A 72089-nucleotide genomic window follows, 5' to 3' on the forward strand; every position below is an offset into this window, starting at 1 on the left:
CAAATTGGAGAAAAGGGTCAAGATGACTTTGAGTTTGGAATGGAAACATGACTACAACTTCATCACCTAATTGTTGTTTCAAGTTTACCAGATTCTGAGTGTTTTCCATTGACTTGAAAAGACCTGTTTTTTTCCTTTTTTGGGTTTTTTTTTTAATATGGAAATGACAAGATCCCCCTCTCTCTCTCTTTTTTTTGGATCTAATAGATGGTCAAATGAACAGAAAGAAAGGAAGTAAATAGGAACATACATACACTAGGGTTAAAAATGGTCATGATTAAAGATGGTATTGGCCAAGTTTGGAGATTAGTGTCACAGACTTAGACCTCAACTAAGACCTTCGTGCGATATTTGACAACTTATTCACAAATTTTTCACGATCTTGCAAGCTCAAATAAGCCTTTAAGACTAGATCGCTAAGAAAACGCTAGATTATAAGAAAGACAAGACAACTTTTATGAAAAAGGCTTTGTATTACTTGGAAGAATGTTTGATTTCTGGATGGTTTGCTACAAATGAATGTCCCCTCTATTAATACTACTCCTAAGGGGCTCAAGTGTAAATAAAAATTATTATACAAGTCCTTTTATATTTACAAAGAAGTCCCTAGCTACTCTAGAATTCTCTACACCCTCTAGAGAATTTCAAGTCTTTCAAGACTTCTCTACAAGTTTCTACAAGAATCTAAAGTCTTCCACTAACCTCTCCAAGACTCTAGGTTCTTCTCCCTTCTTCATGATCAAGTGGTGGGTCATAACATTCTCCCCTACCTAATGTGGCGACGACCGCGGTGCACTACTGCTGCAAGAACTCCCAATTTTTATCTTTGAACTGCCACAGGTCTTCATACCTCTCCTAGATGGCCTCCTCTGGAGATTGTCCCTTCAAGTGGACTAGGAATATAGCAGTGGCCTGTTGTCCCTGTTTTCTCTTGTCTTGGTAGTCCATAATGGCCTCGATGTCTCAATCGTGGGAGGCGGTAATTGTGAGCGGCACCCGCCTTGATTCTCCTCGACTAGGATCATCCTTGTCCTTATGGTACGGCTTGAGGATACTGGCATGGAAGACATGATGAACCTTAAGATGCGGTGGTAGCTCCAACCTATATGAGATTTTGCCGACCTTGGCAACGATCCTGAATGGACCCTCATACTTTAGCACCAAGTTTTGATGTATGCCTCGCTATGCTTTGAATTGCCTTGGGTTGAACTTGACCAAGACCATGTCTCCAACTTTGTAATCTGTGGGATGACGCTTGCGGTCGGCAAACTTCTTCATCTTCTTCGCTTCCTTGTCCAAATAAGACTTGGTAGTGTCGAGTTGCTCCTCAAAGACCTTGGCCATGTGATAAGCCCCTAAACTCTTACCTTCGAACGCAGCTGGCAATGAATGTGAAGTTTGTGGTTGTTGGCCTGTGGCTAGCTCAAACGGTGTCCGCCCTGTTGCCTCACTCCGCTGCAGGTTATATGAGAATTGGGCTACGTCCAATAGCCTTTGCCCAATCCTTCTAATAAAAGTTCACAAAGTGCCTCAAGTAGCACTCTAGCAAGGCATTGACTCGTTTCGTCTGGCTGGCTGGCTGCGGGTGAAAACTAGTAGAGAAATGCAATTTCGTGCCAAGAATCTCGAACAATTCTCTCTAAAAGTTTTCGACGAAGCTTGGGTCTCTGTTGCAAATGATGTGCCTTGGAAATCCCCAATACTTCACCACGTTTTTGAAAAATAGCTTGGCAGCCTCCTTAGAAATACAACCTGCCGTGGCAGGCATGAAACTAGCATACTTAGAGAACCTACCCACCATGACCATAATCGTCCTATACCCATCAGACTTCGGCAAACAAGTGATGAAGTCCATGATCACACTCTCCCATGGACTCTCCGCTACGGGCAGGGGCTCCTAGAGCCCTCTTGGTTTACGTTGCTCCACCTTGTCTTGTTGGCATACGAGACAAGTCTGCACATAGAATTCAATATCATCCCGCATTCGTGACCAGTAGTAAATTACCTCAATCAATTCCCTTGTACGATGATGCCATGGATGCCCGGCCCACAATGTATCATGGCTTTCCTTCATGATCCGCCGCCTGATTGTTCCAAATTTCAGCACATAGATCCTTCGCCCGGTGGTAAGAAGGAGTCCGTCTTCTATTTAGAAGCATCTTGTCTTGACCTGCATGGCTAAATCCTTAAGCCTCTTTACCTCTGGATCATGCTACAGACCATCCTTGATTGCATCTTGGATATCACAATGTGCTGTAGTGATGGCATCCAGCTCGAACTTCCTGCTCAAGGCATCGGTCATAATATTGCCTTTGCTTGGCTTGTACTCCAGCTCATAGTCGAACTCTGCCAAGAAGTCTTGCCACCTAGCTTACTTCGGTGTGAGTTTCTTTTATGATTGAAAGTAGCTAGTGTCCACATTGTCGGTCTTGACCAAGAACTTGGAGCCAAGTAGGTAGTGCCTCCATGCGTAGGCAATGGACGATGGACGTCATCTCCTTTTCCTACACGATATACCGTCGTTCTGTCTTATTCAGCTTGCGGATCTCGAAGGCAATAGGGTGTCTCTCTTACATCAATACTCCCCCAATGGCATAGTCAGAGGCATCCGTGTGCACTTCAAATGTCTTAGAGAAGTCAGGCAAAACAAGGACCAGCTCCTCTATCATGACAACCTTGAGGTCTTCAAAGGTCTTCTTGCACTCCTCGCTCCAAACCCACGACTTATTCTTCTTCAGTAGCTCAGTAAGTGGAGCGGCTTTGGCGAAATAAGCACTTATGAACCTGCGGTAATAGTTAGCAACTCCAAGAAAAGATCTAAGTTCGGTTACCTTTATGGGTGCCTTCCATTCCTTGATGGCCCAAACTTTTGTCTCGTCCATCTGTAGTTCTCCCTGGATGATAATATGTCCCAAGAAGTGCACTTCATGTTGGGCGAACTAACACTTCTCTTGCTTGATGAAAAACTCATTTTCGCGCAGGACTTGGAACACTTTCTTCAAATGCTCCACGTGCTCCTCCAAGGTGTTGCTATAGATGACTATGTCATCCAAGTAGACTACCACGAACTAATCCAAGTAGAGGTGGAAGATCTTTTTCATTAGTGTGCAAAAGGTGGCAGGTGCGTTGGTTAAGCCAAAGGGCATCACCAACTACTCGTAAGCTTCGTACCTCATCACACATGTTATCTTTGGTTTATCTCCCTCCGCTATGCGTACTCGGTAGTAGCCCTTCTTTAAATCTACCTTGGTGAAGTACTTGGCCTATCAAGTCTATCAAACAAGTCGGCAATGAGCGGGATGGGATACTTGTTCTTCACGATCACCTTGTTGAGCGCTCAATAGTCTATGCATAGGCGCATCGAGCCATCCTTCTTCTTTTGAAATAAAACCGATATGCCATAAGGTGCCTTGGATGGATGGATATGACCTCCTCGAGGAACTCTTTCAATTGCTTCCTCAGCTCTTCTAACTCGGGTGGAGCCATGCGGTATGGCGGGTATGCAGGCGGCCTTGCTCCTGGCTCCAGCTCGATCATGTGGTCTACCTCGCGCTTTGGAGGTAGATGTCTCGGCAACTCTTTGGGCATCACGCCCTTGTTTTCTTCAAGCACCTTCTCTATGTGAGATGTCAATGCCTCTTTATCACCATTATCTTCATCTAAGCTCGTAATGGTGGCGACGAACATCGGCTTCCCCTTTTTAGGACCTTCACAAGCTGCAAAGGACGACAGGTGGGCTTGTCCTTCCTTCTTCGGCATCTTGACTACATGTACCATGCAGGGTCCCTCTCGCTCCATCACCAAGAGTTGTTGGAGATAGGGATCGATCATCGTATTGTATCATTAGAAGAATTCTTGCCCAAGTATTATATCAAAGATATCTAAGAAGGCGACAGTGAAGCTAGTCTTACCTTGCCACTTGCCCAACGTGATGTCCACTCCATGAGCGACTCCACACATGGAAGTCAGTGGGGCATTGACCGTCTTTAGGCGGGTGTTGCTTGGCCCATAACTTAGCCCCAACTTTGTTACTGCCGTCTTGATCATGATGTTGGCTTTCGCTCCAGATTCCACCATAGCACGAGTTGGCCATCCGTTGATGGATATGTCCCCATATTGTGCGGAGTAATCTCCCACCTTCTTAGATTACTTCGTGATAGCTCCGCATAGCCCGATCATGCCTAGCTGGGTCGTGCCCGAACTTTGCCTTGGTCCACTTCCTTCTCCTTTCGCTCCTGCAGTATGGCACCAAAGTTCTTCATCTTCGGGCACCTAGCATAGCCGTGAGGACCTCCACATATATAACAGCCGCTGTCCTTCGTGGTCTGGTCCTTTCTCTCAACATAGCCCTATCGCCCGAACCTCCTGCCATAGGATTTGTTGGTATCATGGCTCTTGGGGGAAGAGTGTTGCTCCTTACCCTTGTTACGATCTCCCCCACCTTTGGCATGGCTACTCCTTATTTCTTTGCCCTTGCATTTATCATGCCTGTCATACCTAAAGTCCGTCAGGGCTTAAGCTTGGGTGATGGCCTCATCGATGGTGCTGACTTGGCGACACTCCAACTCTGTCTTGGCCTAACTTTACAACTCACCCATGAAGTGGAAGAGCATGTATTCATCCGTGAGGTTGGGGATTTGGAGCGTAAGGGTAGTGAATTCCTTCACATAGGCCCGTATGCTACCTGTTTGCTTCAATTCTCGGAACTTGCGCTTGGCCTCATAGATGACGTTGTTGGGGAAGAAGGCCTTCTTAAACTCATCCCGGAACTACTCCCAAGTATTGATGGTGCATAGACCCTTCCCGATCTCGGACTCCTTGCGCTTCCACCACAACATGGCCATCTTCGAAAGGTATAGCACGGCTGTGTTGATCCTTATCTCGTCGTTCTTCACTTTGTTACACTTGAAGTAATTCTCCAAGTGCCAAAGAAAGTTCTCCACCTCTTGTGCATCACAGGCACCTTTGAATATAGGTGGCTTGGGAGCCTTAATCTTGGCCTCTCTGTTCGCGTTGGATGTCACGCATCTCCCTGCTTCCACGTCTCCCTTGAGTACTGTCATCTCGGCCTTCATGGTCTCTATTGTGCTTAACACGTCCATGAGTCGACACTCCAAGAAAGTGATTGCCTATTTCATCTCGTACTCGGCCGCCTTGCGCACATCCTACTCCTTCCGGATGTTGTCATTCTCCTCAAGGGTGAATTCCTCTAGAGACTTGAACTTGCTGTCGAACTTGTTCAAGCGCTTGCCCAATATCTCTATGGCCTGCCGGGCAGCATCTACCCTTGTGATCCACTCCATGCCGGGCGTGACGTCCACGGGCTCCTCGCCTCGCTCATCGTCACTCACCTTAGTGGCCGAGGATGAGTAGGATGTTAGGGCCTCGGTTGGTGTAGGCTCGAGCGGCACCTCCTCATTTCTCTTAGAGTTCTTCTTTCCCCTGCGGTGCTTTCTTTCAATATCTTGCTTGACGTTGGTGGTGGCGGTAGTGGCGTTGATGTCTCCCTCACTTGCCATTTCCCTTAGTAGAACCTCGCTCTGATACCACGTTGTCACGGACTTAGACCTCAACTAAGACCTCTGTGCGGCACTTGATAACTTACTCACGAATCTTTCACGATCTTGCAAGCTTAAATAAGCCTTTAAGACTAGATCGCTAAGGAAACGCTAGATTGTAAGAAAGACAAGAGAGCTTTTATGAAGAAAACTTTGTATTACTTGGAAGAATGCTTGATTTCTGGATGGTTTGCTACAAATGAATGCCCCCTCTATTTATACTACTCCTAAGGGGCTCAAGTGTAAATAAAAATTGCTATACAAATTCTTTCATATTTACAAAGAAGTCCATATTCTAGAATTCTGTACACCCTTTAGAGAATTCCAAATCTTTCAAAACTTCTCTACAAGTTTCTACAAGAATCTAGAGTCTTCCACTAACCTCTCCAAGACTCTAGGTTCTTCTCCCTTTTTCATGATCAAGTGGCGAGTCGTAACATTAAGGTCACAAAAATTAAGTCCTATACCTAATTAGCCCGAAATACAACTAAAGTCTGAAACACGTTTAATGTTACACTTTTATTTGGAATTTATCGTATTATATTGTTTTAAGAAATACAGTGTTTGAATAGATTGTATTGTTCTCCGTCGTTACATAGCGTCACTCATTCATGATTCAAATAATAAACCTACAAGAAAAATATGGTACATGTAAAGATACTATGAAAAGGTAAGATAAAGAAAAAAATAGAATTATTAAATAATAAGTAAAGAAAAAATGAGAACAACTATTAAGATAAAAATATAATTATTAAATAATAAGTAAAAAATATGATGAGAAAAAAATATTAAGATAATGACGCGATCACACTGAATATAATTTTTTTATATTTTTAAACTTCATAATTAATCAAACAAAAAATATATAGTGTGAAGCATATGTAATGATGATCAAATAAAATTAATGATGGACTCCATTTTCGAAGTATTTTCAGATCTAGATGTGTAGAGATTGTTAATCATGTTATTTAAATTAGAATACATTATATATATATAACTCTCCTACTGCTACGATTATGAAATCACCTACTCCACTTAAATAACTGAGACTCGATTTTTGTGCCAAAACGTGATTTTTTATGCCGTTTAGCCCAAAATAGTTTTTAAGAAAAAAAAATTAAAAAATTGAAAAATATATTTGGTAAATATATCAAATTCCCAAATTCTAGAAAAAACTAGAACTTGGGAAGTTTTAAAAATTTAAAAATTAATTTAAATTTTTATATTTTATAAAAATACCATCATTTCTTAATTTCAATTAATATTTATTTACCAACTTATTTCATTAATGTGGTCAACCAACACCATTAAATCATATCTCAATCAATTATGTTATAAATTAATTTTTTAATGAAACATATTCATTATAAAATAATGACACAAACTTATGGGTATTTTTAATAATTTTTAGAACTTACAAGTATAAAATAATATTTTTTGAAACAGCCAAATATTCTTAGAAAAATTTATGGCCAAACACATGGTAAAACTTCACCCAAAAATTACTTGCCAAAAATATTTAAAAATTTAAAGTCCAACGCTAGCTTAATATTAATTTAATAAACTACACATTTCATTAAAAAAAATTAAAATATGAACGGGAAAAATAGCTAACTTACCAAATCTGCATATCACATGATATCTTTTATTATAAATGTTTATGAAAAAAGTGGCATCATGTTTAAACTAGATACAGGAGTCCGTAGTAGCATTGGCTTAATACATATTTTTCTCTCAATTTATGTGACACTAATAAAATTTGAAGAGTCGTCTAAATATTTATATAATTTTTAAATAATTTAAATTATTAATTATCGTAATTTATAGTAATTTTTACTTAATTTTCAAATAATATGTATTATTTTCTTTGTCCTAATTAATGTGGCATAGATAGAACTTCAATAGTCAATCAATTTTTTATATGTTTTTTTTAAATACTTCAAGTTGTTAATTTTGAGATTATAGTTACTTTTTACGTCGTTTTTTAAATAATACATGTTACTTCCCTCTGTCCCAATTTATTTAGTACCGATAGAATTTTAAGAATCAATCAAAAATTTAATATCTTTTAAATATTTAAAATTGTTAATTATCGTGATTTATAATATTTTTTACGTAATTTTTAAATTTATAAAAGACTAAGAAAAATAAAATAAAATAATTAAAATAAACCTCCCACCCGACCCCCGAAAAGGACCAAAATACCCTTCAATGCCAAAACAGATATGTTGATTGTTGCCTGTTTTGGCATAAAAAACTCTTATCTGTTTTGGCATAAAAAACTCCCTCTTATAACAAAGTAATGCATATAAACAAGGTAGGTGTATGGGATGTATTTTCCATTGTTAAGTTGTATATATCCATCGATCTTCGACTGGGTGCTCAAAATTCATTCGGAATTTTGTCTCGCAAATGAGATATGCTATCCTATCAAATTTAACGTCCGAATTTAATGGCACATATGAAATTCCCTCTTTTGTATTACATATGCTAGACAAAAATGTGAAGGGAACTAATCAAGCACCTTCCTCTCTTGTATTAAGTGCTCTAGATAGAGATGCGTATGGAACTACCCAGACTAGGCTAGTTCCTCTTTTGTATGGATGAACCTTCTACTATCTAAATAATAATCCTTCCATTTTTATAGCAAAAAAAATGGAAAAATTACACCATACATGTATTTAAGAGTCAATAATTCAAGTTTTAAATGTAATTTTAAGTATGTTCAACTTATAACATCTTATTCTCAAATCTTAACATATCTCTATTTATTTAAAATTAGTTTAAATTAAATCCTTTATAATTTTTTTATTTAGATCACAATTAATAAGAGATAATTATTTGGAGAGAGAATACAATCTGATAGCGCATTAATGGGATCAAATCAAATCACTGTAATCTTGGTTAATAACCACACCTAAATTTTTCACCCTTTTCGTGTGCTTTTATTTTTTTTTTCTCTTTCTACTTCACATTCTCTATTCAACTTAATTCAAAACACTTTCTAATCTAAAATCCTATAGCAAATCATTGTTCTGTCGCATGAATTGCTTCACTTGTGGAATTGCTTCTTGTGTTTTCAATGACTTTGATTGATCCACTAAAATAATTGATTGTGTGACCAATGAGCATGATGTGTTCATCCCAGGTCATCAATTGACCTTCACCTGTACTGCTACCAACAATCACACCCTCGATGCCATTTTCGATTTACAAATTTATTAAGGCGTCATAAGCCTCAAGATCGAATCTTCCATCTGGTAGATATGAGGTTTTGATTGTAGTAATCAACCAAAAGTGCTTTTATGTCCTCGACAATTTTCCTATTTTTAACTTCATTACTGCATATTAGAAGGTGGAAACTTAAAATTGAAGGTGGAAACTTAAAATTATTGCTGCTCTTGTTAAGTTTTTGTATTAATACCTTGTTATCGAAGTTAGTATGAAATTATTATGAATTTGATATATTCTAATTTTTTTGTCCAAACTTTTGTATTGACATGAAAATGTTTTTTTTATGTGAATATACATGTGAAAAATGTTTACAAATTTAAGTTTGATTCTTGTTTTTTTATAGTTGTCATAAATTTGATATGAATTTTGTAGTTGTCACAAACTGGTACGCAATGTATTTTTTATGTAATTGATGTAATGTGCTAAGATTTTGAGTTTGAAATGGAACCATGACTACAACAACTTCATCACCTAATTGTTGTTTCAAAGTTTGCAAGATTCTGAGTGTTTTCCATTAATTAAAGATGGTGTTGGGCCAAGTTTGGAGATTAGGCTCACAAAACCTAACTCCGCTACTTAATTAGCCCGAAATACAACTGAAGTCTGAAACAAGTTCAATATTACACTTTTATTTAGAATGTATCGTATTATATTATTTTAAGAAATATAATATTTGGATAGATTATATTGTTCTTCATCGTTATATAACGTCACTTATCCATGATTCAAATGATAAACCTATAAAAAAAGTAGGGTACGTGTACAGATACTATGAAAAGGTAAGATAAAGAAAAAAAATTATTAAATAATAAATAAAAACAAAATGAGAAAAAATATTAAGATACAAATAGAATTATTATATAATAAATAAAAATATTATAATAAAAAAATTAAGATAGCGAAGCGATCACACACGAAATATAATTTTTTTTATATTTTTAAATTTCATAATTAATCAAACAAAAAATATATATTGTGAAGCATAGGTAATGATGATCAAATAAAATTAATGATGGACTCCATTTTCGAAGTATTTTCAGATCTGTAGAGATTGTTAATCATGTTAGTATATATATATATATATACAACTCTCCTACTGTTACTATTATGAAATCACCTACTCCACTTAAATGCCGAGACTCGATATTTGTGTTAAAATGTGATTATTTTTTTTGTTTGACCTCAAATAATTTTTGAGATTTTTTTTTAAAAAAATTAAAAATTAGTGTTTGATCATATAATATCCCAAGTTTTCAAGTTCTAGAAAAAACTAGAACTTGGGAATTTGAGAAGTTTTAAAAAAATTAAAATTATTCCAAATTTTTATATTTTGTAAAACAATTATTATTTATTAATTTCAACTAATATTTATCTACCAACTTACTCCATTAATGTGGCCAACCAACACCATTAAATAATATCTCTATCAACTATGTTATAAATTTTTTTTTAACGAAACATGCTCATTATAAAATAATAACACAAACTTATGTGTATTTTTAATAATTTTTAGAACTTACATGTATAAAATAATGTTATAAAGTTTTTTTTAACAAAACATGCTCATTATAAAATAATAACACAAACTTATGTGTATTTTAAATAATTTTTAGAACTTACATATATAAAATAATATTTTTTAAAACAATCAAATATTCTTGAAAAAATTTATAGCCAAATACATGGTGAAACTTCACCCAAAAATTACTTATCAAAAATATTTAAAAACTTAAGACCAAACGCTAGCTTAGTATTAATTTAATAAAATACACATTTCATTAAAAAAAAATTAAAATACGAACGGGAAAAATAGCTAACTTACCAAATCTGCATATCACATGATATCTTTATTATAAAATGTTTATGAAAAAAAGTGGCATTATATTTAAATTAGATACAGGAGTCCGTAGTAGCACTGGCTTAATACATATTTTTCTCTTAATTTATGTTAAACGAATAAAATTTGAAGAGTCATCTAAATTTGAAGAGTCATCTAAATCGAAAAATGTATGTTACTAAATTAAATTTATAAAATGGTGCTTTGAAATTTTGAAATGGACCGTCCCACCCCCACCAAAGATTTACTTCATTGGGAACTACGCCATCACTTTTGCATCTTTGTCACAAGTAAAAATCAAAATTCAAAACTAGTTTCTATTATAAGATTTGAAAGGATTAACTCCTTGTTGGCATGGGCGTAGCCGCATTATGGACAGAGGGTTCATCTGAATCCTTTTCGGCGAAAAATTATATTATTTATATATGATTAAAATAATTTTTTATGTATAAATAATAAATGTCAAACCATTTTCGATTAGTTCGTTCAGATTTTGAACCCTATTGCTTGTCGGAGGGTAAAAACTTTGTGTTTTTTTTCCAGGAGTTCAGTAAGAAGATCATTCCTTATAAGAGGAGATTATACATAAAAAGATAAAAATATTAGCATATAATATTCATGTTATGCTACATGAAACACCAATTTTTTTTTTTATTACAAAGGGAAGACATGTATTCTGCCACATTATTCATACAATGTCTATACTTATTCTACAAGCTCACTCAAAATAGTAGTACATTGAGCTAACAACAGATAATTCAACATGTTTGAAAGAACATTAAGCATATCTTTCTATCTAGTGATATGCTCGATAAATGAATCCAATTCCATTCGAGAAACACCCCCTTTCTCTGTGGACTGCCTCACGGTTTCTCCCAGTTCTTTTGCTCTTTTCCTAATCTCGTCTCCTTCTTCCGATGCCATTAACTTCCTCACGACATTATCAACGGTGGATGCAGTGACCACCTCGTCGCGTTTCTGGTCCCACTCCTTAATGATGAGGCCTGTTTTCAATATTTCCGTCAACAAAAAACCATTTTTGGGGTGGTCAGAGTGTGTAGGCCAAGCAATTATTGGGACTCCCAAAGTAATGGTCTCTACACAAGCAGTCCAGTCACACGCACTCAAGAACCCGCCAATAGATGAATGAGCCAAGATTTCTGTCTGTGGTGCCCAATCTCTTAGCAGTAACCCGATTCCATTTAATCTTTCCTCAAACCCTGCATGAAACTCAAATTTTCTATAAGGGTCTTCCTTCATATAAATATCTCCATTATCAGGCTCGTTCAACAACCATATGAACTTTTGTTTGCTAAGCTCTAAACCCATGGCGAGCTCCTTGATTTGTTCATCAGAAAATGAAATCAATATTTCATAAGATACGAAAAGAACTGATTTTGGAGGTTGTTTGTCCAACCAATCCAAACAGGGGAATCTGTTTTTTTCTTTCTTAATAGGCCGGAGAACCGGTCCTACTGCCCATTGCTTCTTGTTTTGTCCAATTCCAAGCAAGTCAATAAAAGTATTAGTACCTTCCATAACTTTGCTTGTATTATTGATGTCACCGGCGGAGCTATTCCCTATAAACTGAACTAGAAAAGATGATATCCGCATGATTTCATCGCAATACCATCCTTCAGAGGATGGTAGCCTTTGAAGTAGTTGTTGTTCAAGCGGGATAGGCAATCCCACAATAGGGAATATGTGATCACAATACATACCAAACGCCGAAATTACAGGATTAAAGATATATGACTCTGCATTATGGAAAGATGAAATATCCTGAACATTATAAGACATTAGACAATCATGAATCATCACAACTCTTGTTGATTTAGACGAAATATCACGTAAGAAGGAAGTAGTGGACTCGCGAAGACGCATGCAAACATTCCACATTAAGTGGAAGTGTTTAGGTACTTCGCTCGGGATATCAGGGTCGAGCGGAGTAGTAGTCATTTGGAGGTCATGAAAATGAATTTTGACTAAATCGGAAGGATTTAACGCTGTGGCACGACTCCTGGTGTCATTATTGTAATTGGGTAGGCTGAGATAGTGAACAGAGAGACCATAAGAAGCGATTAAACAGGCAAATTGGAGAAAAGGGTCAAGATGGGTTTGAGTTTGGAATGGAACCATGACTACAACAACTTCATCACCTAATTGTTGTTTCAAGTTTGCAAGATTCAGATTGTTATCCATTGAAAAGATTTGTTTTTTTTTTTTGGATGTGGAAATGCTGATAAGGTTTTCTCAAGCAAATGCTGACCAGAGAGTATGGGATGAGGGCGAGAATGAGAGAGAGACTAAGCAAACAAAAAGGAGTTATTAAATAGGCGTTTGGCCATCAAAATAAAAAAGTAACCATATGGAGCCATGTTTCCATCTCTCATAACATTAAAACAGAAGTTGGGGTCAACAACAAGGATTGTTTTGAGTAGCCAGTATTTTTTCATAATTAATCTAGAGGTCTCGAATTTAATAGTTCTTGAATATGAAGTAATTTTTTTTTAAAAAGTATTTTATTCCTCAATATAAATTTTTTTTATGCGAATTTAAATCTAATCGAACTTCTCTCGTATTAATAATTTTCACTATTGAAAGAAGCAACATGTGGTTGGCGCATTTATTTGGTTGATGACAATAATTGACATCTTTTTAGTTTAGTCGGTGGATAAAATAAATGAAATTATTTTTGTAAAAAATAAAAATTGGAAGAATATTTTTTAATATAATAGTAAAAAGTGAAACAAGTATCAATAAGGTTTATGATGGAGTGATAAGTATTTCTTCATCCTTAAATAAAAGTGAGTTCCTTGGTTAAAGAATCGCTTTTGTTGAAAGGTGTTTTACCCTCAATTTAAATTTTTTTGACTTGAATCTAAATTTAGTCAAACTCCAATATAAATATCGAACACCACATGAAAAATAAAAAAAACACCTCTCGATTGCTTTCCAAAAGCCCAATGGACCTGAGAACATGCAGAAGAAGAAGCAACAGGTCACGAGACTCCATTGAATTGAACACATATCATTTGGCTTCACCTAAATTTATTGGTGAAGTTTGTCTTCTTGCATACACTTGATTTTAAACAGGATGGCTGTTTCTACCTACCGTCCTCGATTTACTGAATTGTAAACACTATTAATTTTTTAAAACGTCAACAAACTATACTAACAGACAAATTAAAACTATTTTTAAAAAAAAAAAAAATGTCACGGCTTCAAAAAATTACTTTACCTACTTTTTAATCCCTTTTTTTATTTAGATGCTACCAAGTTGGGCCATTAAAATTTGTGGCAGTCACATTGTGTTATTTCAAAAAAAAATAATTGTTAATTAAGGAATTCTTACATAATTGTTCAGGTGATAAAAAAAAAAAATCAACAAAATGGCCACAATGTATAATATATTAACATTGTATAAATAACAATATAATGTATCAATATTATGTAGATAGTGTATAATTATGTATTGATGATGTATAAACTATATATTAGATATGTTATCATATGTATATATATTTATATACATTATTGATACAATAAAATATACATTGCATATTAATATTTTTTTTAAATCCCAACAAACTCAAATCTTCTCTAAAGAGCGCCACAATTTTGATTAATATAAACTATATATTAGATATGTTATCATATGTATATATATTTATATACATTATTGATACAATAAAATATACATTGCATATTAATATTTTTTTAAAATCCCAACAAACTCAAATCTTCTCTAAAGAGCGCCACAATTTTGATATGAACTCTATTAATATTTCAAGTTTTTTTAAATATACCATTAATGACTCGGAGAAGAAGACAAATCAAAAAGGAAAAAACAATAGTTAAAAAAGCATTGCGCTTGAAATTGAAAATCGCCGAATGATCATTTTATGTAATTAGTAATAATTGAATTGTTTTAAATAAGAAATTTTGACCCGACATTTTTGTCTAATTTTCTCAAGATAATAGCCAATGACTTTCTTAGGCACACTGAATTATGCTAATTTTTCTTAGTTGAATTTGTATAGAACTATCAATATGGGTTAGTTCAGTTCATCCAGGTTAGTTTATATAGGCTTTGAAATTTTATGGGTCAAATTAAAATGACCCATTATTTTGACGGACCAAAAAAAGTCAATCCAAACCACAATTATGTGGGCTATGGGCCGCACCGACAAACCCACTTTTTAAAAAAGAGTATATTTTTTATAATTTAAATTTTAAAATATTAACATAAATATCGACAAGATAATATTAAATGGTGTTTACTACTTGTTAATCAAGTCTCAAATTTATAAATAAAATAATCTTAATAATACTTATTAAGTTTGAATTCAATTAGAGATTTGGTTGTATAACTTCAATCTGAAATCATTGTCATTCTATATAAATATTTTGAATACGACCGTACAAGAAAATATTTTTTACATTTGTGTTTTTGAATTTTGTAATATTCGGTTTAAGACTTTAAGTTTGAAGTTCTCTTGTTATTTTTAGTTATTCTATTTTATTTTTTATTCGGCCCATAGGCCGGCCCAACCTACATTGTTTAAGCTTTACAAACTGATGGATGTATTCAGGCCGAGCTAAAAAGTCTTATTTTTAAATGGGCTCTAAAAATATTAGCCCACTCTTATCTAATTATGGGTTGGGTCGGACTGGACCAACAAGCCTAACCCTTATGTCACTACTCTAAATTTGTAATTGTTATTTTTTTTTGGTGCTCACATCAGAGTCTTGATTAAATTTGGATTGCACATTACACAACCTATTCTAGAGATAACACTCGACTAAATTCGAATTGAGTACTACAAGGCCTATTCTGTGGTGGGAATTTCAATAGATTTTTTCTCCATACGAAGTCAAATCTAAAATCTCTAATTAAGAATAAAACAGTACTATTACTACACTACAAGTCTACAACCCATGTAGTGCACAAGCGTAAGCTTTACTTTTGTCAAAAACTGAAAAATTGCTTGGTCTGGCCCATAATTCAACCATGTTTTGGAGGGCAGTAGTGTTGGGCAACTAAATGGGCCGTGGCTTGGCCCAATATATGAAATAAAACCCTAGTTCCAGTCTCTTAGTAGTATATTTACAGCTCCAAGGCTTAGAAACCCTACACACCACTTCTCCTTTGTTCTATTCCTCCTATATGTGGTTTTTTTTTTATGTTATTCGTAATAATCTCTATTTTCATCTGAATTATTCTCTTGCCTTTGAATTAAAAAACCATTGAAATAATTAAGGATATGGTTTTATTTCTCTGCATTTTAATGCAAAAAAAAGGCAGAAATTTATTGCAGGAAAGTTGAGTCGCTTCACCCGTATTGATTTTACTAGGTGCAGTGAATTTACATCCTGTTAAATCTTCTTTTTCTTTTTGTGAAATTTTATTTTTATTATTATTGGGGTTTTTCCTATGATGGCATGAAATCTTTGAGACCTGAATTCTATATTTTGATGAAAACTACAAGCAATTTTTCTGAGGATTTTACCCCATTGTTTTTATTTGATTTGATTTGATTTATCTTCTGTTCTTTGTTTTTTTTTCTTTTTCATTTACTAAAAAAATGATTTTAGTAACTAATAAAGGTGCATTCACGTGAGATTGCCTATGCACCGGATTATTTTTTAAAAAAATGATGATATTGAGATGATATGATGATCGCACTGGGCTCTGAGCAGTTTATGAAGACTGTTTATCTTGATGCACAATTGCAGCCTAGAAAGCTATAGCTGATCATTCTCAATAATTTCAAATTTTGATAATAATTGTTGTTAATAAATATGAAAGTTGATTATTGGAACATTTTACTCAAATGTGATACTTGAACCCCAACTCATATCATTAATGACAGTAATGTTATTAGTTAGATTTATCAATTATTGGTTTAAGTGAAAAGATAAAACATTGGAGCTGGCTATGTTAGTGAAATAATCAAATGTCAGTATATCCATGTTATGTTAGATGAAACAAAAACAAAAAAAATTCTCATTACAAAGGAAGACATATATATTCTGCAAACATTATCATACAACGTCTTTGAAACAATACCTCTCGTACATTTCGTTAGAATGATAATACTAATAACAATAGCTCAAGAACATCTTAATTGCTACCCATTTGTAAGTGACACTGATATGATGTTAAAAATTAGTCCTGGTAAAGTAGATGATTCTAAAACGAACAGCTCATTCAACAGCACAAGGATGATTCAATACCTGATTAGTAGTATAGGAAACTTGACATTGCTCCAACTAGCATGCTAAGTATCTAAGGCATCCCCAGCATACTACCAGATAGTGTACATTTTGAACTTTGAGTGGTGACAAGATTGAATAAAGCTGGTAAACTATCTAACACTAATTGAACTACTTTGGGGCATTGGTAGTTCAAGGATAATCAGGAACAAACAACTTTCTGATTGTCTGATATACTGGACTTCTCCATCCATAAGCTGTAGGATTCTTCTGCACATGCTTAGGCCTAAGCCTTCTTGAGATACCCATCGACTGCTATGGAACATATCTTGTATCAAGTCGGGAGGAAGACCTTCACCAGGGCAAACAATCCTTTTCCACGAAAACAGTAGGAAAAATCAAACAGCAAACTGAGACAGTAATATGATACCAAACAGCATTAAAATGCTGAAAAAATTAAACCTAAAAGTTATGATTGTATTGACACCTTCATCGATCGAGAGCCCTAGTTGACAACCAAGAAAGCTAATCAAGTGTACTAGTAAAACACCATCATATGCAGCATATGGTACACTTCTAAAAAGAATACTTTAGCAGTTACTATAAACAAAGTAGTGCATCCAATCACCATTAAAAAAAAATCAGATTAAACTTCAAATCAAAAGCTTAAGCTCTTGATCCTCCTATCTCAGCTTGAAATGATAGTGTCCATGAACTAACATTTTGAGGTAGGAAATCATATGTTTCTTCATCAAACACAAACTTAAAAGCTGAAAGACAGAGACAAGACCATTGGTAGTTCCGAAGTTAAAAGAGATAACAAATCAATGGAAGTAGTGTACTGATGATTTTTTTATCAATCTCAAGTTAACATTTTACGGTTATATTTGTATCTTATCCAGGGCCATAATCTTATATTAACGTGTTTTATTACCTTATACATAGTCAGAACTTGTAGTGTGCTTCTCGAGTCAAGTCAGAAGGATGAACACACTTGTGTTTGTCCTTTTAATGCCAAAAAGGTGCAGGACCAAGAACTTTTAATAAATAGAAGTGAGGAGCTTTTATGTAATTTTGAGAAGGATTAAAGGCATGCAATTTGTAGATAGAAAAGCATTTGGAAGTTAAGGAAAATGTTCGGGAGTCCAATATGCTGATCAAATGATAAAAGTCAAAGAGCAAAGGAAGGTGGCTAAATGCTACACCCCAAGAAAAGTGGTACCAGTAAACCAGTGTGTAATTAATATCAAACTCCATATTCAAAATATTTGACCGATCAGTAATCATAACATATCAACCAGTAAGTTCAGACAAACTTATTGAGATGTTATGAATTATTCAGTTCTGCCCGAATAAACCTAAAGAGAAAAAGAGTTGAACAGCCAAGCAATGACAGTTACAGCTGATGAAGTGCAAATGGTCGAGTGGATAAGATCTTCCGTTCAAGGATCTTTTAAGGAACCAAACCTTCAAGATTCAGATGACAGTAGATGCATGCTGATATAGCTCATTCACTACAAAAGTAAAGAGAAAGTTGAAGAATATACCTGAACTCAATATGTACGATAGTTACTCCATCAGAAATTTGCTTCATACTTGGTCGAAGATGGACTTCAACCCACCCTTCTTGGGATGGTGCATAGCTTGCCATAATCTGCAAGAAATCAGCAAAGACCTGTTGAATTCTGACTTGATCTCCATAGACGCTCAATGTCTTGATTTCGTCTGGAATATCCCGGATAAGTTGCACCCCTCTTTCCCTCAATAATAACATTACTTGGCTAACAACAGCATCTATCACACTCGCAAGAAAAAATTCTCTTTTCTCAAGCTCCAGTGAACTGTTAGAAGTTTAATGGATAATCATTTTCGGAAGAAGAGCAAGGAACTTCATAAATTGAAGTCAGCTACCAATCAAACCCACCCCCCCACCCCCACCCCACCACCACCAACAACACACATGCACACAAAAAAGCAACCCAAAAAGAATAAGAACAGGGAGGATGATCAAAAGGAAAGTGAAAAATCTAAAATTATTCTAACATTACATGCTTAGGCAACACAAGGTAAATGCCTCTCGAAAGACCAACCTGTGTTTGTGTCTCCTGGAAACTAGCTTGCGAGTTCAAAAAGTAAAGTCTTTGTACCTACGTTTAAGATTCACATGGAAATATACTGTCAAACAGATATACACCCTCATTCAACTAATCCAGATTTCTTGACTTCAGCAATTGCCTTAAATTTGATTAGCTTGTCACTACTGTTGCGAAGTCAGTTCTTGTCCACAAACAGTAACTAGTTTAACACCACTACAAGCTACAATTCAGATTTAAATACGACTTGACACCTATGTTATAAATTTTGCCAGTAAGCTCCAAAATGCCTGTCACAAATAAGACCAAACTAGTATCTCTTCTGTACTTTCGTCTTGAACATGAAAACAACTAAAGAGAAGTAGCAGTATATTGCAATGTCTATGACAAAGGTAAGGGTTTTTTGATTTTCTGACCATAACTCATAAAACACTAACACATTTCTACATGGACTTTGAAAGTTGTACTAGAGTATACTGTGACATAGTAGACAGATTTATTTAACTGGGATGATAGAACAAATAATTGAATACGAACTTACCCATCCTCAATATTGTCCAGATCAACACCCCTTATGATTTTAGACAGCTGCCTCTCACAAGCAGCACTTGTTTCCAGAAACTGCTTCTGGTTTTCTGTCAAATCTGTGGCCTCTAATAATGAATTTGTAAAGCGTATGCCATTCAGAGGATTCTTTATTTCCCGAAAAATGTAAGCCAAATCTTTCATCCAAAAGTTACTCGTCTTTTCCTGTTGTCTCTTCATTAGAGTTTTCTGCAATTCAGGACTTGCAATCTGCAAGAAACAAAAGGTCCCAATAATTTGACCGTCCACGTTGACTCTCTTGTTTGCAGTCAAAAGAACTTGAACAAATTTTCCATTTCGGTCAGAAAAGGAAAAAGGGAACTTGTCTATCTCCTGGCCTCCAATTGCATTATGCAACATGATCATGAATTTCGTCATGGCGTCTGGGCCCTTGAGCCGACAGAAATTGCCAAAAATCTCACCAACCAACATTTTCCCAATGATTTCTTCTCTGTTCCAACCACTAAGTTTTTCCATAGCAGTGTTCCACTCAAAGCAACACGTGTTCTCATCTGATACAAAAATGGGCGGGATCAGAGGATTAGGGCTGTGCATTATGGCCTTGTAATCACCTTGTATACGAACAAATTTGTCTAGTACAACTTTTTGGGCGGTAATATCCTGGCCAATGAAGCAGACTCCAACAATGTTATTTGTGTAGTCTTTGCTAGAGCAAGCATTAACCACCACAAAGACAGTCTTCTTCAGTTGCTCAGCTCCAAATGTCCTTAACTTTATTTCTATGTTCTTATCTTCTTCACCTGTGATTGGTTTAGCAACAATATTAGGTTTCTCTCCTCTTTCATTTTCTGTAGGTGGCTGGGACACGAAGAGGGTGGATACCAATCAGTTTCAATTACAATGTGCAATAAACTCAAGCTACATACACGCTAAAGAGAGAATGTTGCCCCCCCGCTGTCGGGATTAGCCGGAATCTGATATTAAATGCAATTTTTTACGCCCATGTGCTCTGAAATCACCTAGAGTTCATCAATATTGAAACTGACCTCCCAAAAAACACAAATTATTTCATGATTAAATCAGAAAGCTTTGACACAAGTTGGTACATGCTAAATGATCAATAAAAGATCTTGATTACTTCTCATGTTTCCATTTTAGGTGGTTTATGACATGGTATGGTTTCTGGGCTAGCTTATCACAATCTAATCAACACTTCATAAGTGCTAACTTCTAAGTGCATAGTGACAATCCAAAATTACTAAAATAATAGCACTAATTAGTGAAAATTCTTACAAAGATTATGGGAGGCAATGTATAGGATTATTTTGAAACAGAAAAAAAGAAAAGAAAAGGAGAGGAACGAACAGTTGGTAAAATATTGAAAATTTCTGCCAGACCAGGGTAAACACATGTTTATGAATATTATAAATTAGTCAATTCTTATCAGAAGCAGTATATAAATCTTTATGAACCTACAACCTCTAGTTTACACAGGGATATGGACAATAGACATTTAATGTATTAAAAGTGCCAATGTCTAAATATGAACGTAAAAAGAACACATCTTGCCAAGAGCTTCTTATATGTAAAAATATCTATCCAATACAAAGCAAATAGCAATATAAACCAAACATGCAACCGCACCCATAGGCGCATCCTCTTTCCTATAAATGAAAGACTAAACCTCATGATTTCATTTACTTTTAATGGATAAAAACATATCGGCAACGGGCAACCATCATTTGTAACATGATTCCAGGAGGAATAAGTAGAGATCACTAGAACCCGTGATGTCTTTGCCACTAAAATTTAAAAAACAAAGAAGAGCAGACAAGAGAATAATCACTCAATACAGCCTAAGGAAACTCCATAGGTAATGAAATGCACTTATTGGAATGAAAGAAATGTACAGCAGATTGGTATAACCTCTTAAAGCATTGCAGAGAAGGTTCTCAGCAGTTCTCTGTGATTCTACATGGACAAGATCATGAACCAACAACTTCCCCATTGCTTCTTCAACTGACAACTCTGTCAACTCGGCAACTTTAGCATTCCATCCATTTATGCGACCTTCAACATCAACGGCAAATATGGGTGCTGTAGCAGTCTCTACCAATCTTACCATTTCTCTGGCAACAGATCTCAGTTCATCCATCCCTTGCAACCCCTCTTCCTGGAGCTGAACATGAACAGTAGCCTTAGAACTACTTGCCTCAGCATCCTTGAATGAATCACGTAGAATTAGCTGCAAAGAGTGAATTGCATCCATTTCTGCATTCTCCCATGGCAAACTGCGGCTCTTAACAACTTCCAAAAATGCCTTGAAGGAAGAACGTGGATGCATTTTCTGCCAATCATCTTTGTCTTCTGGATGATGCTTTGCACCACCCCACTTTATCTCGCTCGCAGTGTGCGAACGGAACCAAAACAGGAAATAGTTTGAAGTTACATAAGCAACAGCCATCCCACAAACAGCAGCACCAAGAGAATCTGCCTCAGGATACCCTGCATCAGCCAAACTATCAGTACTTAGGCCTGTTGAGTCCACATGACAAGTTAATAGCCACTCCACAATGCCCTTTATCTGGGCTTCAGTAGGTGTAACACCCAAAGGATAGTATCTCCCCTGGTAGTACAAAGCGGTCCCATCACATTTCACAAGGTCGGCAATACTGGGGTTCTGAGTAACAATCCCCGTAGGTGAGTCTCGGAGAAGCATGTCACATAACAGTGTCTGTGTCCTCAAAACACGCTTTTCAGCCAACTGCGATGCCAATTGTAATTCCATGTTTAGTTGGAGCCCGAAGGCCTGCATGAGGAATTCACAGGCATAACGAAGGGGGAAAGGAATGAACCGAGCAGAAGTATGGTGTCCCACAACCAAGCCCCATAATCTCATTGCATTCCGGCCTCCAGCAACTTCATCATCATTTCCATTTATAATAACAGCCAGTGTTAACGACGCAACATTGCCCATATTGACCATATACTGGGGGTGACAACCATGAGGAGCCCTAAGTGTTGAACCAACTAAACATAAAGGCTGCTTGAGTGATTCATCCTGAATAACCCTCACAGGAGTGGCAGTACAATCCACAATCATTCTAACCCTGTTCTGCTTAAACAAGAATCTTGATGCTTGTGGAATGTCAGTAGCTGGATAATGCAAACCAATATAAGGCTCCAAATCCGACCTTCTACTCTCTGCCGCGACCTCCCCATGCTCATCATCATGAAACTTATACACCATAACCCGATCATACCCCGTAAGCTCCCTCACACTCTTAACAACAGTATCACACAAAAGATCAACGTCCCCACCAGGTAACGATTGCAAAGACGAAATAGCCCTCACAGCAAGTTTCTGCGATTGCACTGCTCCAGCAATAGACAACGCAGGATCCTCTGTTCTAGCAGGCTCTAAATCAATCACAATACCCACATCAATCCTATGCAAAATCGCGTAAAAGGGTTTCCCAGAATTCCTCGAATGAACCCAAATCGGATTCAACAACGTAATCTCACGTGCCCCAAAAGCAACTTCAAGCAAACCAGAACTCGAAGGGCTGAAAAGGGTCCTCACATCAGTTCCAATCTTGAGAATTTCAGTCTTGTCAAGACTTGGAACTGATTGCGGCATAATATCAAGCATCTCACATGCATTTTCACTGTAAGCAATAACACAAAAAGTCGACTCATCAACAGCTACCGTACAACCAAAAGGTTGAATATGACCCCCTCTTTGAAGTTTAGTCAAATAAGCAGTAATTTGATGCTCTGGTACAGATTCTGTAGTATTTCTAACAGATTGTGAATAATCAAATGACTTTCCAGATTCTCCAGATTGTTCAAATGCAGCATGTAGCCTAGCATCAGTAGTATATTGTGCTACTGCTTTGCTTATTGATGCATTATTATTATTGCTCGTACCTGAAAATTGAGATTGATTTTTTGGCCGATGATTACGAGCCTGCTTTCCTCTACTTCCATCCCCAGAAGCCATCACTCATCAAGAACAAGATTACTGCATCATAGTAGGTACAATTTGCTTGCTTACTGAGTCGACAAGTTTTTTCCGAATACTAAAAGGAAAAACAGAGAGAGAAGCAAGACAAATAAAAATTGAATAAGTACAAATAGTATACTAAATTGTTGAATAAGTACTAATAATATACTTTAAATGGTAAAATGGTGCATACATATCCTAGAAGGGCAGCGTTTGAGTAATTGATAGGGCTGCATAAAATAAATTCTTATGATCAGACTTTTTTTCAAATTTTGCATATAACAAAAATTTTAGTGTATCGGGCTATCCTTTTACGTATCGTAGAATTTGAAATGGGGAAGTGACCATGAGTTTGACAGATAAATTAATCAAGTGAATTCCAGATTTGAAATTGTGAATTTTTATAAGTTATAATGATCTCAATTGAATTTTTTAATAACAGTGTTATTATTCAAATAATTTTTAATTACTATAGCAAAGATATTATTAAATAGCACATATAATAAAACATAATATATAGAAGTTTGTTCCAAAAACAAAACTTGATTTGTAATTATAAAATAACTATTTTAAAAAAAAAGTGCTACACTTTTATGGAGTAGTCGGTTAATATTTGGTGACTATATTGAATTGAAGAATGGCAAGATGGTGTAAGCAAGCAAAAAGTAGTTTTTGTTTGATTCCTATGGTTTTATTTTATTTTTTTTTAAAAAGTTATTCGTTCGTATATTTATATTATATTAATAAATATAAAGTATATATTTTAATATACATATTTTTAATTTAATTATAATTAAGTATTATATATTTTTACTTTAATCTTTGGCAATAAATCTTGAGTGCAAATAAGTATACCTCCTGACGAGACATTTTTCATTACCTTTTATCACAAAGTAGAACTATTTACAATAAATACAATAAAAAAAACAAAAAACACTATCTAATACAAACAAATAAATTTGCAAAAAAATAAAAAACATTAACAAAAGTTGAACAAAAACTCAGAGAAAAGAAACATGATAATTTGGACTCATTCATGAACCTTTTCTTCCTTTTTTTCCCCCTTTTAACTTTTCTTTTTTTTTTTTCAATTTTCTTTATGCATGAATTTGATATAAAAAATTATTATCTGGATTTTGTTTTCGTGAGTTGGAAATATTTGTGGTTGTGGTGAATTGAATGTCTGTTTTTGGCAATAAAAGTAGATCATTTCATTGGCTGCATTTACAGATTGACCATGTGCAAAAATATGAAACCCCACTATAAAATATTTGTATTAAATATTTTCATTTTAAAATTTAATTTATTTTTGACACATATTTCAAATTTTCATATAAATAAGTTAACCATTTAAATATATTTCATCTTCTTTAATTATATAAATTAATCTTAATAAGTCATAAAATCACACTACTATCTAATTGTAACTATGTAGTAACTATATATATATATATATATATATATATATATATATATATATATATATATACATACGCATATGTTTTCAAAGCAGAAGTTGAATATATAACTAACTGGGTCGAAATTACTAATACGGTAATTTTTTCATTTACCCATTAGAACACACAGGCTTTGCCAAAATTTTATTTTATATATTTTAATTTTAAAACAAGAAAACTTATGAATTTAAGATAAATTATTTATGAGAAAAGTATTGAAAACATTTTTAAACTTGACGCAAATTATTAGTTTCGTTTTTAAACTATTGACAGACTTAAAAACACTCCTCTATTTGACTAACATAACATAACAATTGATATCAAACTCTCGTAGAAATATGAAACTGTTAATAAAAAGTTGGGAAAAATGTTGAAAATATCACTAAATTTGACAAGAATTTTTATAGACTGTCGAATTTAAAAATTAGATTGTGGGACCCACACCTGTTGCTTCTAAGGAACAAAAAATAAAAGAAAGAAGAAAAAAGGGTGAAAATGAGATGTAAATTGGTGGTGGACAAGTAATGTCCACTCCCTTTCAGATCACATTTTCTTCACGTGAAGATAGTACCATTATTGACACCTCTATCTAATATTTATTTTGCTTCTTCTCCATTTGTCCTTTAGATGCCAAAAGTCTCAGGTTTATAAGCGTTCACAGCCAAAATTAAATGACATATATATATATCAGTTGAAGTCAAGTTAAATTTAACTATTTTTATATTATATCTATCAAATTTTATCAAAGGTGTTAAAACTTTAATATATATAGTATTTTATGAAAGATATTCAATTGATCGTCTTTTATTTAAGTCATAATACATAAACATATCATTTAACTTGGTCTCAACAGATATTTATGTCCTTCAACTTTAGGTGTGCATAAATAGATACTTAAACTTGTATGCAGTTGAACAAGTAGATATATGTGTCCAACATGACATAATACACGTAGAACATCACGTAAGACGTGAATCGCCACATAAAACGTTATGTAAGATGCATGTGTCTAATTGTTCGACTTTATACAAGTTTAAATGTCTATTTATGTACACCGAAAGTTGAAGGGCGTAGATGTCAGCTGATGCCAAGTTAAATAATATATTTATGTATTATGTCAAATAAATTAATGTGGATATATCCAGCTACTATCTGGCATGATGCAATTTGTTATTTCCTCTGGAATGTCAAATAATTCACATCTTAACCAATCAGGCCAGTGAAGCCCAACATGTACTCCCTCTATTTTAATTTATTTATCTTATTTTTACTTGATATGGAGTTTCAGAATATAAAGAAGAAATTATTTTTTAACCAAATTGACTAAAAAGGAAAAGTATGACAAGCAAATTAAAACGAACAGATAACATTTGGAAACACATTTTATTCCATTTGTGAATAAACAGTGTTCTAACACAAGAAGGGGCAAAGGCCACTAGGAATGAGCAAACAACAATGGGTGTGTTATTTCTGCATAAGCTGGAAATGCAGAAATACTCAGTGTAATACTTAAAAAGAATTGATCATGAATGATAACTGAGAGCTGATTCTTTGTTGACTCCCCGCGAATTAACTTGCAAAATGAAATTCCAGGCCAAGTCCTCGGGAGTGAAAATACTCGTGGAACACATGAACGATGATCACTACTTCGAATGAAAATGCTTGATTGGGAGCAGGCAACTATCTGCCTGCTGCCAGTGCGAGCATTTCACTTAAACATCTTACCAAGGGTGACGGTATAGAGGCTGTTTCAATCTCTTCTGATCGAACGTGTGCCTGAGATTCAAAAATGCATTTAGACAACTGATAGAGAATAAAGCTAAGTCGAAAAGCAACAAGGAAACTACTCAATGAGACCGATTGAACGAGCTAGCACAAACAGCCCATTGAGGTAGCCAGTTTCCACAATTTCATTGATTTCTTGCTTGTTGAACATTCCAGTGCCCTCGAGGAGATCCAAGAAGAGTGATCCAATGGCACCATCAATGTTGAGGATTAGGTTGTTTGCCTTTGAGAGGGTATAAGTTCCAACTTTAACCGCATACTCCATATACTCAACAGACGGAAAATTTTCCCTTGCATAACGCTGCAGTAGCTTCACTCTCTTATCTCTGTTGTCCCCTCTCTTTAACCTTATCATACAAATAAAGATAACTTGGATTGATTCAGTGTAATAAGAACAATGAAGCATGAAACGTTACAATTTCATCACATATTCAAGCACATTATATCAATTAGTCCATCAAGAATGTGACAGGAAAAGCTGCTACCTGTGGCCTATTCCTGGCACGCGAATGCCCTTTTTCTTCATACCTTCCACGAATTCAGATGGTGCAATGCAATACAGACCACGCGAGAAGCTATAGCATGAATTGCACCAATTTCCCCACACAGCTCAAATAATTCTTATCAATGATTTAGTACTCACCCTGTCATAAGCATCCTTGAAATACCGGGCAGCATCATCAGTAGCACCTCCAAATCGGGGACCAATAGTTAACAATCCTGTTACATAGCCACATTAATCCTATGGTTGATTTTCCATATGGTCACTCAACCAACCAATAGTTATTATCTCAGAAAGTCACATTTCTTCTTGATTCCAAACTTGCTTCAACAAAAAAAAGTGACAGCTCAGAGAAAATAACTATTAATTGAGTGATCATTGAGAAATAATCTCAGAGAAAACTCTTTAGCAACTCAAAAACTGTTAGTCTGCAACATACCGGAAACTAAACATGAAATCAGTTCTTTTCCAGCCCTAGCAGTCACAATGGAGTTGTGGGCACCAGAAGCACAAGGACCATGATCAGCACACACCATGATGCAAATCTGTAAGTCCAATCAACCACAAACAAACAGATCAAGGTTCAGAAACACGATGACAATTGATGAGTTAAGATCTTCAGGAATTTGCGGCGGTATCACTTCCTTTACAGGTGTTATTTTTCTCTCCTTGACCTACAACATGACCAAATGATCTTATTAAAACAGGTGGGTAAATTTCTCCGATGGTCACTCAACTAATATTTATTATCTCAGAAAGTCACCTTTTTGTCAACACTCCTCCAGTTGCAATTCCTGCAAAATTCACGAATTCACACTCTATTCTTAAGCACGAATGACATAAAAATGATGCAAATATAGATTCAGGATTCAAAATAACAACCTTCATAAATACCATCAGTCATGCCGGCGAAAGTATTGTATAGTTCATTAGACATACCACCCTGTATATTAAGGAAAAATTAATATTATATTTTTATAATGGAAACTTTCATTATTCTTGAAACCCTAAAAATTTTAGGTACTACTTCCTCCATTTCAATTTATTTATTTTACATTCTTTTTAGTTCGTTTCAAAAGGAATGTCTTTTTCCCTTTTGCTAAATAGTTGAAAGACTTAATTGAACTATTTATTGAAATCAATACGGTATATACGGTTGGATGAAATATTCTGTAAATTCGACCAACAAGATTTCTCGTATGTGTTAAAGATGAAAGAGGCTCCACAAAGTACTCACAGATCCAGGTCTGTAAAGCTTGCACTGAATAATGTTGTCGATTGTTCCAGCGGTATCACCAATCTTAAAAGCTCCAGCTCGATTGCCTCCAACAGTAGCTGGACCAATAATTACCAGAAAAGAGCACCACATTTACATCATATGTTAGATTGGTATGGCTAAATTGGATCGGATTTTGATGTTTTTTTCTTTCCTGCAGTACCTTGATGTGAAATGAACATTAAAGGGATTCAAGAATCAGTTATCTAACTCGTAGCGATAGAGAAGTTGTTTCTGATAGACCTCGATTCAAGTAAAGTATCTCAAAATAGTTACAAAAAGGGAATACGAAAATGAAAGCAGTAGCAACAACCTAATAATGCGATATAAATGCACAGACACGAAATCATCTTATTGTTTGTCTTTGCATAAGCAATCAACTCTTAGTGTCTGACTCAGGAACACTCTCAGCTATAATCGCCACAACTCTGATGGTTGGCTGTTTAAGAGCAGACATGGAGGAAGCAAAAGCACTGCATTTGAGTTAAGAAATTAATGATCAGAGCTTATCTTTTGCATTATCATATTTCCTTTCAAGAAAAGAATGAGCACTACTAACAGAATAGGAATTAGCGACAGACAAATTATGTAATGTAGCTAAACAAAAATCCTTGGAGAAAAGTTGTCCACTAGGCATTCTGCCAAGTCAATTTTCACGGCGTGTACACAGGGGCGGAGCCAAAAATTCAAAAAAAAAAAGTTCTTACGTCAAAGAGATTCAACAACTTTTATATATATATATATATATATATGCAAAATAATCACTTTTTCCCTATCAACTTAGTGGGGTGGCTGGGATGGGAGTTATGGGGTAAGGGTGAAGATGAGGTGGGTTAGAGGGTTGAACAGACGTAATCAATATGGAAATGTCACATGTGGAACTTTTTTTTCCTCTAGAAAAGTCATTTTTCTGATTTTTAAGAAACTTATTGTCTTATCGAAAATGTTTTCCAATTATTTTTTTTTAAACAATACAGCCTTGGTGTGCTTTGGTAGGAAAACAAATTCGAAAATGACTTCTCTAGTTCGAGTAGGGAATACAAAATGAACCACATAAATTGGAACGGAGGAAGTAGTAATTTTGGGCTAATTTACTAGTTTCTCATGGTTTTACTAGAATCTATATACAGTACGAAAGAAACTATAAAACAACAAATTTAAAATGAAAAATTGATTTATATTAAATTTCTCCTCCACAAAACATTTTGAATACAAAATATCGAATATGTTGTAATTGGCTATTGTTTATCGACCGTCTTCGAACGGTATTTTCCAAAAAATAATAAAAAATTATTGTTTTTTCAAGTGATTAAGTTTATTTTGATTTCTTTAAGGTGAATATCATGGTCAATATCAAAGTGTTATGATATAGCAGACAATATCATCAAAATCTCCAAAAACTCTCTCATATAAACTATTAAATTAAAGTAATGGAAATAGTTTTGGTAAGGATCGCTTTAATTTATTTTATGGGACTTTTCGACGTGAATTCTGATCAGTCAAACCACTAAAAAGGTTACCGAACATCAGGTGAAAAACAAAAAAAAATGTTGGATATAGCGAGTCGGAAACAACCTTTACCTCCCACATAGAGATAATGTTTGTATATACACATACACTTTATCCATACCTCATTTGTGGGATTACATTAATATTATGTTGTTGTATAAAGCAGACAATACCATCAAAATCTCCAAAACAATCTTATATAAAAACTAATACATGGATTTCACTAGTAGTATATGTTGGGAAGACTAATATCAAGCTTGCCTTTCAATACTATTCAAGATTTGAGCAAAAATGTTCCATTTTGATCAAGTTCCTAACAAATGCAAGTCATTAAATAGTTCAGAATCAAATGAAATTAACTTACTAGACTTTGATTTTGTTAGTCTTGATGATTGGGATTTTAATGTGGAAGAAGAAACAGAGAAGAAATCTTTTGAGATTACGGGATCATCAAAGCAGAAGATGAGATCTCCATCGATGAACCTAACTCAACTCCAAAAGTTAGCTAAAATAAAAAATGATTGCCCAAGCCTTATAATTAGCCCAGGTTCTTGTCTCGATCCGATGTGGGATTATTCTCATCAACAATCTCAATTGCCTTCAGCATTCAAGATCCTAAAAGATTATGACACAATAAGGTTCAAAAGATCAAAAACAGAAAAGAACATCATTACTAATAGTAGTGAATGTATCAATGCAAATGATGGATCTGAGTTACCTACAGACGAAATCCTTTGTTTGGGTGCTGAAAAGTTCATCCAATCGTTTGCCATATGTGATGATCGAGAAGCATACATGTTTAGCCATCCTGATGAAGACACTAGAAATGTTGCACTAGTCGAAAATCTTCTTGCTTCTGCTGAGAAAGTAGGCCAGAAACAGTTTGATCGCGCGATAAGGATTCTCAACGAGTGTGACAAGTTCTGTTCCAACACTGGAAATCCAGTTCAGAGATTAGTATACTACTTTTCTCAAGCACTTCATGACAGAATTGATAGGGAAATGGGAAGAGATTCATCGAAAGGAATAGAAACAAAACGATTTGTACAACATATCGAGCTATCGTTGATGAACTTAGACCACTCTATGATTGCAGCACATCAGAGCATACCTCTGTCTCAGGTGACACAATTTACTGGTGTTCAAGCCATTATAGATCATGTAGGAGAATCAAAAAAGGTTCATATAATCGATCTCGAGATTGGAAGTGGTATGCAATGGACAATCTTGATGCAGGCTCTTACAACACATCAATTTGAATCTGAATCATCATCAATCAAACATCTCAAGATAACTGCTTTATGTACCAAATTGAGGCATAAAATTGAGGAAACACGGGAACGATTGATGGACTTTGCAGAGTCCTTGAACTTGCCTTTTTCTTTCAACATTGTGATGGTTAAGGATATGATAGAGCTAAAGAAGGAAGATTTTGAGATAGAAGACGAGGAATCAATTGCTATCTTCGCGCAATACATCCTAATGAGGATGTTAGCGCGGCCAGACAAGCTTGACTCTTTGATGAGAGTGATCAAAGGTATAAATCCTCGAGCAATGATCGTTATAGAAGTAGAAGCAAACCATAATTCACCAGTATTAGTGGACCGGTTTGTGGAAGCCCTTTTTTTCTATGGTGCATTTTTTGACTCGTTAGAGGATTGTATGAAGAACGACGAACGAAACAGGACAGCTACAGAATTGGAACACTTGAACCAAGGAATAAGGAGCATTGTGGCAAGTGAGGGTGAAGAAAGGACCATTAGGCACGTAAAAGTAGACATATGGAGGGCGTTTTTCGCGCGATATGGTATGGAGGAAATGGAGCTAAGCATGTCATCATTGTAGCAGGCAAACTTGGTGCTCAAGAATTTTGCTTGTGGAAGTTCTTGCACACTGGAAATGAACAAAAATTGTCTACTAATTGGATGGAAAGGAACCCCTCTTAATTCACTTTCTGCTTGGAAATTCTTTTGACATGTAATATATAACATGCTTTATGAATGTGATTATCTTTATGCTCTCTAAAAGGATTTGAACATAAAACGTAAAAGCTATAACGGGATATAACAATAGAATACGGATATGTAAGTCAACTAATTTACTAACATGACTGAAATATACATGACATATACACTATCAACATATATGTTGTGTATAGGTATGTATAGTATATGTATAGTATATATGTATATTTAGTATAAAGTATATATAATGTCTATATTTTGTATATAATTTATAAATTAGATTATGTAGGAGTGCCTGTGGCAGACAAGATGAGGGAAGTGAGGATGAGATTGTTAGGAATTTGATTTTGACCTACAGTTAACTTATTTTTACTGCTTTAGTATTAAATTAGACTTAGTCAATTAGTTGTTAGCCATCTGTTCCTATTATTTAGGAGCTAGTTAGTGATTAAGGGAACTACAAGTCGTGGGTTTACCCTTTTTTTTATTCTAGGTCTTATAAATGTAACCTGCAGAAATCAATAAAAGCGTTCTTCTGCTGATATTCTTTTCACTTCTCTACTTTTTAATATCTTGTTCTTCTGAAATTTACCAACAAATTGGTATTAGAGCCTTTTTTTTTTCTTGCGGGATATGTGAGTATTTCTGTGAGTGAGTGTTTCAAGTGACTCAAGCACCACAACCAGAAACAGCAAAAGATCAAACATGGAAGAAAGTCCAAGTTTCTCGGCAATGGCACCTCCTGTCTTCAATGGTGAAAATTTTCACATGTGGGCAGTGAAGATGGAAGCTTATCTCGAAGCTTTAGATATTTGGGAGGCAATCGAGGAAGATTATGAAGTTCTTCCACACCCGGAAACCCAACAATGGCTCAAATCAAAAATCACAAGGACAGAAAAATCAAAAAATCTAAGGCAAAGGCATGTCTTTTTTCAGCAGTCTCTTCAACAATTTTCACTCGTATTATGTCTCTAAAATCAGCAAAAGACATATGGGATTGTCTCAAGGCAGAATATGAAGGAGATGACAAGGTGAACTAGAATTGGCTGATTGATCCAGGTAGCGACAGGCTCCAATCGAAAGGAACCGCGCGTACGCTAGAAAGACGTATAGGCAGAACCCATCTTCAATGGAATAAATTTTATTCACATTAAAGATGTGAACGCTTGCTAAAGCTAAAAACGGAACTTAGCTTCTCAAGTTGACCTTCTTTTGTAGATAGAATCTTCAATGAGCGGAGTAGATTGTTTTTAGGTCCAAGCGGTGAATCAGATCTTTGATTGTATCAAAGGTATGCAAGTGCTGAATCTCATTAGAGACTTTGAGTTATAGAAGATGAAAGAATCGAAAACCATCAAAGAATACTCTGACAGGCTTATGAACATAGCAAACAGAGTAAGATTACTTGGTTCTGAGTTTAAAGACTCATGTATTGTTGAAAAGATTATGGCTGCTGTACCTGAAAGATTTGAAGACACCATTACCACTTGGGAGAACACCAAGGATCTGTCAAAAATTACTTTGGTGGAATTATTGAATTCCTTGCAGGCTCAAGAACAAAGAAGGGTTATGAGAGAAGATGGAATTGGAGAGGGAGCATTGGCAGCCAGACATGAAGATAGTGGAAGATACAAAAAGAAAAACGATAAGAGGAACCAGCCAACACATGGAGAAGGAGCTTGCTACAACAACAAAAGCAAAGCAGGTAGCTTCAAAGGAAAGTATTCACCTTGTAAACATTGTGGAAAGAATGGACACGCGCCATATAAGTGTTGGAAATGGCCGGATGCTAAGTGCAGTAAGTGCAACCAACTCGGGCATGAAGCAATTATCTGCAAGAATAAATTGCAGCAGCATGACACAGACGCCCAGGTAGTAGATGAACTGGAAGAGGATCAACTCTTTGTGGCATCGTGTTTTGCAAGCAACGTTTCAACTAAGGCTTGGTTGATTGATAACGGATGCACAAACCATATGACTCATGACATAGAGATCTTTAAAGACTTGAAGCCTGCCTGAATTACAAAAGTCAGAATAGGTCATGGCGGTTATATTCCAGCAAAAGGAATGGGAACCATTACAATTGAAACACAATCAGGTACTAAACCAATTTCTGACGTTCTTTATGTACCACATTTAGACCAGAATTTGTTAAGTGTTGGTCAATTGTTAGAAAAAGGTTTCAAATTGTATTTAGAAGGTAACCATTGCTTGATCAAGGAAGCCTCAGGACATGACTTGTTTAAAGTTAAAATGAGAGGCAGAAGTTTCTCATTAAATCCAGTGGAGGAAGAACAAGTGATGTATTCGGCAAGAGAAAATGTTACTGAGTTTGGTCTATTTTGTGAGGAAGGTGGGATTGAACGTCAACTTACTGCTCCTTATACTCCAGAACAAAATGGAGTTAGTGAGAGAAGAAACAGATTTATTATGGAGATTAGGGCTTATTATCGGACGGATCGGGCGAATAATTTGACTTAACGGTTTGGCCTATCGGATATCGGTTTTTAAATTTACTAATCCGCTAGCCAATCTATAAGATACCGGTTGGTTTGGTAACGAATTAACAATTATTGGACAGTTATCGGGCGGTGTATCGGTTAACCTCTAATTTCTATGACACCTTTTTTTTATGAACGCACCTTATAAAAAAGATGACTTCTTTTCACTATTTTAAAAGTCGTGAGCCAGGGGTTTCTTTACGCCTTTACATCTTTTAAACTTTAGTGTTTTTTTGAGTTTTGTGACTTGCTCTCTATTCTTTTACGCAAAATATATAATTATATAGAAAAGTAAATAAGTTTTTCTGGCTTTATGGATATAGCCTTTAGGAGTTAGGACTAACAAATGAAAAATATATAATTACTGTTATATGTTATGATAAAATATTAAATAAGGCTAATATACCTAAAACAAAAGTGTAAGTATGGTAATTCTTAATGGATTAACGGTTTATCTGATAAGGAAATTGAATAATCCGTCCCACACCAATAAGCCAATAATTATGAAATTTTAATTCGTTCCCAACCGTTTATTCGATAACCCAATACTAATAAACCAATAAGCCAATTTTGCGGTTGACTTATCGGTTATGGTTCGATTTTGAACACCCCTAATGGAGATGGCAAGATGTATGTTGCACGAAAAAAAAATGCCAAAGATGTTTTGGGCAGAGGCAGCAAATACAACTGTGTTCCTACAAAATCGACTTTCCTTAAAAGCTGTGAAAGATCAAACTCCTTTTGAAGCATGGTATGGGTGTTACATCCCTATTTTTACAAATAAGGCGCAACGTCGTGGGACTCGTGAAAAAATCAATTTAATTTAATAGTTTAAAAAAATATTATTTTAAGGAGTCGTCACCTAATTTTAAGATAATTAGAAAATCAATTAATTATTTACAAAAATATCTACGAAACCAATAGATTTTAGGTAAGGGGTTCAAGTAATTCCGAAGGGAAGGTATTAGCATCATTCAGAATCCACAACTGTGGTTCCGACTGAGCTCATTTTTTAAATTGAGGAGGAGACAAAAATGATGCACAAGTATAAACATAAAATATACACAAAGACTAAAATAAAATAATAATATTAAAAACAACCTAATATTTATCTAAAGCCAATAATATACATAATAACAAATTAAAAATATTATTCGAATTTAATTCGAACAGCTTCTTCGGGAGGAAACTCTGGGTACCTTTAAAGACACTTAGTGAAAATATTAGTAATGGATAAATAATAATAACAAAAATAAAATCCGTCTTATAATATGAAAGGCCTTAGAAATCGACGGTAATTTCTTCATCGGTCAACTCATATGTATTTCCAAACACAAAATCACAAAACTAACACAAAATAAGAAAAATAATGAGTAAAAATTATAAATAGCAATTAAATTGCCAAAGACAACTTATTGGCACTATTGAGAATCAAAATAAAATAAAATAAAAAATAGAAACAAATAACTAAAGAAGGAGAAAGAGCAATTCATATGTAAATAAGAAATTTATAATGAGGTTTTGAAATAGTTCAAGCATCACTGGAATTTTTTTAAAAACAAGCAAATCAATTAAAAAATTTCAATAATAGTAACTAGTAAAACAATGGCATCGGAATGAATTTCTAGGCACAAAATCAACTTAGAACCAAGGTTCATAGGCGGATCAAAGTCGAAAGGCAAAGCTGTTGGTTAAAAATTAGTAACTAAAAAATGAGATAATAGCAAGCATTAAAAGGATGCCTAGAATCAATAATTTACTGCAATCTTATACAAAATGCATGAAACTAACAAATAATAAATAAAATAGAGCAATCAATAATTGAATCAAACAGAAACTAAAAGTGATAGAAAATGAAGAGAAATGAACAACTCTAAATAAAATAACTAAACAAAAGAGTCACATATTAGTCAAAAGACAAAAAACACCATTAAATCAACTAAAACTCTTAATCACAAACCCATATTCACAAAAAGTATCAAAATAAGTTCAAACAAAAGAACCAACTGTTAACACAATAGTCAAAAATTTTGCCAAAGTTTCAAGTTCTTCAACTAGATCTAAAAATAGTTAATAAATAGAAAGAAAAAGTAGAATAAAATGAAACTTTGGCAGGCCTCAAAAACCAATAGAGAGGTTTTTTCATTGACCATTGGGACCTGCAAATAGTTCAAAAAGGAAACAAATAAAATTGAGGTAAAAGAATAACATTACAGACGTCCAAATTAACTAAAAATGTCGAACAAAAATGACCCAAATAAAATAGTAAACAAAACTTAACGGAGAATCATGAATAATGACCGGAGAATATGAAAACACAGAAAACAATGGCCAGAGTTTGAACCCCTCCGGCCAGATCTAAAATGGAATGAAATATACATTGAAATGCAACAAAACATAGCAACAAGAATAGAAAAATCATAAAACAAAGTGAAGCAACATCTATGTCTAGTTAGATTTGAGAGTAAAAGCTCAAACCTCGCCGAAAATGAAGTGTGTTTGGCTGAAAAAAAAGAGGATTTTGGTGGATTTGGTGGTTGTTGATTGGTTTTGATGGAGAAATGTGAAGGAGAGGGATAGAGTAGTAAAGAAGAGTGAAAATGAGTGTTATTTATAGTGCGTGTGAGGGAGAAAGTGGGTAGGTGAAATTGTGTGAAAAAATTTGTGTATTTAGTGGAGTAGGTAAAATTGTGTGGAAGATCTTGTGTGATTAGTAGGGTATGTAAAATTATATGAAAAATTTTGTATGATTAGTGGGGTATGTAAAATTGTGTGGAAGATTTTGTGTGATTAGTGGGGTAGGTAAAATTGTGTGAAAATTTTGTGTGATTAGTGGGGTAGGTAAAATTGTGTGAAAATTTTGTGTGATTAGTGGGGTACGTAAAATTGTGCGAAAAATTTAATATTTATTTGTATTTTAATATATTCCTACACTGTGCTAAAAATACTAAAATGAATATGAAAAAATATAACAAATAACATGTAAAAATGCAAATTAGCAAACTGTGATAAAACATAGCTATAATTGAAATAAAATAAAATAATCTGATAAAAATCCTAATTCATTTTTTTTTTGAAATAAGGATAATTATCAATAAAATCAAGTTAAAATTGTAAAAAAAATCATTTTTGAACTATTTAACAAAGATAATACTTAAAAATATGAATTTTAAAAAATATAAAACCAAAATTTGATGTCAACAATGGGTACAAACCTCCGCTGCATTTTCTTAAAGTGTTTGGTTGTCTTTGTTTTACCTATGTTCCTCAGGTCAAACTAGATAAGCTAGACAAGAAGGCTGCCAGTTGCTAGGCTCGACATGATTAGATTGCTTCTAACTGTTTCTGCACAACGTGGCTGGAAAGTGCATCAGATGGATGTCAAATCAGCATTTCTTAATGACATTCTTGAAGAGGCAATTTCTGTTGAGCAATCTAAAGGGTTTGTTGTAGATGGAAAGGAAGATAAAGTCTACCGACTACATAAAGCTCTTTATGGCCTAAAGCAGGCATCAAGAGCTTGGTATAGTCGAATAGATGATTATTTGCTTGGCCTCGATTTTGAAAAAAGTCTTTCAGAATTCATATTGTATGTTTAACACAATAGTAGTGAGATTCTTGTTGTTTCTCTTTATGCGGATGTCCTTTTGATTACAGGGAGTAGTGAAACGCTAATTGATGGGTTCAAGCAAGATATGATACAAGCTTTTGAAATGTCTGATCTTGGTCTTATGACACATTTCCTTGGAATGGAGATTACACAAGGAAAATATGAGTTTTTCATTTGCCAGAAAAAGTACGCAAAGGAAATTCTCATGAAATTCAAAATGGAAAATTGCAAAGAAATTAGTACTCCCATGAACCAAAAAGAGAACTAAGTAAAGACGACGGAGCCGAAAAGGTGAAGGAGACATACTTCAAAATTTTTATTGGGTGTTTGATGTATCTTACAATAACTAGACCCAATATATTGTACGTTGTAAGTATTTTATCAAGGTTCATGCATTGTCCGAGTGAAATACATTTACAGGTAGCCAATAGAATTGTGCGTTACATCAAAGGAACCATCATCTATGGAGTCAAGTTTCAGAAAAGTCAACTTGTGAAGCTTTGTGGGTACTCTAGCAGTGATTGGGGTGGTTCTGAGGATGATGCAAAGAGTACTTCAGGGTACTGTTTCAGTCTTGGTTCTGGAATTTTCTCATAGAGTTGTAAGAAAGAAGATATTGTGGCTCAATCTACTGCTGAAGTTGAGTTTATGGAAGCTGCATCAGTAGTAAATCAAACTTTATGGATGAAGAAAATTTTGGTTGATCTGCATATGGAGCCGACTGGGAGCATCGAAGTGTTCGTGGACATTGAAGCAGCAATAGATATTTCTCACAATCCTCTGTTTCATAGAAGAACTAAGCACTTCAAAATCAAGTTTTTCTTCTTGAGAGAAGTGCAAAAGGATGGAAATATAACTCTTGTCTACTACAACAAGGAAGAACAATTGGCTGATATCTTCACTAAGCCTTTACCAGTCAGCAAGTTCGAGCGTGTCAGACAGAAAATTGGAGTTTGCAGTTTTCAAAGCAAGGAGGAGTGTTAAGAATTTGCTTTGACCTGCAGTTAACTTATTTTTACTGCTTTAGTATTAAATAAGACTTAATCAATTAGTTATTAGCCATCTATTCCAATTATTTAGGAGCTAGTTAGTGATTAAGGGAACTACAAGTCGTGGATTTACCCTTTTCTTTTTAATTCTAGATCTTATAAATGTAACCTGCAGAAATCAATGAAAGCGTTCTTCTATTGATATTCTTTTCACTTCTCTACTTTTTAATATCTTGTTCTTCTGAAATTTACCAACAGAGATGGTTTGGACATGTGTGAAGGAGGTACGTTGACGCCCCAGTGAGAAAGTGCGAGAGGGTGGTTGTAAGGGGGAATCAGAGGGGTAGAGGTAGGCCGAAGAAGTATTGGGAGAAGTGATTAAACAAGATTTGGCTCAACTCCATATTGCTGAGGACTTGACCCTAGATAGGAAGGAATTAAGGATACGTATTAGGGTAGAAGGTTAGTAGGAGGAGGGAATTAGTGGAGGATCAACATATTGTGTTGTGTATCGTGTCTCTATCATCATTCCTTTTGTTGTTAGTTGTTTCTTCATTGTAGACTTTCCTATTAATTGTTTGCTGTCTTTATTGTTTCTTATTCTGTTACTTCAGTTTGAGGCATTTGAGCCGATGCTCTTTCGAAAACAGTCTTTCTATCTCCTCGAGGTAGCGTACACTCTACCCTCTCCAGACCCGACTTAATAGGATTCCACTGAGTATGTTGTTGTTATAAAGTAGTTGACCAAAATATTTAGAACCGTCATTATCACTATACAGAACTTATTGATTTGTCAAGAAAGGAATATCCTTGAGCCCTAATAGACTAAAAAAAGGCAGGCCGGTGCACTAAAGCTCCCGCTATGTGCAGGGTCCGGGGAAGGACCCGACCACAAGGATCTATTGTACGCAACCTTACCTTGCATTTCTGCCAGAGGCTGTTTCCAAGGCTTGAACCCGTGACCTCCTAGTCATATGGCAACAACTTTACTAGTTACTCGAGCCCTAACAAACTAACTAGAAATATATAACCCATTATAAATATTATTTTAGTTATATGGTGTTTTCTTTTATATGAAGTTGATTCAAAAAAATAACACAGAAGATTAGAAAATGGATATACAATTTTTTTTTGTAAGACCATCTTTTTTCATTACAAATGTAACTAATTATGAGAGATCATTTTTCCACGCCTAATTTGATGAAAGAAGGAAAAAGAAAGTTGATGACATCCTAGTGGTTCACTTGTTATATAATTATAACTCATTACAAATATTCTTTAAATTATATGGTTTATTTCAAAACAATATCTTAGTATTAAGACGTAGGAAATTGATAACCTAAAAGAGAAAAGATCTTCATAGGACGTCTTCTCTTATTCAAATTGTCATTGATTATTTTATACCGTTCACCCCATCATAATTCACAAGTTAAATTTATTATCAAAATATAATCATGCTTTGAATTCTTCTTTTCTTTTGAGCAAAGAATATATTGGTAACAACCTCTCTACCTACAAAGGAAAAGGTAAAATCTATATACATTCTATCCTCTCCAACACAACAATTGAGTTATGTTCTTATGCTAGAAACATTAGTTGGTGTTTTTAAATTTTGAGGGTAGCCAGCCATAGGGGGGAAAGGGGAAGGGGATTACAAGGTAAGGAATCGAACCCTCACCAACCAGTTGAAAGTTAAGATAGTATAGCTATTAGGCAAAAGACACCACTCTTCATTTCTTTAAGCAAACACTAAGATAACAGAAACTTTGCGCGCATGCAAGTCTTCAGAATTTCACCTGTGTTCCAGTCCAACACATGACGGGATTCATTACATCGTACATGAACTACGTGATGAACAGTTAATGCGTTTTCCTTTTGTTCGGAATCAGTTTTTCAAATACATCAACAACCAACAGTACCCACCATAACTCATGTGATCTCAATCCCTCCACCTGTGGCCACAGTTCGGGTTGCAGCAAACGAAGAAGAGTGTCATACCTTCTTCTCCCCTTGCAGTTGCCTGCACATATATCAAATGTTTCAGAAAACTGTATAAATATAGTTCACCAGATAGATATTACATATGAGCAAGCAAATACAGGTTGTTATAGCAAAAATCTAAGCTCCATATCAAGATAGAGTCTTGATCTTCAGTCATAATTTGTCTTCCAAATAAAGAAGTCAGATGGAAGCTCCTAACAGATTAACTACCGAATGAGGTATGGGAGAAAATAATACACTGAAAGGATCATGTTATCTAGAGAAGCTAAAAGGTACCAAATTTCTAAACTAATGAGGTTCAAGATTTCTTCCGAAAACTTTTAGAAGGATTTACTGGACCAGAAAGGTTGTAGGGTGGTTATGTAGGGGAACCAGTATAAATTTTCCTAGTAGGTAAGGACAATTAAATTTCTCGACACACACATACATATAGACCAAGCTCCTCCAATTGCAGGTAAACTTATCTGTGGAAACAAGATTCTTTCCTACCATAATCGTAGTGTTTCCTTTTAGATATTCCAAAAGTGGACATCTCCAACAAGACACACCAGGATATAAGTCACAATTAATTGCCAATGTCACGGAAACTCCAAAACTATTTACTTTCACTATAGATCATATAAAAAATCTACATAAGATCAAAAGGCAGATATGAGAGATATGAAGCTTTATATTGCCCAGCCACTGAAACCAGAAACTCTGGCTTATTAGTAAATCAGGAAACCAGAAATACACAAGTATTTGCAGCTTAAATACAAAAGAAAGCTAGACAAAGGAAAATGACCTGGAAGAAAACTGCTTCTCCATGACCACATTGAGAACACCGAACAGATTTGGTACGAGGCAAAGTTGGATCTGCTGCTACATCCTGCAATACTTGTGTGCGTTCTGCAGCAGAATGGTGTATCTCATTTCTGTACACACAATTGTTTTCAGCAGGCTCCTGAAAAATATGATAATAAGTATTGAGATGGAACTCAAAGTTGACATCACATAGTGATAAAAGAAAAACTAACACTAAGAAAGTACTTATGTGTGCTAAAAGATAGCCTACAGTTTCTAGCTCTTAGCAATTTAATTTCTACAGCTAGAATCAGCAGCACAAATAAAGGAGGCAAATAAGACAGACAAAGCAAAAGGAGCAGTAGACAAGTCACCATTCCATTTTGAATTAGAATTGTATTTGTCAAAACATTGGTGATCTAAAAATCTTAATGTATACAAGCACTCGTTCTTGGAAAACGAAATTCAAGTTTCAATCAGACAAATTTCAGCACAGTAAATAAAGCAAAGGAGCAAAAGTATTACCAGATAAGCTCCAACCAAATGACTAACTATTAATAATTGGATAGGAAATTCTACTCGGACAAAAGATAGACAGACAAGCAAGGTAATCTTTTAACTTAATAAGCTTAAAGGAAATGAATGGAAATAAACAGGCAAAATTAAGGGATGAAACATATCACAAAGTTTTTCATTTATTGTTAACACTTATTACGATTCAAAGCAGCTTAAAAGATCTAGTAAATGATGGTAACTAGACTGCTATATTGAGCAATCATTATGCAGCACTAGGTGAGAATGAGAACCTTTGCGGACAAAAGCTTGGTAAATTAAGAAGCACAAAAGAAAACATGTTCCATATATTGGGTATATCCACATAGGCTATATTGCTTAGAATCTCTAAAAATGCCCCCTGGTGCATTGCGGATACTTCAAAGCTAGGGCATTTTTGGAGGATCCGACACGGATGCGGCGACATTTTTGAAGAGTCCAAGCAACATAGCAAATTGGTTCCCCTTTTTGAAGTAACAAAATCTGTGGCTGGTAAAATCAAGATTTATAACAATAATCGTGCTAAACTCATTTTGATAGCAGGACAGCTGCGAGCTATTTAAATACAATCTGAACACATGGACCTGATACATTTAATTGACAACATCCACCGTAAGAGTCAAGCTTCTCACTTGACTCCATCCTCAGCTTTACGGGACTTGAATGATCTGATCCCCATGCCCCCCTGCACCACACTCTCACTCTCTTCCCCCTCCATACACACACAAATATAAACATTACACGTGTATACATCTAGACATAGATGTAGCATTAGACTATGTTAAATGGATCTTCATTTTCCTTTTTTTGGTAAGCAAGAAACATTTTCCGAAGATGGATATCTTCACATTACTTGACTAACCACCTTGAACATGTGTAATATGTGCCTTGGTGCTTTATATGGTTTCATCAAATTAAACTACTACTATCCATACCAAATACTAATACACACCCATATCGATTGTATAAATGAGTCTGTGTAACAGAAGTATTTCTTTTTATATATGAAGGGAGTCCATGTAATATAAGTATTAGGTTCATCAGGTTAAAAATATACAATATAGTAGATAAGTGGTTTCTGCGTCAGCTTACAACTCGGTCATTCTACCGAGTACCTGCTACCTCCCACCAGCACATGTACCGGATAACTTTGCCCACCAAAGCTTACACAAATGAGAAAATATCACCAGTGATATTTGTCTCTACTGAAATTTGAACCTTGGTGTCTAAGCTTTACACCCACTTAATTGCGTACTTAGAGGAGAAGAAGACGATATCTTATTTGCTGTGCCCATCGAACAAGCAATCAGATGAAAAAGAGCAAGAAAATAAAAGAGAAGTGAAGAGAGCATAGAAAACTGCAGCTTGGCCTTGGTGATCAGATGATAGTTATGAGTTAATTCCTTTTCTCACTTTGCCCTTTATGCCAATTGAGCTCTTATTCCTGGGGAATACAGTGGACATACTATTGCTAAGCCAACTCAACTTGACAGAAATGAGGTCCATGGCCCCAGAAGGTCGGTTATAAAGACGACTTCAACAAAATAGCTCAACCATATTATTCAGGAAATCCAATTATGAAATAGGAAGTGCTTGGGGTGTTTGGATTGATACATGCATGGATAAGACCGACACCATAACAACAACAACAACAACATACCCAGTGAAATCCCACAAGTGGAGTCTGGAGAGGGTAGGATATACGCAGACCTTACCATTACCTCATGGAGATAGATAGGTTGTTTCCGAAAAACCCTCGGCTCAAAAGTCACAGTCCCAACACCGACACCATAAAAACAATAAATTTATTTCACACTTTTGACACAAGAAGTTCCTTAACAAGTAAAACAAATCTGTTGGTGTACACTTTATTTACTGGTTAATGCACTAGGAGATGTGAAACTTTGGAACTTAAATTTCAAACATCCAACAATTTTAACAACTTGGAGATTCCAGATTTGACTCCAATCTATAACACACACTTGTTGGACAAAATCACCTTTGACAACTTGTGATTGTGCGTTCGACAGGCTGATAAGTGGATTAGACCATGTAAGCCATCTATAGCAATAAAATAGAGAGAAAAAAATCTCCCCTAATCTACTAACAAAAGATTCAATCTTTTTAGAAAAAAATCCAGTAAGCTTCCTTGCAATTTCTACCAATGAGCCCCAATTCCAAAGGAAAACTCACCACATTTGGGTTTTCCTCCACTATACCCTAAACCCTATTTGTAGTACTATATACAAATTATACAAAATTCCCTCAGAAAAAACTAAGATATTTCTTTGCAAATACCCTATAGGATCCTGGAGGTAGCACAAGCTACCAGAATTAACCTTGTAAAAAGCAAAATAAATAAATAATAATGGGTCGAACCTGATGGTCGCAATTTCGGCAGGCATAAAGAAGGATCTTCTGCTCCTTGTCTTCCTTTGGATACAAAATGTTGTTACTACAATCAAAATTCGTGAAGAAATTGGTCACCATTTTAAAAAAAATTAACACTTAATAAATTAATGTAAGAAGAAATCAATGGAAAAATTAACAAACCATTCTCGGCAAAATTTCATAGTACTCATTTTCGAAGATTTTTTCTTTTAAATTTCGAAGCTTTTACAGAGAATTGAGCGATTTGTTCTAAGCTTTTGCTGTGGGGGTACTTGGAAGCTTTTGGGGTTTTAATGGAGGTTTTAGGAACCTGTTATTTTACTTTAATTATAGAGGAACCCATCGAGTGTGGAAAACTATACTAAAGCCCCAAATTTTGATTCTTCGAGACCAATTCAGGGTCTAAAGAGAATACTACGATACGTTAATGCACCTTATGTAGATAGAAATATTGTTTTTGATAGACAATCTACTTTAAAAAAAAGGTTTTGAAACAGAATTGCAAAGACTCCAAAAATAGCTAATTAAGACGTTGATGGGAATCTGTCATATTAGTACTCCACCAAGAACTGCCAAAGTATGTTCAAACCAAATAAAATTTCTTATTGAATAGATATTTGAGATTAAAGTTCATTCATACTTGAGTGTCAAATGGCGAATTAGATTAATTAAATAAGTCAAATTGTATTGCATTAATATGTGAAATATAATTCAAACCAATTTAAATAAAATTCGTGTAAAAAAATTAAATTAAATTAATATCAAAACATGACCTTCCCAAATTATTATTAATCAACTAAAGTAACACGGTGAAAGTTTGTTAGAGCTTGAGTGTTTGATTTGAAGAAAAAAAGCTTTTTGAAAAAAAAAAGCTAAAATTGATGTAAGTTTTTAATCTAAACTTTTAATACTTACGAATTAAAAATGTTATTTCCCCAATCTTAGAAGTGGACTTGAGCTACTTTTATCACTTAAATATTTTAATATAAAAAATAAATTTGAAATTAAGTGTGTTGCTGAAAAAACTTGAGAACACAACAATAATAAATATTGTTTATATAAATTACTCAATTTAACACATTATCGATAGCTCTAATTTTGTAGTTAGATTTGATAGTTCAAATTTCACACCTAAGTATCTAAAGTTTAAAATGGGATTGGCATGTCAAGTTTTATTAGGGGGTGAAACAAGTGGCTATTTCCCCAATTTTTCCAAAATTGATAGGATTGGGCTCTTGTCATTTAAAGCCCAAAAGGCCTAATCAGAGCCAAGAAAATCAAGGTCTTCCATTTTTACCCAGGCCTTATATAAACCTAACTTCTAAAACCCTAAAAGCCATTCTTGTTCATCACTACTGAAAACCCTAACGACGGCGGCAGGTCTTTCAATTTCTTTCTTTCTCCTTTTCGTGCATTTCTTTAACTGAAATTGTGATTTGGGTGCTAAATTCTGTTGCATTTTTGCTATTTTCATATCTATCTGCAGTTTGATTGTGAGATCGAAGACCAAAAATGGCCAAGTCGAAGAATCATACCGCACACAATCAGTCGTACAAGGCTCACAGGAATGGAATCAAGAAACCGAAGAGTCACCGTCACAGCTCCACCAAAGGGGTATGTTAAAAGAAACCATAAATTTTTATTTACTGATTTTGCTTATCCTGAATTTCCCCCCGTCGATCTCAATTTGTTTAAAGCTTTAGCTATCGGTTATCTACGGGTAAATTGAGAAAATGAGTTAAATCTTGTTCTATTATTAGCATTTAGCTTCCGTTTGGCAGTAGATTTAGAAGTTGAAAATTGAAAATTTGAGTTGTTGAAGTATTGATTTTGGGTTTTGAAGTTGTGCTTGAACATGCATTTTATTTGGAACAAAATTGAACTTTTTTGGGTGGAAGCCCCAAAACCCAAAATTTAGATTGTGCCATTTTTTGGAACTTGAAAATATTTGAAAATCGGATCAAATTTCGTCTTCAAACATATATTGGAAGATAAGTTTTCAAAAACTATTATCTATAGCTAGCTTAGATGATGGAAAACTATGTCTCAGTACTGTTAAGTTGTGTGACATTCATGTAAAAATAGTGAAAAATACATTCTTAGATGTTGACGTTTCCCGTAGCTTGGATGTTTGTAAGGAAGCAAACATTTTGGGCTTATTATGTATGGATATGTAAGCTTGTCTTTTTGTATTCTAAGTTTGTTATTATATGTTTAAATGCAGATGGATCCCAAGTTCTTGAGGAACCAGAGGTATGCTAGGAAGCACAACAAGAAGAATGGTGAATCTGCTGCGGAAGAATAGACTAATCTAGAGTAATATGGGCTTTCTGGATTTCTATTTATTTGCTGTTACTGTTATCCAAATTTTTGGTTTTTAATTTTGTTTGTTATGCTAATATAGTGGCACTTATTTGAACTAGTATTTCATAATATCATCAAGTATGGAAACCAATTTTACTGTTTACTCATTGGCTCTTTGCAATTCATTTTGTTATTAATACTCTCCATGTCCTAATTTACTGTTCAGTCTGTTTATCCATATTTGGATAAGTTTTGCTTAGTTATGCCACAGCGATGGAACAGTCTAATTTGCTAAAACCAAGGAAAAAAATAGTTGGGTATATTTTGGATGAAGGCGGAGATGTGTGTTAATAGTGGTGTCTCTGCGTGAATGAGAGAATTGCTGTCTCTACTGCAAAATTTTGTGCATGTGATTATTTATGGAGTCTCTGTGAGACCAGGTGTGCTTGTCGCCGATGTTGTGAATGAATAAAGAGTTCTTGCTGCAGACTTTTGCCTGTGTAAATTTGAATTACTCTGGAAGAATAGTGAACTCCCAGAGTGGTTAATTTTGTGAATTTGTGTGTATAGCTTTTGTTCTCTCTTATTTGGGGCTGATGTTTTTGAACCGAGGGTCTTTCGAAAACCCCCTTTGTATCCCTATGAAATAGTGGTAAAGGTCTGCATACATTCTATTCTATCCAGACTCCATTTGCGGGATTTTAGTGGGTATGTTGTTGTGTAGAGCTTTTGCCTATTGAATTCCAGTCTCAGGTGCATTTGTATGTGCAGTTTATAGTGTGAATATTATTAGCAGCATGAATCATGAATGAGGTCAGCAGCATGCACACCAAAGATATGGAACTCCCAAGAATCTCCCCATTGTCTGCTCTGTGTATCAACTATATAGGTCAAAGAAGCAGTAAACAAGTTAGGATATCTCAATCCAAAACACAATTTTGAATATGACAGATTATTGACGAAAGGGTCCACAAGTCTGTTCATATACATGTTAAATATAAGAATATTACGCTAAACATATGAACACAGGAATCTCAAGCATTTTGGTTCTGATGTTTGAAATGCAATTGATTGATCACAGTATTAGCCAACTTATGAAATGAGAACGCAATAGCGTGCAATATTTTTCCAGTTCCTTTGCTTTAGTTGTTGTGTTATATGTTGTCGCTACTTGCTCTCTTCTTAATTGTTTTCGACATAACTTCTTCTCTACTGTATTTGTATTATATACTTGATTTTTGATATGGTTAAAAGGAAAGGGAGCAACAGAAGTAGGAAACAAAATAATAAATTTTCCATCTACATAGAGAATCCATAGGATGCTGGCAGATTACATAACTTCATGAAATTAAAGAAAGACTAAGTAAAAGCAGTTTGCTACCATAGTTCACCCCATCCAACCATGGAAAGAATGATTTGTGAAGTATTTAATATCCTTCAATTATTAACCAACACCTAGAGACAACATAGAAGCAAAAACATGAAGGCAAGCTCGCAAAAGAAGTCGTAAATGTTGCAGAATAAGGATAGGAAGAAGCATACTATTCCTTGTTGGCCATGTGATACTTGCACAGCACAGACTTAACAAAACTACAATAAAATTCTTACCTTTTCAAATGAAAAAAAAAGGCTGTTTTCCCAGTTAAATGACTTGAGTTCACATTGAATCCTCCCCACCCGCAAAGGAGAAACTTTATTCCAATATGTCTACTCAGAATCACAAGCAACAGCAATAATATCCAAAGTGGTTCAGTTTTCACCTGTGTCAACCCAACCATGCTGATTTCAGGATGAGTAAAACAAGCCTCAAATGGTTAAGCAAGTGGTCTTTTCCAGACGCTTGTTCAACAACTATTTCATAAGAAAAGGTCATACTAAGTTGTATATAGATTAGTAAATTAGTTCCATTCGCACCAGATATTCCCTGAGCACTGGCTGCATGAGCAAGAATCATTTTAACATTTGAATCACCAATGCAATAAAGGTGAGGTACCTAGTAGTAAAAGTATTATAAGAACAACATTAACTGCCAGGTGAAAGCGTATCGACAATAGACTAGTTCCAACTGACCAATTGGAATAAAACCTCCTTGCGCCAACACATTAATCTGCAAAAGTTGACAATTAAAATGCACAAAATCCTGCTATGGATGTAAACTATTGTATATGTTTTTATGCGAAAGACATACATTCTCCAGGCCTAGAGCATGCGTGAAGGGAGCTCTACCAGTAGCAATTAGAGCTGCATCAACCTATAAAATGAAAACAGTGGCCACTCATCTGATTTTTTTTCACAAACCTGCAAATTAATATAAAGATCACAATTCCGTCTTAGGTTGAGGCCACGGAGCTCAATTGAATGAGCTTCGTTGGAAGAATTAAATTGTGCAGATAGGGTAAAAGCAAACTTCTGGACTTAAGGGAAGATTCTGTTGGGCTGAAAGTGTTGAACCGTGTGGCCATCTCATCAAAAAGTTTAACCTCTTAGCGAGAGCATACTTATATTAACTTAGTTATATTCTCAACAAATTTTAATCAATCCAAAGAAACTCTTAACACGGTGTGTGATATTGTCCATCTTAGGTCAATCCCGTACAGTTTTCCCAAGAAGGTTGAGCCATTAATAGTATTACTACTATACCTTGTATATTTGTAGTTTCTGTTTTCTTTTCAACAATCACACCCAACAGACTCTAGCATGGTGTTAAAAGGGATTCAAAAGTTAGTTACTTTAGATCACAAGTTCAAATCGACTTCCAGTTTTTTCTTTTCTGAATTTTCTCATATGAATCATTAATACTAGAAGAGTCGTGATGTTTACTGCTGCAGAGAGTTAGAAAACAGCGGTCTGTACAAGGATTATGTGACTAAAACAGTGGCTTCATTTGTTATTCAAGCTTTACAATTAGTAGTCTTAGACTAAACATATATATTTGTAGTTTTCTCCATTTTCGCCTTTTTTCATTCATATTGTGAGATATTTCATAGACGCAATGAACAAAGTACACCAAAGTATATGTTGCAGATTAAAGGTTCATCTTTATTGGATGTGCAATGGAAATGAAGCAAAATTTTTATTAAAAACGCAAAATACGTCTATAAATTCGAAATCAACAAGAATATATAGAAACACAACTTGTCTTAACGCTACTAAATAATAAAATAACATGTTAAAGCTATACTAACCTAATTTTGATTGTTAAAGACAATCAAAAGACTCTAAAACTTAAGAGGTCTGTACAGGGATTATGTGACTAAAATTTCAAACAAAATGGAGCTTTGACACCAGCTAGAGCAAGAACAGATGCTGGAATTCCCCACAAGGAGTCACCACATATTAGACCAAAAGCCACTGCAGGTCCAAAATCTTTTGCTTTCTGCTTGTTATACATTTGCCAACTGAATAGGATCAATGAGCCTAGACACATGTCTGTATGACGTAGTAAAAGGCTGCTTCAACTTGCCAAATTTCTCAATAAAAGCTGTCCAGGATCTAATCCCAATAATCCAGCTGCGACATTGAGAGAAGGGATAACACCAGTAGTGAGATTGAGTTTGCAAACAATGAAGTTGAATACGACGCCATTTCCCTCAACGTAATTTGATTATGCCACGGGGGAACATATTTTTCCTTGAATGCATTCTCTCTTGATCATTAACCTCATCTCCAGTACTTCTCACCATTATTAATTGAACAAACAAACGGACAAAGTGAAAATTTGAAAAGTAATGAAAAAGTTTGGTGAGTATAATTATATGTGGGGTGTTACGTCTATTTATTGTAGAAATACCGTTTTCTGATTTGACATGGAATGGGAATAACAATAATTATCCTCATTACAAATACCGTTTCCTAATTTGACATGGAATGGGAAAAATAATTAAACCTTTTTTATATTCATAATTTTTTTATGAATATATATTAATAGTTTCCAAGTTTGGCACGGATTAAGATTTACTGTAGTCTATATTATGATTTACTATACCTCTATCATATATATGACGATTTCTATTATTTTTTATTTGCTAACTAAACACTAAAAGTTTAGTAAGAAACTCACTTTTTTTTTTCAAAAAAATATTTTCCGTAAACAACAGTTTCCCTCCTACAAAACATACCCTAAATGTAATAGCATATGTAAGTAACTAGTGGTTGAAGTATATTAATACACACCACAAGTGACTTATAAATAACAGAAATAATTTTTTTTAATGATTTATCAAAAACAGTAAAAAATAATAATTAAAAAGTGCATGGATAAAAATACTTTGTGGAAGGCTAAAAATGTTATATCCATATGAAGGAGGATAAAAAGCAGCAAATCATGCTTTATCAATCAACTAAACTTAGAACTTCTCTATTTATAGATCTCCTACTTATAATATATTAGAAACCAAGTTTGAAAAAAAACAAACAATTTTTTTCCTAAATAATTACCATATACTTTCTTAAAGATCAAAACATTTAAGATGGCAAGTGCTCAATTCAATGCTGGTGAATCTCATGGCCAAGCTCAGGTAAATCAAAATTGTACTCCCTATTTTTTTATAATTGGAAAATTTTCGAGGATCAATGGTACACGATTTAAAACTCAATAAATAAATACCTTTCTCCACTTGAATATCAAACTTCTTGTTTGTAACAAAGATTGAATATGTGATGTACCCGTCTAAATGAGAAATCACATACTGCACTTTTACCATTAAATCCAACGACGGATCCACAATGTAACATGTGGGTTCATGTTATGAACCCAATAACTTTGGTCTTGACTTTATATGTATATATGCATCAAAAAATCCTTCAAAATATCCAAAGATATTTGACTTTTGATCCCAAATATTATTATATATTTATTTGAGGTTATTGTAGAATATATAATTACAAATTCTGAATTCGCCTGAATTTTAATTTATGATATTAGGCCAAAACTGAGCAGTGGATAGATTCAGCCCAAAGTGTGGCAAATTCTGCAATTGACAAGGCTGAAAATGCTACCCAAAGAGCAAGTGAGTCAGTTCAACAAAACAATGACCACAATGCTGGATTTCTTCAGCAGGTAATCTATCTTATGCAAGATTACGAGGTCCAGTCGATTTGAACCTGAAAGAATCAAATAAAATAAGATATTAAATGGGTAATTGATAATTTTTTCTATAAGACTTTAGATGTGTTTCTATGTTGTATCCCAAAAATTAATTATAAATAACCATCCATAAAAGATAGAATTAGTCACCTGAAAAATAAGTACATTTCCTGGTTATATACTTTTACTATCAGATTACCTAAAATATAATTACAAACAATCGTTAATAAAAATATGATTTATAACATGAAAAAATAAGGTAGACTGCCTGTGGTACGACATATTAGAATTATTATAAGAAATATATATTGTCAATGTATATAAGTTAAATTTATTTTCAAATATTTGATTCTCATAATATATATTTCTTATTTTTATTTTTTGTGGGACAGAAAGGAGAGCAAATGATACATATGGCTCAAGGTGCAATTGATGGTGTGAAGAACACTCTTGGAATAGGATCAGACAAGAAGTAAATTATAAAGAGGAATTAAACATAAGTTTTAATTACCTTTTAATATACAGATTCATAATATTATAAAAGTTTCCTGTGCCTATATTGGACACAAGTGATAATAATTATAATTATAATAATAATAATAATAATAATAATAATAATAATAATAATAATAATAATAATAATAATAATAAAATAATAATAATAATAGTAGCTTATGATGTAGTTTTTTTGTTTTAAGATCTCTGACAAATAGCATTTTTGACTATATATGATGCTTGGAGAGAGATGTGATTTTTAAAATTCTCATGTAATAAAGATGTTATGAGAAAGTTTATTTGGTTTAGAATTTCAATTTTTTCCTATCTCTTGTTCATTACTATAACATTTGAAAACTTTTTTCATTTTTTTTTCAGTGTATATAAACACAAGTGTATTTTTATTTTAAAAATAGAGGTGTTCTACTTCTAGAAACACACAAAAAATGAAAATGCATATACTACAGCATGAACACACAATCTAAACCATCAATTAGGGCTGATAAATGGACGAGTTAGATTGGATTTTGTCAAGTTACAAATAATATATATATATATATATATATATATATATATATATATATATATATATAAATAAATAAAGTGATAAAGCCGCATATATTTATATTTTCAGCCCTTTAAAATTTTTCACAAAGTTCATTTTGACATCTTTATTTAACCATGTATCTATTGAACACCTCTAAAGGAAAGAAAATCTATTTATAGATGGAATCAAATATGCAGTATTTACAGACAAAAGTATTCGATTATTGGGGAAAAATAAATAAACTTTTAATGTCGAATCAGGATCAACTAGGACAGAAATAAAGCATTGGGTCGAACTCTTCTTTGATGTTAAGGTAATAGCTATGAATAGTCATCGACTTCCGAGAAAGAGTAGAAGAATGAGACTTATTATGGGACATACAATACATTACAGACGTATGATCATTACGCTTCAACCCGATTATTCTATTCCACCTCTTATAAAGAAAAGAACTTAAATCAAAATAGTCATTCCGAATTTGAATCACTAAAACAACTTTCACCGACATAGCATAATGTGTAATACACATGAAAGTTGTAGTGATGACATCCCTCCCACCCGGCCCTCTTCTAAAAAAAATTAAAAAATAATTTGATTTTCAATCGAATTTTTGACGATTTTTAGTAGTGTAATCATAGGAGTGACACTAGACTACTTCATAAAAGTGAAATTTTAAATTAAATTCGTTCAAATTTGACATCGTAACACTAATTTCTTTTGTATATATTAGTAATCTTAAGGGCAAGAAGAAATGCCAAAAAAAAAAAAAAAAGCAGCAACAGAACACTTAGAAAAATTAACATAAACAACTTTCATTCATATGTATGGATACATATTATTATACTCTTATAAACTCCATTCATATTTTTTTTTTCTTACTACTAACTCCAATCATGCAATTTCTTTACTTGATCAAGGCTAGGACCCATATAAAAGCCATCTCCTTGTATTTTCCAGAAACAATAGTCATTAGGATCCTCATTTTGTGCGCAATTAACACTCAATTCATAAGTATAAACATCAAACACTGCTTGTTTGTTACCCCACCAAAAATGACAAAAGAAAAGGGTATGCCTAAAAACATGATGAGGCCGGAAATAAAAATGAAAATCATCGCCCACTTTTGGATGATGATATCCAAGTTCATTGTCTTTTGATGCACAATGAAACGTTAAGGGTATATCATTATTTGGAAGAGCATCAATAATATGAACCTCAACGTAAACATCATGCCAAGCTAGGACGACTTGATAAGTATTGATTATATACCAGGAAATTATGAGTAAAATGAAGAAGCTTTTGGTCATGATGCAATTGGAACTTATAATTGTTTTTTTTTCTTCAATTGTAGCAAATTCTCTTCTCTTTAGCTAGTTTTTATAGCTGAATTTGTAAATATTAGGTGACATAAAAGGGAATTATTTTATTAAATGGCATTTTGACTTTTTTAAGATTGAGATAAGGCCATAACATAATGTTTTTGAAAGAAGTAGATTCAAGATGGACTGATATTTTCATGTATGGATATGTATTAATATACTCTTACAAACTCCATTCATATCTTTTTTTCTTACATCTAACTCCAATCATGCAATTTCTTTAATTCACCAAGGTTAGGACCCATATAAAAGCCATCTCCTTGTACTTTCCAAAAACAATATGAAGTAGGACTCTCACCCCATGAGCAGTTAGGAGTCAAGTCATAAGTATAAACATCAAACGCCGCTTGTTTGTTACCCCACCAAAAATGACAAAAGAAAAGGGTATGTGAGAAGAAAAATTTAGGGAGGAAACGAAAATAAAAATCGTCGCCCACTTTAGGATGATGATAACCAAGATCGTCATCTTTTGATGCACAATGAAATATTAAAGGTATATCATTATTTGGAAGATCATCAATAATATGAACCTCGGTATGAATATCCTTATAAGCTAGAATGCCTTGATAAGTATTGGTTATATACCAGGAAATTATGAGTAAAATGAAGAAGCTTTTGGTCATGATGCAATTGGAACTTATAATTGTTTTTTTTTTCAATTGTAGCAAATTCTCTTCTCTTTAGCTAGTTTTTATAGCTGAATTTGTAAATATTAGGTGACATAAAAGGGAATTATTTTATTAAATGGCATTTTGACTTTTTTAAGATTGAGATAAGGCCATAACATAATGTTTTTGAAAGAAGTAGATTCAAGATGGACTGATATTTTCATGTATTAACAATTGTCCATATATATCTTGATATTTTTTTTGGTTAAATGAGAAGCATAAAGTTTGGTCAAATTAGGAATGTTAATTATTTGTTTAAGTGTAATACTAATTTCTTGGTACATGACCATTGACCAGTAAAGATTAATGGTCAACTAGTATTAAATAATATCTACATTTTATTTTGATTGTGATTTTAGGCGTGCAAGTTTATTCTTATTGACTTGTCCTATTATGTTTTTACAAGAGACTAGGAGGATTTGACTATATATGTCATTAAATATATATTTATATCTTATTAATAGTATCCATTATTTAAGTCATGTAAAGCCGCAGATATTTACAATTTTGGCCCCTTGAAGTTGCCCATAAGGTTCATTTGACACCTTTAATAGTATTTATTATTTTGAATTTGAACCACTTAAATATCTTCCATTGACATAGCATAATGAGTATAATACACATGAAATTGACACTTTTTTATAGTGTAATCATATGAGTGACATTTAGATGTATCTCATAAAAATAAAATATTAAATTTGATATCGTAACATTAACCTTTTTTGTGGATATTAGCACTCTTGAGGGCAAGAAGAATTGCAAATAAATAAATAATAATAATAATAATAAGCGAGAAAACACTTGGAAAAATTAACAGAAACAACATTTATTCATATGGATATATATTAATATACTCTTACAAACTCCATTCATATCTTTTTTTTCTTACAACTAACTCCAATCATGTAATTTCTTTAATTGACCAAGGTTAGGACCCATATAAAAGCCATCTCCTTGTACTTTCCAAAAACAATATGAAATAGGATTCTCATCCCATGAGCAGTTAGGAGTCAAGTCATAAGTATAAACATCAAACGCCGCTTGTTTGTCACTCCACCAAAAATGACAAAAGAAAAGGGTATGTGCGAAGAAAACTTTAGGGAGGAAACTAAAATGAAAATCGTCGCCCACTTTAGGATGATGATAACCAAGATCGTCATCTTTTGATGCACAATGAAATATTAAAGGTATATCATTATTCGGAAGAGCATCAATAATATGAACCTCGGTATGAATATCCTTATAAGCTGGGATGCCTTGATAAGCATTGATATTATACAAGGAAATGATGATGAGTAAAATGAAAAAGCTATTGGTCATGATGGATATAATTGAAACTTATAATTATTGATTTCTTGCAATTGTAGCAAAATTCTCTTCTTTAGCTAGTTTTTATATAGCTCAATTGTAAAAATTAGGTGACTTACAAGGGACAAATTTATTAAATGGTTTTTGACTTTTTAAAATTGAGATATGATCGTAATATAATGTTTTGAAAAAATTAGATTCAATATTATTTCATATTTACTTGCATTATCAATTGTTCATATCTTAACATTATTTTCAACGGAAAAGGATAAAAAAAATGCTTTTAAATTATGTAAAATAATAAAAATATTTTTCGTTTATAGTTTGGTCCAAAAATGCCCCTATTATTACTAAATGGGTCAAAAATATCATTATCCAAATAAATATATTATTTCTTTTCTTTTTAACCTATATCTTATTCCTGATAAAAACATGAATTTTAAAGAACCCTATTCTTGTTTTGTTTTTCTTTTAAAATCACTTTAACTAATAAAAATAGAGGAAATATTTTTTTTCTTCTTAATCTCATTTTATCAATTAAAATAAAATAACTTATGTACCCGTTCAACATATAATATATGCCATATATATAATATCATAGTAAATCCGTTATTAATTTTCATTTAGATAACGATAAAAATAATTATAATAAAATGAGAAATATTTTTATTTTTATTTTTATTTTTATTTTTTTAAAATTAAAGTAGGATAAACATTTGCTAATAAGTAAATATTATTATAAAAAAATGTGTTAAAAATAAAATAAATAATATATTTATTTGAAAAAAGACATTTTTGACCCATTAAGTAACAATAAGGATATTTTGAGCCAAAATATTAACGGCAAGAACATTTTTGAATCAAACTATAAGCGAAGAACATTTTCTAAATATGTCACCACCGTCCTCCACCTTCTTTGCCATTTTCCAAAAAAAAAAGATTTTTGGTCAATTTTTGCCACGGTCAATTTTTCGGATTAATTTTTGACATTTTTTTTTATAGTGTAATCACATGAGTGACATTAGATGTATACCTCATAAAAATAAAACATTAAATTTAAGTAAAATTTTTAGGAATCACATAGTGTAAGGAGCAAATTACATTTTATTCCTATCCTTTCTCTAATTACAATAATCCTTCTTCTTCTTTTTTATAATTTTCGGATACATAATTCACACGCCGAATACATTACTACAAATATATAATGTAACAAGTTGTTACGCTAAAAAGGAAAAAAATGGAAAATCCCATAAATTAAGCAAAACAAATTGATATCAATCTAACCAAAAATGGCAACAGATTCAAACAATTCAATTTTTAAAAATCCCATAAATTAAGCAAAACAAAAAGATATCAATCTAACCAAAAATGGTAACAGATTCAAACAATTCAATTTTTGAATTTTCATTTCTCAATTCTCTCTCAAATCATAACATATTCAAACAACTCAAATTTCTAATTTTCTTCTCTCAGTTCTCTCCGAAATCATAATAGATTCAAACAATTCAAAAATCAATTTTTTCTCTCTCAATCCTCTCCCAAATCGTAACAGATTCAAAAAAGTCAAAAATAATATCTATCTTGTTGAGACATTTCAGAATCTGGAAAAGTGAAGTGAGATATGAACGATACAAAAGTGATGAAATAGTTATTGGACAAATAATTACTTTTGTGAATCTCAAATAAGCAATTTCAGCTGAATTAGAGATCGATGAGTCGAGAAAAATTTGGAGATCGACACATCGCAGAGGTAATTCATCTCCAATGATTATTAGAAATGACATACGATTAAAATTGTATGTTGAGGTGACGAAACAAGAGCCTGGATTTTCAATGTATCTGCTATGCATTGATACAATAGACAAAAATACTGAACAGATACACAACTTTGATGGATCATTCATACCTTTTATAATGTTGTGTAATCGTTTTTTGAATTGTGTTTTCGAGATGGATAGATTTATCATGATACATTACTATTTATGTATTTTGTTTAAATTGTTAAGTACTGTATTTTTACTAGATACATTAAATAAGTAATTGTTGCTCACAAGATGATAGGTTTGAGATTGATAGATTGTTGTGTGGTAGTTTCTATGTATCAAATACATTTAGTATAAGTTTGAATTTATGTATCATGCCCAAAAAATTAGTGCAAGATACATTATTATTTATGCATCTTATTTTGTTTGAGAAATACTGTATTTTATAAAAAATGCATTTATATATGTAATTGTTCTCAATAGCATTTTTTGTGTGTGATACATAACACAGTGGTGAGTTGATATGTATATGATACATGTAATAAAATTTAAAAACTGTTGAATTTGATATATATTATGTCTCATGTACATATCAATTAATTTGATTTATAGTGTTGTAGCTATAGAACATTAGGATTTATGTATAAAATGTATTTATTGGGTAATGTGTACATACACATAACCTTCTAATTTGAATAAGTCTAAACAAAAATTAAAAACTGTAAATACATAACAACAACTGATACATGGTAAATTATACAAATTATAATAATTAGGTTTCAGATAAATAATTAAAAGCATCAGGAACACAAGTTGAGATATAAAAATAGATGAGAACCCATATATATCAGAAAAGATTAACAATAAAAAATCAAATAAATAAATAAATCAACCAGTTGCTCTATAAATATTGTGTCATATACATAAATATGAAATGATATAAACTGATATTGTTATAAAACATTAGTGTTTAAGCATCAACAATAATATTTGATAATGTCTATAAATACATAGTTTTCTAGTTGAATAAGTTTTAGTGTATGTATCTAGTAGTAAAAAGATAACGAAATTTGTAATAGTATAGGTATGAACATGATACATACTAATTTGTATTTTAATAAATTAAGCTGATGTATCAAAACTAATATTTGAACACGATACATTGTGCATGATAAAATTATAATGTATCATAATATTGAAACAAAGATATTATACATTAATTTAAGAAACAAAAACAACTAGATACATTAAAAATCTGAATTCATATGTATCAGAAAAAGATAACAACAAAAAATTTAAGAAAAAAAAACAACAATCTGATCTACTGAAAACAAAAAAAAATGATGAAGAAGTTCTTCGAAACTTTCTCCTTTGCTCTGTATCAACTCTCGTAGCCTTTTTCCACTTTCAACAATGGCTTCACCCATGGATCTAGACCCAAAGTCCTTATCGGAAACTACCAATAACTTGACATTTTTCTCCTTTTTTTTGGGCTTTTTTTCCACAATCGATTTTGAAGACGAAGATGCATCCTTCTTCAACTAATCATTCAATTCAAAGCGTGATACATTGCATAATGGTTCTCTTCCTGTATGAGTAATGTATCAGAACATTAAAGCAACTAACATAGACAAAATTAGAAATCAACATAGAGTAAATACACCACAAATCAATACCTTTGGTAGTGTAGGGCGAGAAATTGCAGATCCAACTTGTCTACTCTTTTTTGGTTTTTTTTTTCCACATTCACTTTAGAAGTCGAAGGTACATCCTTTTTCGACTTTGCCTTTTCCACACTCTAATTCTTCATTGATAATGAATCGTGCAATCGTTTGGATCTATTTTCAAGAAAATCATCATCGTTAGAATCATAAGTACGACCAATATTATGTGATGCTAACTCGGTAATTCAAATGCTAATAAAATGACCTTCATCCATATGTATCAAAACTTTATAGATGAAAAATTTAAAAAATATATAGAACAAAAAATCAATGAACTAAAATATAGTGAAGAAGAAAAACTACCTTGAGAAAATTGATATAGATTGACTGGAGAGAAAACAAATTTGAAATTGTGGGAAATAACTACTGGAGTGAAAATACGAAGAGATTGAGATTGAGGTAGTGAAAATAGGAAGAGAAAGAATGGAGTTGAGGAGTTATGGATCAGTGAGATTTTAGAGAGAAAAAGAGGAATTTTTGTAATATTTTAAAATGGTAGAGAATAATAGAAAATATGGTAAAAAATAATGTGTAGATAGATAATTTTTCCTAAATTTTATTCGTTTTAATTTGACATCGTAACAATAATCTCTTTTGTGGATATTAGCACTTTTTAAGGGAAAAAAAACACTTGGAAAAATTAACACAAACAACATTCATTCATATGGATACATAAAAATATAATCTTACAAACTCCATACATATCTTCTTTTTTTTGACTACTAATTCCAATCATGCAATTTCTTTAATTGACCTAGACTAGGACCCATATAAAAGCCATCTCCTTGTACTTTCCAAAAACAATATTGAATAGGTCTCTCATCCCATGAGCAGTTAGGATTCAATTTATAAGTATAAACATCAAATGCTGCTTGTTTGTTATCCCACCAAAAATGACAAAAGAAAAGAGTATGCGCAAAAAAAACTTTAGGAAGAAAACTAAAATGAAAATCGTCGCCCACTTTAGGATGATGATATCCAAGATCGTCGTCTTTTGATGCACAATGAAACGTTAAGGGTATATCATTATTTGGAAGAGCATCAATAATATGAACCTCGATATATTCAATGGCATTCTCAGGTAGGACTCCTTGATAAGCGTTGATACTATATAAGGAAATTAGGAGTAAAATGAAAAAGATTTTGGTCATGATAGATATAATTGAAACTTATAATTGTTGATTTCTTGCAGTTGTAGCAAATTCTCTTCTTTAACTAGTTTTTATGTAGCTAAATTGTAAAAATTAGGTGACTTAAAAGGGACGAATTTATTAAATGGATTTTGACTTTTTAAAATTGAGATAAGATCGTAATATAATGTTTTGAAAAAAATAGATTCAATATTAATTCATTTTTACTTGCATTAACAGTTGTCCATTTCTTAACATTATTTTCAGTTGGAAAGGACAAAAAATGTCCTTAAACTATGTGAAATGAATAAAATTGTCTTTTATTTATAGTTTGATCCAAAAATGTCTTGTCATCAATATTTTGATCCAAAAATGCCCTTAATGTTAATAATTTGATCCAAAAATGCCCCTATTATTACTAAATGGGTCAAAATTATCGTTTTCCAATTAAATAGATTATTTCTTTTCTTTTTAACATATCTTATTCCTAATAAAAATATTACTTTTAAAGAACACTATTCTTATTTTTTTCTTTTATAATCCCTTTTAACTAATAAAAATGTTGAAAAGAATTTTTTTTCTTCTTAATCTCATTTTATCGATTAAAATAGGATAACGTAATGTACCCTTTTAACCTATAATATATGTCATATATATTATATCATAGTAACTCCGTTATTAATTTTCATTTAGATAGCGATAAAAAAGTAATTATAATAAAATAAGAAATATTTTTAATTTTATTTTTTTTCAAATTAAAGAAAGACAAATATTTGCTAATAAGAAAATAGTATTAGAAAAAAGAATGTGTTAAAAAGAAAATAAATAATATATTTATTTGAAAAGGACATTTTGACTCACTAAGTAACAATAAGGATATTTTGGATCAAAATATTAACGGTAAGAACATTTTTAAACCAAACTATAAATAAATAATATTTTTATTCATTTCGCACCATTTAACATAATTTCAATGAAATGTGGATATCCAAAGAGTGAGCTATGAATTATAAAAGTTTTCTCTTTCTTTTCTTTCATTTTTTCTTCAAATTATAACACAAGGATAGAGACAATCTATTAAAAAATTTGATCTAATGCAAGGAATTTGCCTCATATCCATGAGTGGAGGCCCCTTGCTCCTTGGTATATACAAGGTCGTTTTTTCAAAAATATACATCAAAATATAGTTAATGGAATCAAATTCAGATATATTTTTTTATGATATTGGACAATTCTATCACTCAATCATACATACTCTTTGATAAAATATTTTCACCGTTTTTATTTATACTCTTCAACTTAGTTTTGCCCTTGAAAAATTGACTCTGTTCATCGATTTTGTAAAAAAAAATGAAGGATTGTGTCTGTTTTCTTTGAAAACTAATTTACGAACGTATAATTTTTTGTACGGAAAAAAACCCATGGACATCCATCGATTTTCTATTAAAATAATCTTTTTAAAAAAACTAAAAAATCGACGAGCATGATCAATTTTCCTCAATTTTTTAGATCCACCCTGTTTGTCGATTTTCTGTCGGTGGGTTTTTTCATTATTTATAGTAGTGTTTTGCCTTGCTTCATTGTGGCCATAATGAACTCTCCATGCTCATCTCTTAAAGGTCTTTGATAGAGTGTATTAGCAAAAATTAATGCGTGTGTTAATGCTTGCATTAGTTATATACTTTATTGTGTATTTATAAGGTGTATATTACTAATAACATGAATTTCTAGGTATTAGTAATGCAAACGATTTTAATGCATGTATTAGCATGATAAAAGACCATATTTCCCCTAAAAAAATTTATATCATTTTCACCATAATTATGAAGGGTATCTGTAACGACCTGTCCTCGTCATTAGAAATAGGCCAATGGGAAAGAATATCGGGCTAGAAAACTTCGGGTAGTAACCTCAGAAAAATTTAGCCTAGGTCAGACTTGGACGAATTCTGAGTTAGGTAAAGTCTAGGGTGATCATGTGAATGATGGGAGGTCAAATCTCTAATTTGATTGGATAGGCTGATATTCAAGATAATACGGACCATTTACGGCTTCGTAGAATCGCATTTGGACGAGTAAAACTCGCAGAATTAAATTTAGCGTGAAGGGTATATTTTAGTACGTCTTGGGAAGAGGGTATGTTGTGAAATGGAGGCTTGGAGCTCAAAATACGAACTCTCTATTTTCGTGCAACTCGCCAGAGTGGAAAAGGTCCCGCCAGAGCGGGGCAGACGTGACTTAAGTAGGGGGAAAACCCAGAATGATCTTTTTCTGCAAAAACTTTTCCAAAAACTTCAGGAGGCAGCCTAGGGTGATTTCTATTAATTTTTCACGGATTTTCACACTTAAGATAAGGATTTTACTCCCTAAATCCATCCTTTAATTCTTAGAAATATGGCTGGTAATCATTGGGGGAGGGTTTGAGCTGAAAACTAATAGTGGAAAATAGCCCTAGGGTGGAGTTAGGATCATGGGTTTGGACTAGGGTGTAAATTGTGTTATATTTCATGATAGTTAGGCCATTGTGTTGATCCTTTATATATATTTACTATTTTCTAAACCAAGAACGAGAAGAATAAACTCGAAAAGAGAAGGCTCTTGCATTGTAAAGTTGTTGAAGCTTGAATTTGAGGTAGGTGATAGTCTAGTTTACCTTATGTGTTTCATATACTTGTTAAATTATTTCATGCTATACATGTGTGTATATGAATATGGAAACATGCTAGATCATGTGTGAAATGATCACTTGCTGACCTGTTTTTGTGATGAATCGGTTCTTGATGATATAAATACTGTAAGTACTGAATGTATTTGTGATTGTGGTATATTTGGATCGGGTGTCACGTTCCAACACATATTTGGATTAGGTGTCATGTTCCGACACAAATTTGATTATTTGCAGGTCCCTTGAGAGGACCTTTATGTGAAATTATAGCATGTGGAAGATATTGAGTTGTGATATTGCTGAATATAGTTGAACTTGAAATTAGTTGACTTATTATATATATGTATATGCATATTGTGTAGAATTTACTTGTCTATGATATGCTTACTAACTAACCGTGTGATCCTACCAATACACCATTATTTTTGTGTACCGATACTACTCTTGTTCTACCTTTCATTGAGTACATGGCATATATAGCCGGTTGCGGAGAGACCTCGATTAGAAGAGTGTGTTTGTTCGAGTTTAAGGGTGAGTTGTTTGTTTCAAGCTGCCATGGACTCTTCTATGTAATAGTCCCTTTTCCAGGTCTAAGATTCCATACAATGTTTTAGTACTATGACTTGGTTTTTGGGAGTGTTTCCCCTCTTATATTGACTATTAATTAGAGTTTTGGTACGGACGACTTTCAGTTCCTAGGATATTTTCGCAAGTCTTTAATTATTATTTTTTAAGTTTGATAAGTTGGGCTGTAAAAACGGTTATCCCACTGGAGCGTTATTGTGAGTGTCAGTCACGACGGGTCAGGTTCGTGACAGTATCTTTATAAATGAATATTTTTATGTAATGCATGCTATTTTTAATACACCAAACTAAACAATGCATAGGAAATAATTTATATATAATTAATGCAACATTATTAATAAAAACATTATAAATACACTCTATTTAACATTATTCTTATAAACTTACCAAACGATCCTTTAATGCTTAACATGCCAACCAAACGAAAAAGCTTTTGGTCATGATGGATATAATTGGAACTTATTGTAAGCGACTAAGTTTCGTTCCTGAAATATAGAGATCAAGAAAGAAAAAATAGCAAGCAAATAATATTATTTATATTTGAATATATGCGAATGTTACAATCTTTATGAAATCTTAAGAAAGAAAGGTGTAATCCTCTGATTCTCCTCTTCACGATTATCACTACTAAAAAGAGGCCAAAAAGTGACAGAAACAAAAGCGACGGACAACGTCGCAACAAAACTATGATGGTTAATCCATCGCTTATTTTGACGGTTTTTGCGCCAAAAATAAATATTATTTTTATATAAATATTTTATATATTTTGATAAAAACAATTATTTATAAATTAAATATTACGATGCCGTTCGTCATAAGTAGTTAATTTTTATTTATTAATTTTTTTTAAAATAGCGACGGATAGGGTTGTTAAGTCTGTCGCTATTAGTCAAAAGATTTGGTCAACCAATTTAAAATAGCGACGGATTGGATCGCTTTATCCGTCGAGTTTTGGTCATAATGGCGGTCAAATATTTTTTTAAAAGCGACGGACTTAGAGACGTCGTCCGTCGCTTTTATTAAAATATCTGGGAGGTAGATCGTATTTTATTTTGTTTTGTGTTACGACCGAAAATGGGTCGTGAGTGGCACCCACACTTAAGCTACTAGGTGGGAGAACCAATGATATAATCCCCAACTTATATTAGCGATTCAACTCATAAAACACGACAATATTGCGGAAGCTCAAACCTTATTAAAGTAAAAAATAACAATCCACAAAAGTCTACTATATACGATTTTCCAAAACCTGAAAGTCATCACACCAAGGAAATCTAATCTTAAAATATCAAGTCTAAGATTATCGAACACCAAAATATATAAATAACACAATGTATCTGAAAACTAAGGACATCATGGCATGTCCGAGAGAATCCAACACAAACTAGGAGGATAGCTCACCTTAGAATCTGATATACCGGAGACTAGCTAGAGCTGAGGGTGAGTCAAAGTTGCTGGTACACTCGCTGCACTCCACAAAAGAAAAACGAAAATAAATAAATAGTAGAGGTCAGTACAAGGCAACATGTACTGAGTAGGTATCATCGGCCGACTCAAAATAGAAATCAATATGCATAAAGTAATAGAAGGAAATCAATTATAACACTTAACATATGGCAAACAACAAGATCAAGTGACAACACAATGAAACAGTTATGTAATTAGTCAACAATATCCTAAGTATACATAAGGACTCAAGCCTCCACACCATGCTCTTTTGGAAAATTAGTTATTTAAGATTGAGTAGATTAAGTCATTTTAATATGTTTTCCTTTAATATCACTATGTCGGAATGTAACACCCGATTTAATAATATCATGTCGGAATGTGACACCCGATCCAAAGGTACCGTGTCAAAACGTGACACACGATTCAAATATAATTAATTTATCATTCTTTATTATCACAAGCCTTCTGATATTTCATCAAGCCTTCTTTATTCAAGGCATCACTTTTGATAGGACAAGTTCAAGATTATGAATTTCAAGATTTTGGGATTACAGACCAATCATAACAACATATCAATCATTCAAACCACAATAATTAAATGCATAGTAAACTTCATACATTACTCAATGACTATCAATCGCTATTAAGAGTCTATCTATGGTATAGAATAAACCATAACCTACCTCAAGCGAAGAATCAAAGTAAAGCAAGCTAATCTACCAATGTCTTTCATTTCTTCAAAGTCTCATGTTTCCAATCTATCAATTATACAATATTCGTAAGCAAACGAATCCATAGACACCAATATTATATATATGTCCTAGACTCAATAACCCATCCCAATCTATAATCAATTCCCTAAAACTCAAGCCTAAGGTTAAGCCTCAATTCCTCCAATATCATAATTCTAACGGTATTCATATAATACAATACACTTATTATTCAATATATCAAAAATTGAATTTATAAAATGATAATATTTGAAATTGAAGCCACTGGTTACGAAACCAGTGGTGGCAACCATGAACCACACTACACTGTCAATCAATCCTTACCGTTTTAAATCTAAACCCAATTGTCACATAATAATTTACTATTTAGAAATATTCATATAATTTCAAAGGGACCCAAGTGAACAAAAATCATATTCAATTCAATTCTATATAATACTTCCCAATTATTAGATCATCATTACGCTATCATTACTTAATAATTAAACCACCAAAACTGCCACGGCCATTTGAACTCAGATTGCAACATTAGACATTCCAATTCCAAGTCTACCCAAGCATTAATTATGACAGTTATTTCCCAAGTCCAACAAAACATACCCACATTCCAATTGTAATTCTAATACACATACATAAATTACAATAGTGAAGTTTGGTTATTTTCCTTTTACCTGGATGATCTGCAGCTTTCTGTTTCTCATCACCGAAACAGGTTCATTTTCTTCTTCCTTTTCTCTTTTCTTTTCTAAATTAATTAAGTACTAAAAGTGATAAACCTACTAACTATTTTAATAAATATGGAATACGTGGTATAGGGTACTAAATATAATATCACTTTAGTCCATTAATTAAATTAGTTATCTAAATTTACCCCTCAATAAATCACTCTAGCTATCGAATAGTCCAAAATACCCATTAAAAATTTACGGGATGAGTCTTTTATAAAATAACAAGCTCTAGTACTCAAAACGACCTAATGGATCATTACATTTTGTCTCTCTCTAAACTCTCTCTTCTCTCTACAAATCCGCCACCTTAGTCGTCACCCCTTGTCCCACCGTCGTCCCCCCACCCCCATTATTGTCCCCTATCAGTCTCCCGCCTCCGCTGCTGCGCCACCACCATCTAGTGGTGCTTTATGAGTGTTTATTCATCTTTAAGAGATTAGGGCTTAAACCTTATAAAAAAATTCAATTTTTTTTATTTGTCATTTGTTAGTTAGTTAATTAGTTGATTACATTTAGTTTGTTGTAGTTCATTTATATATTGGATTGTGAAATTAGTGAATGTAGTTATAGTTTTGATTTTAGGGCTTAAGTTAGATTTGGGTTGTTGAATTAGATTGTAAATTTTTTAGTAATTTGTGATGTTAGTTAGTTAATTAGTTTATGCCATTTAGTTTATTGTAGTTTATTTGTTTATTGGATTGTAAAATTAGTGAATCTAGTTATAGTTTTGATTTTAAGCTTTAAGTTAGATTTGAGATTTTTGAATTTGATTGTAAATTGGATAGTAATTTGTGATTTATTAGTTAGTTAATTAGTTTATTCCATTTAGTTTGTTGTAGTTTGTTTGTATATTAGATTAGAAGTTTTGAAGTTTGAAACTTAGAGAAAAATATTGGAACTTAGATGCTTGTTGTAACGACCCATTAGGTCGTTTTGAGAACTAGAGCTTTTTTATTTCATAAAAGACTCATACCATAAATTTTAGATGGAATTTTGGACTATTCGATAACTACGGTTATTTAGTTGAGGGATAACTTTAGATAATTAATTTAGTTAATAAAAAAATTGATAATTTATTTTATACCCTATATCACTTATCCATATTTATTAAAATAAAATAGAATAGGGTTTAATATTTTATTTGTGCACTAGTACGCATAACTGAAAAGAGAAAGGGAGAAGACAAACCTCACCTCTGCGGACAAACACAGAAGAGGAATTGTGGAGAATTTGTGCGGTTTCAGGTGAGATTTCTCTCCAATTCCATCATTAAAGTATTAGCATCAAATTATAACATATATATGTGATAAGAATAGTAGTATTTAATATAAGTTATATAGTGGAGGAATTGAAAATTGTTGTTGGAAATTGTGAGGTGTGGCAGCAGAGTGCGTTCTTAGGATTAGGGTATATAGGATATGTATGTATATTATTATATTGCTTTGGTTCAATTGTGTTGGTTGAAAGGAGTTAAGAATTGGAAAGAAAACAAATGACTATTGGCAAGGTCGGATTATATGTTGCTGCTGCAATGTTCTATTGGTGGAGACAAGGTCCTAGTGGCCATCATTCAATGATTAGAGAAGTATAGGTTTTTCCTGCAAATTTTAATTTCCAGCGATAACGTATTATTTCGTATTTGGCCTTATTAATTCTTTCTTTACAGATCCTTCTCATAAGCATCACCTTATAAGTTCATATTTTGATATATTGAGATAGGTAATTAAATAATATTTGTATTGTATTATACGAATATCATTAGACTTGAGTTTTAGAGAATTGATTATAGAATTGGGTGAGTTCTTGAGTCTAGGTTAGACATATAGTGATATAGGTGTCTACGGACTCGTTCACTTACGGATGTTGTATATTTGATAGATTGTCAATGTTTTGAGGCGTTGAAGAAAGGAAAAGCATTGATGAATTAGCTTGCTTGACTTCGGTTCTTCGGTCGAGGTAGGTTATGATTCATTCTATATCATAGATAGACTCTCAATAGTGATTGATAGTCATTGAGTAATGTATAAAATTTACTATGCATTTAATTGTTGTGGTTTGGATGGTTGGTATGTTGTTGTGATTAGTCTAAAATTCTAAGACCGTGAAATCCATAATCTTGAACTTTTCCTATCAAAAATGGTGCCTTGAATAAAAAACACTTGATGAAATATTGTTAATTAAGTGGAATGTAATAATAAAGAATGATAAATTAATTATATTTGGATCAGGTGTCATGAGCCGACATGGTATGTTTGGATCGGGTGTCAAGTTACGGTATGGTATATTTGGATCGGGTGTCACATTCTGGCACGATAATATTAAAGAAAGAGAAATTAAAATGACTTAATGGTACCCAATCTCCAATAACTCATTTTCCAAAAGAGCGTGATGTGGAGGCCTGAGTACTCATGTGTGATCTTGATATTGTCACCTAGTTATGTAATTGTTCATTGTGTTGTCACTTAATCTTGATCTTGTTGGTTGCCATCATTTAAGTGTTATGGTTGATTTTTCGCTAATACTTTATGCATATTGATTTTTATTTTGAGTCGGTCGATGATATATACTCACTACATGTTGTTCTGTACTGACCCCTACTTGTATTTTTCTTTGTTTTATTTTGTGGAGTGCAGCGAGTGTTTCATCAACTTCGACTCGACCTCAGCTCTAGCCAGTGTCTAGCACATCAGGTTCTAGGATGAGCTATTCATTCTAGCTCGTGTTGGATTCTCTCGGGCATGGCATGATGTCCTTAGTTTTCAAACACATTAAGTTATTTATTTATTCTGGTATTTAATATTTTCAGACTTAGTATTTTAGAATTAGATGTCCTTGAAGTGATGACTTTCAGGTTTTGAGAAGATGTATCTAATAGATTTTAGTGATTTTATTATCTCTTACTCTCATAAATTGAGTTTTCGCTTTATTGTCATATTTTATAAGTTGGAGTTTGTATCGTTGGTTCTCTCACCTAGGAGGTTAAGTGCGGATGTCACTCATAACCCATTTTGGGTCGTGACACTTCAGTTTTAAGACTTTAGAACTTATAATTAGAATAATTTAGATACTTGAATTTTAGGATACTTAAATTTAAAAGTTGAACTTAATTAGAACTTTGAAGTTGAATTTTTTGTTAACTTTAGAAATCTTGTTGAAGTTAAGCTTCCTTTTGAACTAATTAAGCTAATGTTGAACTTTAGAATAACTTAGATACTTGAATATAGGAAATTTTGAAGTTTGAAACTTTGAAAAATATTGAAAATTGGATACTTGAATTATAGGACTTTAATTTAGAACTTAGAATTAGAATAGCTTAGATACAAATTTATACTTTAGATTTATATAATTTTTAAAACCTTTAGACTTTAGAACTAATTAAGTTAAGTAGAGTTAGATATTTAAAGTCATGAAGTTGAACTTTAAGACTTTTGAAGTTAAACTTAGAAATTTTTTAGGTTTGTATAAATTTTGAACTCTTTAGACTTTATAACTAATTTGAATAACTTAGATACTTGAATTTTTGGATATTTGAATTTAGAACTTCAACTTGAATTCATGAGCTTTGAACTTAATTTTTACTTGAATTAATTAGAACATGAACTTAATTATAACTTGAATTAATTAGAAATTGAAATTAATTCTAACTTGAATTAATTAGAATGTTAAATTAATTATAACTTGAATTAATTAGAGTATGAACTTAATTATAACTTGAACTTAATTATAACTTAAATTAATTAGGACTTAAACTTAATTATAATTTAAATTAATTAGAACTTGAACTTAATTATAACTTGAATTAATTATTATATGAATTAATTAATTATAACTTCAACTTAATTATTATATGAATTAATTAACTATAACTTAAATTAATTATAACTTGAAATTAATTATTTTATGAATTAATTAATTATAACTTGAATTAATGACACTTGTAGTCTCGATGAGTTGTAGTCTTTATAAACTAATTAATCTTGAATATATATAATTTTGTAAATGGATCATCATTTATGGATGTTTAACATGCATTATAAAGTTGGTGGTGGCTTGAAATCTGAATTTATTAATGGTGTAAGAAGTTTTATCGATCATGCACTGACACTTAATATTTTTAAGAGAAATGGACTGGTTAGATGTCCTTGTCGTGAATGTAGGTGCTTAAATTCTTTTTAATTAGATATAGTTATGGTTCATTTGTATGGTAATGAATTTAAGCTAGATATTTTGTATGGGTTGATCATGGAGAAATAGATGAATTGAATAATATATTTTATAATTTGTTGCTCGTTGATGAATATAATATGCTTGCACCACATGGTCAAATTTGGGTTGAACATGATAGGGTTCTACATGATAGAGTTCAATATGATACATTTTAACATGATAGAGTTCATAAAATGGTCAATGATGATTTCGGGGTTCAAGGTGGGATGGAACCCAAACAATATTTTGATGAAACTCCTAATGAAGAAGCAAGACGCTTTTATCAACAATTAGAAGAGGCTAGTCTTCCACTATGTGAAGGGAGTCCGCATTCTGCTTTGTCAGTTGCAGTTAGGTTAATTAATATTAAATCAGATTGGAGTGTTCGTCATGCCGCTATGGACTCAATGGTTGATCTTTTAGGCAAACTGATTAATTCCGAGTTTAACATATCTCAGAACTTCTATATGGCAAAGAGATTGGTTTTCAAGTTAGGATTGTTGTATAAT

General features: G+C 33.1%; 5 protein-coding genes, 1 long non-coding RNA gene, 2 other non-coding genes and 1 pseudogene across 12 annotated transcripts; 4 read left to right on the forward strand and 5 right to left on the reverse strand.

Annotated features, from left to right (window-relative positions):
* Positions 1 to 11208: 11208 nt before the first annotated feature.
* LOC129880940 (zeatin O-xylosyltransferase-like) lies at positions 11209 to 12975 on the reverse strand. Its single transcript, XM_055955213.1, has one exon. It carries the CDS (start codon positions 12829 to 12831, stop codon positions 11422 to 11424), a length of 1410 nt encoding a protein of 469 aa, XP_055811188.1. The 5' UTR covers positions 12832 to 12975; the 3' UTR covers positions 11209 to 11421.
* Positions 12976 to 16062: 3087 nt separating this feature from the next.
* LOC129881343 (small nucleolar RNA R66) lies at positions 16063 to 16137 on the forward strand. Its single transcript, XR_008765567.1, has one exon. It is a non-coding gene; the product is annotated as a small nucleolar RNA R66 (small nucleolar RNA).
* Positions 16138 to 16301: 164 nt separating this feature from the next.
* On the forward strand, positions 16302 to 16390 carry LOC129881202 (small nucleolar RNA snoR118). Its single transcript, XR_008765534.1, has one exon. It is a non-coding gene; the product is annotated as a small nucleolar RNA snoR118 (small nucleolar RNA).
* A 468-nt stretch (positions 16391 to 16858) lies between these two features.
* LOC129880941 (phytochrome B-like) lies at positions 16859 to 23636 on the reverse strand. 5 transcript variants are annotated; one of them, XM_055955216.1, is made up of 4 exons: positions 21414 to 23636; positions 19483 to 20287; positions 18396 to 18689; positions 16859 to 17220 (listed from the first exon to the last, which is right to left on the reverse strand). In XM_055955216.1, the coding sequence occupies exons 1-4, from the start codon at positions 23488 to 23490 to the stop codon at positions 17001 to 17003; spliced, it is 3396 nt and encodes a 1131-aa protein (XP_055811191.1). In that variant the 5' UTR covers positions 23491 to 23636; the 3' UTR covers positions 16859 to 17000. The 5 variants fall into 5 exon arrangements, with proteins under 5 accessions (XP_055811191.1, XP_055811189.1, XP_055811192.1 ...); XM_055955214.1 differs by having other exon boundaries at positions 19483 to 20335; XM_055955217.1 differs by having other exon boundaries at positions 17087 to 17220; positions 18396 to 18502; positions 19483 to 20335.
* Positions 23637 to 26662: 3026 nt separating this feature from the next.
* Positions 26663 to 29150, reverse strand: LOC129873563 (ATP-citrate synthase beta chain protein 2-like; annotated as a pseudogene).
* A 965-nt stretch (positions 29151 to 30115) lies between these two features.
* On the reverse strand, positions 30116 to 37119 carry LOC129878124 (uncharacterized). Its single transcript, XR_008763760.1, has 3 exons — positions 36966 to 37119; positions 30741 to 30956; positions 30116 to 30637 (listed from the first exon to the last, which is right to left on the reverse strand). It is a non-coding gene; the product is annotated as an uncharacterized LOC129878124 (long non-coding RNA).
* A 3676-nt stretch (positions 37120 to 40795) lies between these two features.
* Positions 40796 to 45202, reverse strand: LOC129878135 (DNA-directed RNA polymerases II, IV and V subunit 9A). Its single transcript, XM_055953439.1, has 4 exons — positions 44976 to 45202; positions 44802 to 44877; positions 41872 to 42030; positions 40796 to 41106 (listed from the first exon to the last, which is right to left on the reverse strand). The coding sequence occupies exons 1-4, from the start codon at positions 45002 to 45004 to the stop codon at positions 41026 to 41028; spliced, it is 345 nt and encodes a 114-aa protein (XP_055809414.1). The 5' UTR covers positions 45005 to 45202; the 3' UTR covers positions 40796 to 41025.
* Positions 45203 to 46086: 884 nt separating this feature from the next.
* Positions 46087 to 47280, forward strand: LOC129880942 (60S ribosomal protein L29-2-like). Its single transcript, XM_055955220.1, has 3 exons — positions 46087 to 46193; positions 46300 to 46427; positions 47038 to 47280. Exons 2-3 carry the CDS (start codon positions 46326 to 46328, stop codon positions 47116 to 47118), a joined length of 183 nt encoding a protein of 60 aa, XP_055811195.1. The 5' UTR covers positions 46087 to 46193; positions 46300 to 46325; the 3' UTR covers positions 47119 to 47280.
* A 3872-nt stretch (positions 47281 to 51152) lies between these two features.
* Positions 51153 to 52736, forward strand: LOC129878151 (late embryogenesis abundant protein 1-like). The gene is made up of 3 exons (XM_055953440.1): positions 51153 to 51634; positions 52042 to 52176; positions 52596 to 52736. The coding sequence occupies exons 1-3, from the start codon at positions 51587 to 51589 to the stop codon at positions 52677 to 52679; spliced, it is 267 nt and encodes an 88-aa protein (XP_055809415.1). The 5' UTR covers positions 51153 to 51586; the 3' UTR covers positions 52680 to 52736.
* Positions 52737 to 72089: the final 19353 nt, after the last annotated feature.

The sequence above is a fragment of the Solanum dulcamara genome, chromosome 2 (genome assembly GCF_947179165.1).
Source record: "Solanum dulcamara chromosome 2, daSolDulc1.2, whole genome shotgun sequence".
Lineage (NCBI taxonomy): Eukaryota > Viridiplantae > Streptophyta > Magnoliopsida > Solanales > Solanaceae > Solanum > Solanum dulcamara.

Coding starts and splice junctions, on each gene's coding strand:
- LOC129880940 (XM_055955213.1), bottom strand. CDS start 12,831: ATGGATAACAATCTGAATCTTGCAAACTTGAAACAACAATTAGGTGAT.
- LOC129880941 (XM_055955214.1), bottom strand. CDS start 23,490: ATGGCTTCTGGGGATGGAAGTAGAGGAAAGCAGGCTCGTAATCATCGG. Junction 20,336..21,413: donor TCTCTGCAATGCTTTAAGAG/GTTATACCAATC, acceptor AGCCACCTACAG/AAAATGAAAGAGGAGAGAAA. Junction 18,690..19,482: donor CTGGACAATATTGAGGATGG/GTAAGTTCGTAT, acceptor AACTTCTAACAG/TTCACTGGAGCTTGAGAAAA.
- LOC129880942 (XM_055955220.1), top strand. CDS start 46,326: ATGGCCAAGTCGAAGAATCATACCGCACACAATCAGTCGTACAAGGCT. Junction 46,428..47,037: donor GTCACAGCTCCACCAAAGGG/GTATGTTAAAAG, acceptor GTTTAAATGCAG/ATGGATCCCAAGTTCTTGAG.
- LOC129878151 (XM_055953440.1), top strand. CDS start 51,587: ATGGCAAGTGCTCAATTCAATGCTGGTGAATCTCATGGCCAAGCTCAG. Junction 51,635..52,041: donor AATCTCATGGCCAAGCTCAG/GTAAATCAAAAT, acceptor TTATGATATTAG/GCCAAAACTGAGCAGTGGAT. Junction 52,177..52,595: donor ATGCTGGATTTCTTCAGCAG/GTAATCTATCTT, acceptor TTTGTGGGACAG/AAAGGAGAGCAAATGATACA.
- LOC129878135 (XM_055953439.1), bottom strand. CDS start 45,004: ATGAGTACTATGAAATTTTGCCGAGAATG. Junction 42,031..44,801: donor GCCGAAATTGCGACCATCAG/GTTCGACCCATT, acceptor CATATTTTTCAG/GAGCCTGCTGAAAACAATTG. Junction 41,107..41,871: donor GAGAAGCAGTTTTCTTCCAG/GTCATTTTCCTT, acceptor ATATATGTGCAG/GCAACTGCAAGGGGAGAAGA.